Source organism: Lygodium microphyllum, chromosome 7 (genome assembly GCF_053477565.2).
Source record: "Lygodium microphyllum isolate KBCC chromosome 7, Lygodium_microphyllum_v1.1.10, whole genome shotgun sequence".
Classification (NCBI taxonomy): Eukaryota; Viridiplantae; Streptophyta; class Polypodiopsida; order Schizaeales; family Lygodiaceae; genus Lygodium; species Lygodium microphyllum.
In genome coordinates, this window is record NC_141141.1 from 111,950,970 (window position 1) to 112,023,058 (window position 72,089).

The 72,089-nt window shown below is 41.5% G+C and overlaps 1 protein-coding gene and 1 non-coding gene across 2 annotated transcripts; both read right to left on the minus strand.

Annotated features, from left to right (window-relative positions):
* Positions 1-3,291: 3,291 nt before the first annotated feature.
* LOC148033840 (U6 spliceosomal RNA) lies at positions 3,292-3,399 on the minus strand. The gene has a single exon (XR_015691519.1). It is a non-coding gene; the product is annotated as a U6 spliceosomal RNA (small nuclear RNA).
* A 16,409-nt stretch (positions 3,400-19,808) lies between these two features.
* On the minus strand, positions 19,809-23,461 carry LOC148033841 (amino acid transporter ANT1-like). Its single transcript, XM_087682366.1, has 2 exons — positions 22,641-23,461; positions 19,809-20,964 (listed from the first exon to the last, which is right to left on the minus strand). Exons 1-2 carry the CDS (start codon positions 22,851-22,853, stop codon positions 19,927-19,929), a joined length of 1,251 nt encoding a protein of 416 aa, XP_087538492.1. The 5' UTR covers positions 22,854-23,461; the 3' UTR covers positions 19,809-19,926.
* Between the last annotated feature and the right edge of the window lie 48,628 nt (positions 23,462-72,089).

Genomic DNA, 72,089 nt, shown 5'->3' on the forward strand with positions numbered 1-72,089 from the left:
TGTGGTGGAAGCAGATGCTTGCGGTGATTGTATTGGTGCAGTGCTAAATCAAGAAGACCATACCGTAGCCTTTGAAAGCCGCCGTCTAAATGATGTGGAGAAAAGGTATGACATTTATGAAAAGGAGCTCTTAGCGGTGGTTCATGCTTTAAAGATATGGAAACATTATCTTTTAGGCAATGAATTCCTTATTAAAACTGATCATCAAAGCTTGAAGTATTTCAAGACTCAAAAGCATTTCCAGGAGAAACATGCAAGATGGGAAAATTTCTTGTCTATGTTTCATTTTCAAATTATGTACACTCCAGGGAAACAAAATGTAGTTGCTGATGCACTTTCTAGAGTGCCTCACATTGCAACTATTATAGTGGCTCATCATGAAGATTTTCAAACGATGAAGAATACTTATGATGAAGATACTGATTTTGCAGCAATTTGGTCAAATTTACAGCAAGGAGGTTCTCATCCAGATTATACCATCAAAGACGGTTACCTTCTCATGAACAATCGCCTTTTTGTCACTCTTCCTGTTCGACAAAAGGTGCTTAAAGAAAGTCATGAACCCCCTTATGCAGGGCATAGAGGGAGGGCAGCCACTCTAAGTGCAATTGAATGCTACTTTTATTGGCCAACATTAAGAAGAGATACACATAACTTCATTGAGGCTTGTCTGGTATACCAAAAATCCAAATATGATAGGCAGAAGATTCCAGGATTGTTGCAACCTCTTCCAGTGCCCAAAGATCCATGGGAATCTATCACAATAGATTTCATCTCAGGTATTCCAAGAACACCTCAAGGTCATGATATGATTTGGGTCATAATTGATAGATTCAGCAAACAATCACATTTTATTCCATGTCATAAAACATTGAAATCCGCACAAGCTGTAAGACTTTTCATTCAACATATCTTCAGATTACATGGTATGCCTTCTGAGATCATTTCAGATAGAGACTCCAAATTCACAAGTAACTTTTGCCGTGCTTTATTTGAGAATTTGGGAACCACTTTAAAGTTCTCCTCAGCTTTTCATCCTCAAACTGACGGCCAAACAGAGGTGATGAATCTCACTCTTTTGGATATGTTGAAAGCTTATGTTAGTGAACATAAGTCACAATGGGAGAAATATCTTCCATTATTGGAGTTTGCTTACAACAATACAGTGCACTCATCCACATGGAAAGCTCCAAATGAAATAGTACAGGGTAAAGTGATTCCTCCTCCAATTATTCGCACTAAAGATAAGATTTTTGTTGTTGATGAGTTTGCTTCAGATTTAAAAACCACAATGGATCAAGTTCGAGCCACTATCAAAGTTGCCCAAGAGCGACAAAAGAAGCAAGCAGATAAACGAAGAAGACCTTTGGCTTTTGAAAAAGGTCAATATGTCTTGCTAAAGTTTGATAAAAGTAGGCTCAAACAAGGTTCTGGTCAAAATTCATCTTTTCCAAAGCTCTCCAGTAGATACTTTGGACCCTTCAAAGTGATTGAGAAAATAAATGAAGTTTCTTATCGACTTGAGCTTCCTACTCATTGGAAAATACACAATGCTTTTCATGTAAGTTTGCTAAAACCTTACATAGGACCACAACCAAAGGAACCCATTACTGAAGATCCCCCAGAAGTTGAAGAAACAGAGCAACTCTTGGAACCTGAAAAGATTTTGTTTCTCAAGGATCGAACCACGAGAAGTGGCCTTGTGACACGAAAATTCTTACTAAAATTCAAGAATCTACCCACAACAGATACACAGTGGGTAGATGAAAAATTCATGAAGGATTACCCAAATATTCTACAGCAATATCAAGAAGCTTTTCAGTTGAGGACAGCTGAATAAAAGCCAGAGGGCTATCACAACTCTATAGAAACAGAATTTGTATCCTTTTTCATTAATTTGTCTATATAATGATTTATTAAATTTATTTTCTTTGCACTAATTAGATATAAAGAAAAGTGCATTGGAGCTGGCCACTGATGAGTGGTCACAAGTTATGGTGGACCCACGTGGTGGGTTAGAGAAAAGATAGTTCACACTTCCACCTATATGGCCTGATTGGGTGCCTATGACTAGAACTCACGCATATCAGGGTTAGACTCGCACACAGAAAGGATTGATGCCTTGAAGTGTGGGCTAGATCCACCAGAACAGACAGTTACAATCAACAAGATGGCATGATCATGAAATGCTTGTATAATGTGCATGTGTGGGCTGAAAGCTTGAAATGCACATTTATTTGCATAAGAAAGTCACATGAAGATTAAAATAGCATTTTTGCGATGTACACGGAAAAAGCTTTCATATGACACCCATATTGGGGGGGTCCCTAAATTTTAGGAGATCCCTAAATTTTAGGAGCCTCGAATTAGCCTAAAAATGCTAGTCCTAAAAAATAGGGATGTCATTCTAAAAATAGTAAGTCTGTACTCTGACTGTGCTTACTAAATTTGGTTGTTTCTATTCTTGACAGTATTCAACCCAAAAAGGAAGGCCATAGAGAAGAGACAAGACACTTGTCACACAAGTTTCCAAGTGTCCCACCACTTGTCACATCTCATGACATGTGGCTAGACACTTGTCTTATGCTACTCCACTTTCCCCTTTTGTACTAGCTCTTCCCTCTCCTATAAATGAGAGCTCGTTTTTCTTCATTCAGCATCATTTTTCTTTGTTGTAAACTCATGTACAGCACCCACAGATAGCCGGAAACTGGCCCCATCCATCCCCATCATCATCCCCCACTTCTCCATTATCAAATTCCTCCATATTCCCTCTTCTATCATTGTTGTTTTACAGGACAGCAAGCCTGTAAATTCATTACAGCACCTCATTTTCAAGCTCTTTCTTCCATTTTAGCAACAAGAAGCAAGCCCTATCCATGTACTACTGTTCAACGATGGAGAAGGCTGATTTCCCATTTTTCTTCTCTCATACTGTAAAGAAATCAGTTCTTATCATTGCATAATAGATAATGCGTGTGTGTTTGTACATCTTTGCATGACCTTGTGAGAGTGAGAATTACTTCTTCTCACTCTCAGGTTGATTGTAACTGAGCTCTTCCCTAAGGGACTTGGGTTGAGCAGAAATACATTCCTTCGGGGGGGGGGGGGGGGGGGGGGGGTTTGCCCGTCTTCAACCCTCAATCTTGTCTCCATTACTTTTACATTTTCATGGCTGTAATTTTGTGAGTAATTTTCATTTTCAACTTTAAGTGAACATTCTCTTTTATATTAAATCTCGAAAACAAGCGAATATCATAATTGTTAAGCATACTACGTTGTTCGGGGTGTTTACAGTGGTTCCATTTCTCGATTTGTGCGTGTCATCCTTGCGCAGGTGCCATGCTAATCTTCTCTGTATCGTTCCAATTTTATCAGATGTCTCCGGCTATCTGTGGGTGCTATACATGAGTTTGCAGCAAAGAAAAATGATGTTGAATGAAGAAAAACGAGCTCTTATTTATAGGAGAGGGAAGAGCTAGTACAAAAGGGGAAAGTGGAGTAGCACAAGACAAGTGTCCAGCCACATGTCATGAGATGTGACAAGTGGTGGGACACTTGGAAACTTGTGTGACAAGTGTCTTGACACTTGTCTCTTCTCTATGGCCTTCCTTTTTGGGTTGAATACTATCAAGAATAGAAACAATCAAATTTAGTAAGCACACTCAGAGTACAGAACTTACTATTTCTAGAATGACATCCCTATTTTTTAGGACTAGCATTTTTAGGCTAATTCGAGGCTCCTAAAATTTAGGGATCTCCTAAAATTTAGGGCCCCCCCCCCCCAATATGGGTGTCATATGAAAGTTTTTTCCGTGTACATCGCAAAAATGCTATCCGAATCTTCATGTGACTTTCCTATGCAAAGAAATGTGCATTTCAAGCTTTCAGCCCACACATGCACATTATACAAGCATTTCATGATCATGCCATCTTGTTGATTGTAACTGTCTGTTCTGGTGGATCTAGCCCACACTTCAAGGCATCAATCCTTTCTGTGTGCGAGTCTAACCCTAATATACGTGAGTTCTAGTCACAGGCGCCCAATCGGGCCATATAGGTGGAAGTGTGAACTATCTTTTCTCTAACCCACCACGTGGGTCCACCATAACCTGTGACCACTCTCATCAGTGGCCAGCTCCAATGCACTTTTCTTTATATCTAATTAGTGCAAAGGAAATAAATTTAATAAATCATTATATAGACAAATTAATAAAAAAGGATACAAATTCTGTTTCTATAGAGTTGTGATAAATGATTGCATTAAAAGAGGCCTTAAAGGCAAGGCAAGGATAAAAAATCCGCAAAGACCTATATGATGGAGAAAGGAAAACCATATGCCTCTAGAGGAGATGCGTGCCTTCAACTCCAAGGAAAATAGATGCTTAGAGCTAGAAAACGAGGAGTTGAAGAGGCAAAGAGAGAAGGCAAGAAAAGAGCTACATGCGACAAAAACACAAAAAGATGAGAGCACCAGAACCAAGAAAAAGAGCACATGAATATATTATGGCAAGGGCAAGAGAGCAAGTAATCACCACTCTAGTCCAATACTAAAATCAAGGTTTGGAGTAGGGAAGAGAAGGCGGAAGAATGGGTAGCCAAGAATAAGGAAATAATCAAAGACTTAGCGTATTGACTAGCCCATTCAAAGAGTGAATGCCTGATGGAAAAGAGCAAAGTTGCAACCATAGAGATGGGGATGTTGGAGCAATAAAGAGCCCTTTTAAACAGAATGCTAAATGTAACACAATCTAGAGAAGAAGAGACCCTTGAGGAAGTCAAAATGAAGTTAAAGTTGGGAAGGAGAGCACTTCAACATGGCCTCCATGCTAAGACACCCAAACCTAGTACCAATTGGAGTGGGAAGCAAAGGGCGCATATAATCACATCAGGATTAACCAGAAGAACTCAAATTGCTAGGGTTGATGGGTAATAAAAATCATGAAAGGAGGAATGAGGTAAAGAGGGATTAGCTTAGAACTTAGGAGAATATGTTAAAAAGGATATTAAAAAGGAATAGTTATGGATGGGGAAGCACAAGACGGAGGGGAAAATACTCAATCCTCAATAAAAGAACACTGTGTGAAAATAGGAATTTGAGGAGCACCTGAGGTTGAAAAAGAAGAGGTAAAATAATTGGTGAGTTAGATTTATAAAGGGAAAGATAAGCATCATATCTATGGGTCATTTTGCTGATGATAAGATAAGCGAGGAACTAATGGACCTAAGGGATTGACAACAGTAGGCATCAAAGAAAAATAAATCGAAATGAGGTTATTTTGAAAGGTGAACTAAGAGGTCCACCCTCAGTTGGTTAATGTTCTGCACATGAATAGAGACTTTGTTTTGTTATTGATTCAGGATCACAAAGTTAATCATTGTATGCTAAGAGGTTTTAGGGAAATCAACCACTTTAGAAGAATAGGCATGTAACATCTAATCAATCTACAACTCCGAATATCTGACATACAATGTAGCTTGTAATACCACATCCCCTACATATCAAGCCAAATCTTCATCATTTGGTATTAACAAATCACCTTTCAAGTACATATAAGACATCATCATAGTGTTTGTAGTCATAGAGTCTTCAAAAACCATTCTAGCCGCTTCAAACGATAAATCAACAGACCAAGCTCCACTCCAACCATCCTCTAGAAGAGGCAAATCCATCATTGAAAGCTTGATATAGAATGCCAGCTTGTGTTACTGATAATGAACAAAGAAAGAGTGGATCACATAGAAAATTCCAAGCCAAGCCACTATAAGTTCCATATGTGCCCATCCCTCAAGGAGAGGAGTGTGACCTTGTAAACTAGGGCCAGGAACTTGTAGTGTGGGAGCAGTGGGAAAATTGCAACAGTTCTTTCAAGTTTTCCTTTACCTTCTCTCAAATGTTGGATAGGGTATTATCTCCAAGGGTGGCAGAGGAAGTAATAAAGCTCTTGGCGAGGCTGAAAAGGAGATTGTTGGAGGAAAGAATGAGACACCCCACAACGTGGCAACAGAAACCTATGTATTATTGGGAAGACAAGGCAGTTGAGGTGCCCGGGAGAGTGGAAGGGTATGAGTCTCAACCTAAGTTGTGCAGAAACATCTAGGACACTAACTTCATCAAAGAGAGAAACAAGAGCATTAGTACAAGTCCAAGGTCAATTGAGGGTTGCATACACGAGACCATAGCTGCAAGCCTAACAGGAGCTATTGGCATAGTGAAAACTGAGACCCAAAGACTCAATAAAGAAACCTTGATGAAATTATCAACTAACTTAGGTATAGCCTTATACAACAGAGCCAACCTAGCCAAATGAAATCTTATAAATAAATAGTGGTGAAGAAACATGAACTCTTCAAAGAAGAAATACTATTGGCTTGCACTCCACAAATAGAGGATCATGAGAAGCTCAAATCATGATTGGGATTGATCACTAGTACCTTAAGAAGTATGGAGTAAATCCATGAGCTTAACCTAATGTCTCCTAAGCACACTAAGAAGGATTTGGTTTATCATTTGAGAACCAAATGATATGTACAAAAGGAGCTAAAAGTAGTTGGGGTATGGCATTTGGAGACACCTAGGTAAGGATCTCCAATAGCTCTAGAACCGCCCACAGTTGTGACCCCCCTAATAGACCTACCTAAACCCCCCTAATTGTGATGCAAATGAAACAAAAGAGCAAATAGTGGAGATAGAATACCACCCTCTCCTACTTCAGATCTTACCACATGAAGAAGAAAGGAATCCAAAAAAAACTGTACAAGGATACCAAGAAGAGCATTTCCCATACACTTTGGTGATCTTTTACTTCAAGTTAAGTGAAGAGAGCATTTTGAGGAGACCACTATGTTTGCACACAATACGGTTGCTCATAGTTGAGGACATAGCACACACATGGATAAACCAATTTAATCTCCTTTCCTATCATAGGTCTTGCTGCCCCTAGGGAACTAGAGATAGATACCTCAAGGAAAAATCAAGTGGTATAGCTAGGCCTAGCTGGATGGCATTACCCCATCCTTGAATCCAATTAAAGAGCATGGGAGGCCTATTGTTATTTGCATTAAGCTAAGAGGGTAGATCCAATGTATTGCCCCTACCCATGGAGGCATGATAGTAATTACAATTAAAGTAAGCAAGGGTGCAACCTTCCCCAAATTGCAAATGTAAGAGCCACTCATGAGGAAACAACCTATTTGTTCTAGCTCTTGGTTCTAGTGCCATCCTTCAATAATTTTGTGTGAGACTTCAACGACTAACCAAACTCCTCTTTTATCACACCCTTCAATGATGGACGCCCACCATTGTCCTTGGATATAAATCCAAGAATCGGTTATGTGGCAATAGTGTAATCCTATCTCTTAACTCTATTGTTGTCTACTTATTGTACACAATTGCAAGAGGATATAGTAGGCAATAGTGTAATCCTATCTCTTAACTCTATTGTTGTCTACTTATTGTAGACAATTGCAAGAGGATATAGTAGGCAATAGTGTAATCCTATCTCTTAACTCTATTGTTGTCTACTTATTGTACACAATTGCAAGAGGATATAGTAGACAATCAGTTTGCCAAATGCATCAACCCATTCTTTCTTAAATCTTTATTGTAGCTTTGAGAGTTTGTGAAAGAATACCTCCTTAGCAAGGGATCTCCAAAGGACACTCCAGCCTCTTCTTGAGAGTACTACACTACTCTCAAAGTATTCATTTATATTTGTTCAAGAAAAAAGAGAAGAAGAAGAAGAAAGAAATCAAAAAAGAGGAAAAAGAAAGAAAAGATGCATAGAATCCATAATAGAAAGGCATAACACATTTTCACTATACCTAGGGGTTCTCAAGTGGGAAGCATCTGGTGGCCTTGGTTAGTTGGCTCCACCTCTAATCGCCTCTAGCTCTCCCCCCCATGACACAATTTGAGGGCACATAAAGGGTAGGACATCTGGGGCTTGCTTGGACAAGCTATCACCTTGAGATTTACACAACACAATAAAACTTCACACCAATTGGGTCCTCAAGTGTGGGACAATATTCCAGGTCTTGACCCATTTCCTAGTTGCACCTAGCACTTGTACTAGTCAATGTATAAGTGAGGTAGACATATCCCTTAGGAAGAGCATGAGTTGGCATACAAGTTAGCAATGGATTTCTTGAAGACTCCTTGACATCAATGGCCATGCATTGTCCTCATTATTCCATTTTCCATGTTTCCTTCTTCCACCATGTAGCCATCATCCTTCCACCCTTGAGATATAGCCCCTTACCCATCACCCACCAAAGTACAAACTATCTTCAACCCCAAAAAGATCCACCGTATCTCAACTTTAGTCGCCGTCATCAACAACACCGGGCCTTTGCCTACCAAGTCTTCTTCATCAACTATCCCATCATTCCTCATTTCGATGCAAACTATAACAATCTACCTTGGGCTAAGTACAATGGGATTGGCACTCAAATAGGAGGGGGACATAATGTGAACCACAATGTGCAACATGCCACCACAATTTTTGGAAAGAAATTTTGAAGCTATTGCACTATCAAGTTTTGATCATTTATAAGAATTATTGAGAGCCATGCAAATTGTATGAAATTTTGAATAGTTCCATGAGGTGAGGATGTACACAAATTAATTTATATAGTAGGAGTAAGGCTTAGGCTAAGGGAGGCACATGCAATTTGAGAGAGACCATCGAGAATTGTGGATGTGTGCTAGATGCCCAAGGGGAAGGTGGGCATACTAACCCTAAAGCTTGTATGCATTAGGCTTGCTAGTCTATTTCCTATCCTATGAGAGTGAAGGAGAGGTAGTGTGGGATAGTGTAATGGAGTGAGGGACAAGGAGGGAAGCTCTCCTCTCTGTTTTTGTCTTCTTTTCCATCCCATATTTGTGAGTTGTATGTGTGAGTGTGTTATAAGATATGAGATATATGCTCGACTTTCTTATATACTTAAAATATATCTGGCGAATATTATGATGGCGTTGACAAAGAACACATGAGAGAAAAGAAAGATGTAGGGAGCGAGAGAGAGAGAGATTGAGAGATTAACAACACACTAGGGACTGGAAGATGGGCCAATCCCCCCCCCCCTTGTGGAGTTACATTATTGACAAGGAGCAAGCTCCTCCGTTACACATAAACCAATTCTTACTTGTAGATCTTGGGAACAAGATCATGGTTCCTTGCATGGTATACAACCGGCTAACACTTGCACAACTTGGAAGTTGGTACCTTTTGATCCTTTTTGAGTCCCTCCTCTCCTACACAATATGTGTAGGGATCTCCTCTTGGAGATTGATTTCAATAGAGCTTCTGCAACACTCGCACCTTCTCTCCTACACAATATGTGTAGGGATCTCCTCTTGGAACTTTCAACGGAGCTTCCATAGAACTTGCACCTTCTCTCCTCCTCTTGGAACTTGATTTCAATAGAGTTTCCACAGCATTTGCACCTTCTCTCCTCCTCTTGGAACTTGATTTTAGTAGTTCTTCCGCATCACTTGCTCCTTCTCTTCTCCTCTTGGATGCATGAAAAGTGATGCTTCCTTCACCTCTCCCACACCCAAGGAGAGCCTCCTCTTTTATAGGCTTTCAAGAGCTTCTCTTCTTAGAGAGAGACTTGAGTGCCAAGATTGGAAAGGTTGATCTTCATGCAAGATGCGGCTATTCCTCCATGACCTACTCTGCAACACCAATTTCGAGATATCTCTCTGTGTGTTGCTCGAATGAAAAAACGTCCAACACAAAAGTTTTAGATCTCATTGTTTCTGATAACCTTCGCATACCATTTGTAGAGATCGTCTTTCTATTGTGAGATATTTTAAAAATGGATTTACCATTTCTATTTTAAGAAAAACTGATTTTTAAACTGTACTCTTAACTTGGGTCATGCAACCACCTTGAGCCATAGATAAGGAGAGTTCATTAGATTGCCTTGGGCCTCAACCTTAAGATTGAATTCCACACAAAATCTTGTGTCATTTTAGACCTTAGAAAGACAAAATCACTTCCCTCTTCACTTCGAGAGGATCACGTCTCTTGTCTTTCTTAGTGAGAGAATTACCTCTCTCGTCTTTCTTAATGAAAGAAAAGACCTGAAACCTTGACTTGTAAGGGAGAGGATGACCCCAAATGGATGCAATGCTCATTACACACAAGGAAACATTCCCAGGCATCCCTAGATGCACACATAAATACATATACATAATGCTAATGCACTTCCTCTTCTTAGAACTAAATCCATCTTCATTTATGTGTAACTCCTTGGTTCTTATGTACACTCTTATACTTGGCAGACACTTCTTTCCCCCTTCATAACTTGTATTGCCTGTACCAGATATCCTCGTCACAGTGCTTTGATCACCCCATTAAGTGATGCACTAGAAATACTGGTCTCTAAATGGTCTCATGACCATGCTAGATCATCATCAACACTTAAAGAAAAGTGAGTCATTAATTTATTGACATAAATGTATTAAATAGAGAATGTGTAATAAGCAATCAATTTAGTGAAAGATCGAGAGTGTGTGTGGTTGAGAGAGTGAGAGAGTGAGAGAGTGAGAGACATGTGGGATGAAGGTGTCTTCTTCTCTTCAAACTTTCCTATAACAACTCCCCTCATGGAATGGGTGAAAATGGAAGTAAGTATGTAAGGAGGAGTGATGTATGTGGATCATAGAGAAATGCTTAAGGAGGCATGATGATAACATGGTAAGTTAGTAAGCATTCTCATTACAACCACCACAAATCAATCTATCATTCTGACAAGTGGTAGGTTATTTCATTGTGTTTTATATGTGTGACTAGGTGAGAGATAGTCTTCAACAATGTCTTCGTTGTTCTCTTCTCTCACAATCTTCGAATCTCTCATAGAGACAATAGATTGATCACAAAAATGACTCTCTCACACACAATCACTCTCTCACATGCTCTCATACAATACAATAAAATATAATAATTATCCATAACCCTCTGTTGGTCATGGAGCTATTCTCCAAAGGGTATGTCTGATCCGAAATGGCACTAGGATCACTATAGTGTCCTTTCACAGTGAACTACTATCACTTCCACTTCAAGTCTTCAATTCTAGTCTTCACATGATACTTTCTTTGATAAAAAATGCTAAAAAGAGCTTTTATTTCCCTCTTTCCAAAGGAAGGAAAACATTTCCATGCTTCGAACCCATCATATAAAAACCATACAAACACATATAGAAAGCTATAGAAGCATATAGGAGCTCACAAGAGCTATAGAAGATGAAGAGAAAGCAATAAGACCACATATCAATACAAAACTCTTATCAACCAATCAAAATCCATCCAAAGAGTCTCAAATCATATGACAACACATTCTTCTATAACCATATAGCTTTAAATAAAAAGAAAATGGTGCTCAACACAATCTCACAAAAGTAATCACAACCCAATAGATATCAATCAAAACACATCAAAACATTGTAAACCAAAAGAAAACCTCAATGAGATCTCAAAAGATGTTTTAACAATCCAAAATAATTCCAACACTCACAAAAATAAATCATGAAATAGTCAAATCCCACAAAATCATGCATCAAATAGGCTATAAAGCTCCAAAAAACAACAAAAAAAGCAATCATTTCAAGCATGCAACACTATGGTCCCAAGCTCACCACATGTGCAAGAATAAAGGAAGAAGGATTAGAACAGAAGTAAGTGAATGGAGAAGGGAAGCCTCTTTCAAGCTCTCTCTATTAGTCTCACTCACTCTTGCTCTCTCATACAACCTATGGTGGAAGCAAAAGGGAGAAAGATAAGCAATGACTCACAAGGTTTGCACGTACAAGAATTAGGGATTCTAGAATCCTTTTGTCCATTTATAGTGTTCCCTTATTGGATCATCATAGATTACCCACGGTAGATTGGCAACTTTCACTAGACTTAACCTTTATTGGACTTGGTTGGCTTGCATGTGATTCTCAATCATAGATTAATGTACAGTAAGATTCAAGCAAATAAATCAGGTATCATGTTTAAGGGATACTAAAATACCGAAGATATTTTCCAAAATTAAATTGTCATTTTTTTCTGAGACCCAAGGAGTCTCCATTTTCATCTTTTGAGTCACTTTTGAAAACCTTTGACCATATTTGCATTGCTTTCTCATTCTTTTTGTTGTAGTTATTTTGATTTTGTTGAAGGTACTATACAATACCATACACCATAGACATGAAATATTAGTACTTGAATGTTAAGGGTTGATGGAGAAGCAATGAAAAATAGAAATATATAGGGTGCCTATTTTTTTTCATTGTATAGGCAATGATGTTGTTGGGAGTTGGTAGAGTCTATTGCTATTTACCCACACAAGGGAACAAAGAATCATGGCAACCAAAGCTCATAACTTATTGGAAACTTAAAAGTTTGCTCAAAGGATCATGAAATCCTCTTTACAAACTCCTTATTCTTTCATTGGTATATACATATACATTAGAGTATATAGCCTTTTACACCTTTACAACCTTGTACATGAGCCGCTTAGAGGGTGAACTTCTCTTCTTTGGGAACCATGAACACATTGTATACCATATCCAGAAGCTCCTCCAGAATCCTCATACGCTTGACACAATGGGCTAATTCTAGAATGAGCATCCACTCATCTGAAAAGGGCAAAGAGATTACCTATGTGCATGGAAAACCATACATAATAATTGTCAAAATTTTGTGGGCAAGAGCCAAGATAAGATATAATGCCATGATCTCAAGTGGTAAATACAACAAAAGATACAAGGGACTTATTTAAGATTCACTCAGGGTAGGAGATGATATCAAATGTGCCATCAAAGAGCTTCAGAGGGATTTCTATGCGAGCAAAATTTTGTATTACAAAAATCTTTCAAAAGGTGAACATATCTCATATAAAAATTCAAAAGAAACACCCATTACATGGATATCCTGGACCTATGCATCTAGACACACAACAGAAAATGTAAGTTTTTTGCCCAAGACCAATACAATGCCACAATATTAGCTTGTTCAAGGTCTTGTAGTGATGCAATGAGCCTCACAGATCTAGCAAAATGTGCATAGTCCAATACATGGTGTCAGATTTGCCCTAGGTCCAAAGTTTCGAGTCTTTCAATAATCACAGAACAAAGAGGTTATGGAAGATTTCAAAAAGACATATCAATGACAAGAAAACTATGTAGATAGGGATGGGACCAATGCAAGAAGGCATACTTGCAATGAATAAAGTATGCAAATAGGGATGGGATAAGGGGACTGATGTAAGAAGGCATACTTTTAAAATGAGTAAACTTATGTAGATAGGGATGGGGTACTTGGGGATGCTTAGTAGATTGATGCAATAAAGAGTTTGTTGGTCTGTACTTGGTCAAAAGAGTTTGATTCCATGACTCTAAGCCTCAATATGTAGCTAAGTGGATGTTATCTATTCATGCATTTTCTGGTGGCTACAAAAAAAATAAATCAAATTCAATCTTGTTCACTCAAAACATAGGAATAAATTGAAATTATCACAGCCTAATGTGTTGGTGTATTGCTTTTCCAACTTGTGTATTGCATCAAGTAAAATGTACGATAGATCCATGAGGTCATAATAGAGGGAATAGGGAATGAATATGAGGATGGGATGAAGTAAAAATGGATGTTGAATAGGATGACATTGAGGAAGTGGATGATTTGATACATGTACACTTGTTGAAGAATAAATCGTTTAAAGATTCACATGTGTGTTTGCTTGCAATCATTTTTAAACTTCCTTTGCATACTTGCAATATTATTTTTTAAATAAGGAAGATAATGACCTAATTTAAAATTATAATATTATACTGCAATAAGTAAAGCTTCCAAAAGAAAATCTAATTAGCTAGTTTAATAAATCTTCTCTTAAGTTGATATCAACTTAGAATTAATGCTCCTCTAAGATGCCAAATGGGGCCAATCAAATACTCCTCTTTGATGTCAAGTTGGAACTGGGGTCCTTATGTGAAGTCAAATGAGATTGGGCCCATCCCTAGATAACAAGGGCTTTCTTAAGAAAATATTTTTAGGTGCTTTATTAAATACTCTTCTTTGAAATCAAGTTGGAACTAATGGTCCTCTCTAAGATGTCAAAAGAGATTGAACCCATTCCTATAGCCCAAGCTTTGATAGGAAAATCCATTTGGATGGTTTATTAAAAAGTCCTCTTTGATGATAAGGTGGAACTAATGGTCCTTCTCTAAAATATCAAAGGAGATTAGATCTATCAAAGGTGGATGGTTTATTAAAAACTTCTCTTTGATGTTAAGGTGGAACTAATGGTCAAAGGAGATTAGATCTATCGCTAGATAACTAGGGTATTGAAAAGCAAATAAAGCTCCAAACTCTAGGTGGTCTATTAAGTACTCCTCTTCGATATCAAGTTGGAACTGATGCTACTAATCATTTCTTGGTTGCACTTCTTCTTCATGATGGTATTATCAAATACATAGTAAGAGATGGTAAAAGTGTTACTAATGGATAGAAAGTGCACCACTATTAAGACTATTAAATGTGAGAAAAAGTAGAAACTTGTCCAAAAGGTGGCATATCTCTGCTCTATGATGGAGCGGGCACTTATTTGTCGATCTACACTATACTACTATAATGCCTATGTCACCTCATGCGAGATCTAATGCCACTGACATTCCTCAAAGCCTTTGATGCTCTTGGATATGCTTCCACATGCTCTGCCACCATGCTTTGATGACTCTTTGCCACATAGTATTCACCTCTCTCACTCACGCTCCCATCCCCCTTCTCTCATAAAAACAAGCACTGTGTGTAGAAGGGGAGGAGAGAGAAAGACTAACATAAAGAGGAGAGAGATGGATTGAAATATCTCATTTCAAAATCCCTCATCTCAATAAATGAACTTGATATACAAAATCGAAGCTCTTGATGAGCAAGCTCCATTTATGTAATCAAATGCTTCAATTGGTTGAGAATTGGGGAGAAGGGATCCACACAATTGACGTGCATGATATTGTCCATCTTTCTACATTCTCTCTCCACACTTTTTCTCTTTGTTGGCTTCTAGAGGCTATATATTCCGATATTTGGGCATGTATCCCCTCGAAATTGGCCGCTTATTGACCATATATTGGCCCTCCACCTTTTCCCCTCAAACTAAGGTTATTGTACATGACTCGCTTAGAGTAGGGGCTTTGTTACACTCCTTTTTTTTTTTAAACCCAAGAAGAGCAAGAAGAAAGAGCATAACAAATCCCTTGCTCTAAGCATACCATTAAAAAAAAAATTGGGTGTTGTAGATCTAAGAAGGTACCCTCCATCATGTACATAACTATCAACTTTTAGATCAACTTAAATGTTTTCTTACATTTAATCATCTCTTTTGTTAAGCTTCCATATCCTTTACTATCTTTCCTTTTAATTTCTTGATAGTTTTTTGTAAAACTAAGAAATTGAGGCCTTAAGATCTATATAGGTAATACATACTTTGTTATAAATGTTCTTTTGTACAAAATATTATTATTTCATACAAAAGAATTATTTTGTACAAAATATTCTTTCATATGAAAGATTATAAATTATATGAAGATTAGGTTATTACACAAATTATAAGGCTAATGAAAAAATCTATTTTAAAAGAATGTGATTATATAATCACAATGTAGTTAGTTCATAGGTAGAGAGGGAGGAGGTTTTTTGCTCGTCAATGAAATATTTTGTCCAATGTGTGCATTGATTTATCAAGTATTGCTCTATTTATGTATTGCTGTTTCAATGCCTCATTTGGGTTACTTTCCCTAGTCTTCCCTCTCTTTTGAAACTTATATACTCCATAGATATGAAAAGTTTAGGAGATTCTCTTGGGAAAATAAGCATTATGATAGCTCAATGAAGGTGGAGCTTGGATTACTTTTGTATAAGTACTAAGAGATGGTGGATTTACCTAAGAATGAAATCTAAGGTGATATTTGATTCTTCAGCTCAAAATTTCTTTAGTCATTTTGCTCTCCTCAACTCAAGGTGCAAAGGTAGGAAGGGATCTCCTCCTTTCAAACTTAATGTTTGCTTTTTAATCCCATAGTGTTGATCAAGATAAGATGAAAGGAGCATGGTAATCCACTATGGCTGAGGATAATCCTACTCAAGTGTGGGGCTATCAAAGTCTCCAAGAAGCACGGAAAGGAATATTCTACTAGACCACTAAAAATTCCATTCTTGCTTATGTTTGAACAAGAACAATAATCTTTTTCCTACTCTCTTAGAGCATCCAAATAATCAAATACAACATGTGTAAGAAACTAAGGATCTCCTTGAAAAGTAATAAAATAATGGAGCACAACAAGCTTGTATTTAGTCTTGACTACACTGGCTCAAGGAAGGAGGTTGCCCTATCTTCTTCAAATTGATTGGAGTATAGAAAGCTCAAGAATTTATAGTTGAATTGACTAATGAGTGGTGTTACTCATAGGATGAAACAAGCATTTCAAAGGTCTTCTTCTTATGTAGAGTGCTCCCCCCTTGAATGAGACCTTTCAAGAGGTGGTTAACAAATTTTCAGAGCCTCTCTCAAAGACTATTAGATTCTCGTAAAGCTCTTTTGATAGACAAGCCTTGAGATCTCGAATGTGTTTTACTCTATGAAAAGAATAGATTACTTGGTAGTGATGGGTTTCTTGTAGAGTTTTTAAAAGGGAATTAAGGTAAATGAACTTAGCTCCTCCAATCTAATTTTAGCCCACATAAATGCAAGTGATCAAGCTCATCTTGAAGTCACAAAAAATGAAATTTTGTTAGAATCTAAGGCCTTTAACTATTCTAAGTGTGTCTTACAAGGTTTTAACAAGTCCCATTGATTTAGTTAAGATCAAGATTTTGTATCAAAGTCATTTCTCCCAAGAAATTTCAAATATGACATGAAGAAAATTTGAACATTGGCTTTCTTTGAATAATGGTATTATCCTAAAAGTGTTTCTAAGTGGTGACTTGAATAAGACATGTGATAAGATTAGGAATTAGGAATGGATTTATTCTAAGATATTTTAATATGCAACCATATATTGAGATGTAGACAATCAATTTTTCATGAAAGCTAGGATTTAAACTCACGCACCCATGCTTGTATTTACAAGCTCGCTACGTTTTAAGGCATGTATTGTAAGGAAGTCAATGCTTAGCTCTAAATATATAGGTGTTGATAAGCCACTTGACTAATCGAGTTCACCCAACCATAAGAAAACTCCTATCAAGGAAGTCATCTTCCCACTTTCCACACACACACCTCACACATCTTTAGTTTTCTAATTAGGGTCTTAGCACACTTCGTTTGGATATTCAAAATTTAGCATAAATTTGTTATATATCTTTAAATCACATACATAAAAACAATTGAAATTAGTCATTTATTTCAAACAAGTGAACAAAAACAGACTTTAGAAGAAACCACCCTATACCAGCATAAAACCCACTTTGGATAGTCAGTCCGATACCGAGTAAACCACTCTAGACTAGAACTATCAATATCGAATGTTACCCTAGATAGATTGTTTAATACTAAAAGCAAACTGCTCTAGATTGGAACTATCGATATTGGGCCTTTAGCATATCCCGTAACTAGTATAGGACCCTTTCTGAACGAATCTAGGATTGCAAGTCATTGATTTGGTCTTGACTCGTAAAAGTTTCCCTAGAGCCCTACTAATCTCTTGAGGGATGAATCACACCATGTAGAGAGACCTCTCATCTAGAGACTTGATTCAAGCACAAGTGAGGATGTAATTGGTTCGTGGAGGTGGAGTTCAACAAGCCACACTTGCTCTCAATCTACTACTAACTTTATTATTACCTCACAAATATAATCATAAAACAAACAATGCCAAGACAAAGAATATAATCTTTTCCAAAGAAAGCTTTTATAAATTTCATCTATTAAATGGAAGCAATAAAACAAATAATACTTCTCCAATGTACTATATTCTTAGAAGCTAAGGCTTGACTAGTAAGATATCTTAATTAAAACATAGCGAATTCAATCCCATGGTTTTTCAAGAAGAAAAGTAGTCTACCTTCTAATGAAAATTTTAACTCATCTAAAGTCACATGATAACATACATTAGATATGGAAGAGGGGTTGCGCTTGCCATTGAAATCACTTGCTCCATTGCAACTGCTTGCTCCACTCTTGTCGTGGTTGGGACTTGCTCTACTATAGTTGGGCTCCTCCTCTTCCAAGCCATCATACTACAATGATTCTTGATTTACTCTCAAAGTAGAGTGGGTAGTAGAAAGCTTGGCTAACGGTGACAAAAAAGGGGGATTGATAAGGATTGGGATGGTAGTAAAGCAAGGCATAAAGAGTTGGATAGTTAATGTGTGTAGAAAGCTAGTATTCACGGCTCCTCTCTCACAGTCGAATAGAAGGTACTCTCCTACTCACTATTGTCTCTATGCAATGCTCTACCCCTCTTAATAAACTAGTCAAGGAGAGGGAGGGGAGGAAGAAGGGGTTTTTACTTTAGTGTTTTAATCAACATCATTAGACATTAGGAGGGGTTTGTTTTGAGACACTGAGGAGAAAAGTAAGGCAATGCTTTCTATAGCATGGCTATCTTAAATGAAAAAGAGCCTTACAATCCACTCCAAAAAATTTTAATACAATGCCATCCAATCATGATTTGACCACATGGCGAGTGAACATTTGATCACATTGCGTTGGGCAATATACCTCTTAGAGCTCATGACTAAAGCATAGACCTTGGCATATACTTGGCAATGAGACTATGAAATCTTCATTGACACTATTGACTATGTGTAGAATGCAACCATTTGCTTGTAAGAAAAACTTCCTGAGAGATCACACATCCCAACAATGCCACCTTGCAAGCATGCTTAATTGCCAAAAATAACTATCCATCAAGCTAAACTTATTTTAGGAAAGCTTTTTAAGTACCTCCCACATATAAATTGTCATACATCTCTCTAAAAGCGACTTTTAACCTCATTATTAAAACACACTTGGAGCTAGTGGTAAAAAAGATAAAAACATTTTATTACAAGAAAATTGGATACATTACACCCTTGATCACAAGCTTTGGAAGAAATTAAATAGATAAAAGTGACTTTTTCAAGATCTCAAAAAAAATTACAGATGGTGCTAATGTTTTCCCAAGAAAAGAGAATTAGATCCTACAACACCAATTTGTTCGTTGTCATATTTGTATCCCATATCATTATTTGTATCCCATATCATTCATTAACGGATCTATATCTATTTTGTCTCACTTTGGTTAGAGATTCAAATATGGATAAAAGGCATTGCTTTTTGTGATATCTTTACATGGAGACAAATTCTCTTGGACTCCAAAGGAACAAAGTCTCTTTAAGAGTTTTGAATTTCAAGCATGTGAAATTAGCACTTAGTCATGACTTTCTTAGTAAGAATGGATCTATGGGGTCTTGCCAATCTTCAAAGGAGATTTGGGAATCAAACTTCAATTGTAACTACATATTATTACTCTTCCATATTTTCAACCCCACATTGTATGACCTAAGTAATTTTGTGCCTTTGAGCATATGTGATGACATTATCACCACAGTAATCAAAAACAAACCTCAAAACTTCTAAAACCCACACACATATTATTAACATAATTGGCAATAATACAGACCCACGTACATTTTCTATAAAGAGAATGTTGTTAGGCATTAACAAAATATCAATCAATTACTTAGAAACTTGAGAAAAGTGCCAAAGCCATATAGGCCATAATCCTTGGGTTAGTCATTATGCATAAGCATTCAAACACACACACCTGCCTACCCCCCCACATGCACTCACGCACGTACGCACACAAGCAGCCGAGTAAAATGGAAGTTGCTAATATTCTTTAACTACTCTCAACCAGCAAAATACCATAACTTGATGAGTATCATCATTATTGTTATCACTGCTGGACAAGAAGATCCACACAAGTAGTGTAGGTTCCATATAAAGCAAATGCCATACCAGCAATGATCAAAAGCCAATCCACTGACCGATCAAATAAAGAAATTTGTTCCTTAAACACATGTAAATGGAAAAACGCAGGGAAGACAAAACCCAACATAGCACACACCGTGCTACCTACTAAAGAGATGAAAACCCCAAACCCTGGAACAGACACAGCTACCAATGCAACCACCAGGATGATAACTCCTCTAAGAGCATCTAAAAGAAGCTTGAGTAGTCTAGGATGGTAGGCCACTATCCTTGCTGTGAGGAACTCACAAGCCAAAACCTTGGCCTCTGCAATTTCATGCACTGGGTACATCATAATAGGAAATGTGAAGAAAAGAGCAACACAGAGACCAAGTTTCACCGATATAGTGGACCAGTCATTCGGTAGATTCAGTGTAACTATGTCCTTTGTGTCATCTTGAAAGGCAAAGTAGCCTATCAGACCAAAGATCGTGTACACAGAAGTGGTAAGGAGAAATGCCAGAGCCAAAACCTTGCCAAAATTCTGAGGCTTCCTCATAGAACCTTCAAGGGTCAATGTCATTCCAAAGCCTTCAAAGCAATATAGGGCTATGCCAAATGCGAAAGGAACAGACTTCCATTGTGTGAGGGCCCTAATATTATCAAACCCTTGAAAACTTGTGCAATCGTCCTTTATCACTATTGCCATTGCCAGCACATTGCACGCATCAGCGAAAATGCTGAAGGGTGCAAGATTTGATAGAGACCGCACCCATGCGAGGAGTACTTGGAATGGGAAAATAATAAATATGAAGAGGGGCTGCTGAGAGGTGCCTCCAGTGAATATGGAAGACAAGTTCTGCCCTATGAAAATTAGATATGCCACACAGCAACCGGACTGTGTAATCAATATCATCAAGTCAACCAGATTTTGACCAATATTTCCGTATGTATGGTTGCCTAGATCTCCATATGTCAATATGTCTTGATGCCCCTCTTCTTCCAGTTTGATTCTGCATTTCACCTGCCAGCACACACATATGCCAATGAACTCAGTTCCCATCATAAATCGCTGCAGACCGAAAAGAAGTATCATATTGTTTAAACCAGATACCTTATGAGCCCTTCAACAAACAAAGTAGCATCATGCAGACTCCTTGAGAATCAACTCAAATGTTATATGACTCAAAACTAACATGAAGAAACAGGCATTGAACCTCCTAATAACCAACCAAAAAACATCATGCAAAGTCATATGCTGAAGCTGACATTACATCCGACACCTGATAACCTTTAGCATATTAAGTAGACAACCACACATACACTAATTGATTTAGATGTTGATCCAGAAAAAGATAATTGAACAGCTACCTAAGGGTGGAGGTAGGCAGTAGTGGCCTACATACAAACACGCTGGATACTCCTCAAAATGTTAAACAAGGTTTGACATCTCTCAGAAATGAACGAATATAACAACAAATGACAGGGAACCACATCTACAAATTCAGGTACCCCAGTATTTTACTAGAAAGTCCTCGAGGATAACTTCTGCAACTGAAGGAATAGGCCCTTAACTAAAGGGAAGCAAAGATAACCCTATACACAGCCAAAATGGCCAAGGCAGGATCTGTTCCCATAATTGCCTGCAGCAGCCACTTCCACGCGTCATGCCCCATCCATTTCATGCTTCCCCATTCCAATAGCCAAATTCTGTGATATGATGATCCATTTTCTAAACATATGGTAGATAGGCCAGCAAAAAGGCACATGGCCTTACACAAGTTAGTGACCTTGCTAATGCTGACTAACAAAGGACCTAACCTTAGCTACTATGATGAAGGTTTTGCTACTGATTACTCCTGGGCCGGGTTTACTAGAAACCATAGTAGTAGGTTATTGAGTTTTGTTAGTAAGTTTTATGTCCTAAAAAACAAGGGTGGATGCCCCTAGTTCTTTGTCATCATCCTAGAAAAATGTAATTTGTTTGACAACTGTGTCAAAAATCAAGCACAATCTAAGATTCCTCTTTACCCTACAGGGCCATAATTTTGACATTTAAAAAGCACCAGCAGATTGGAAAGTCCATGATGGATAAGCAAATCATTGAACAAGGGGATGCTTGGGGCTGGCTGATTAAATGGACCATTAAGCATCCATACCTTCCAGAAGATGTCTTACATCTTTGCAAATGATGGGTTAAGTAAAACAATTGAACAAATAGATGCTTGGGGCCTATATATTACAGTATTGCAAAAGAAGGATAAGCAATCCAGTGAGAGCAGACAAGCACTGAAGATATATTACAGTTTTGCAAAAGATGGATAAGCAGTCCAGTGAGCAAAGACATGCTTGGGCCTGATTAAATGGCATCTACATCTATCTTTCAGAAAATGTATCACGTTTTCTGCAAATAACATGCTTGGGCCTGATTAAATGGCATCTACATCTATCTTTCAGAAAATGTATCACGTTTTCTGCAAATAACATGCTTGGGCCTGATTAAATGGCATCTACATCTATCTTTCAGAAAATGTATCACGTTTTCTGCAAATAACATGCTTGGGCCTGATTAAATGGCATCTATATAACTTTCAGAAGATGCATTACATTTTTTGTGAATGATTATATCTATCAGAAGAAGATGCATTACCAAAGGTTTTTTTTTTGCTTGGAAAGAGATGGCAAGAAAGAAGTCCATACCAGGAGCATCATGCAGTGATAAGTCAGGAGAGAGGCCAGAAGGACAGAGGCAGAGGCGGCCACCCATCCGCTGACTCTGAAAGTGTAAGGCAATCCCAACACGCCAGTGCCCACGATGGAGACGATGATGTTGCCGAAGGTCTTTCTTGAGGAAGCGGTGCCAAACTTGGAGTAACTCAGCACCAGAGGGCTACTACTATTGACATCCGCCATCCCTCTCTCTCTCTCTCTCTCTCTCTCTCTCTCTGTGTCTCTGTCTCTGTGTACGCGCGCGACTTACTGATTTATTCTATCTAACATGAACATCTAATCCAAAAACCCTGTAACTCAGCACCAGAGGGCTACTACTATTGACATCCGCCATCCCTCTCTCTCTCTCTCTCTCTCTCTCTCTCTCTCTGTGTCTCTGTCTCTGTGTACGCGCGCGACTTACTGATTTATTCTATCTAACATGAACATCTAATCCAAAAACCCTCCTTCCAAGAGAGCAATCTCCCCCCCCCCCTCTCTCTCTACGTCTCAAAAATGTTCTCTCCACACGGGAGCTTTCGTATAAGCTTGTAGGTACCATATATGGCCACCCAGAGATTATGTCGCCTTTATATGGGGGCGTCTGTTGCCACTCGTCGACAGAAGGTTCTCTCTCTATCTGTGTTTGTAGGCTCTATACGAGAAGGTTCTCTCTCTCTTTTATTGTGTCTGCTGGCTAGGAATATATATATATAGCTTAAACACCCGGTCCAGACTCCATATCTACGCACATGACACAACCCAAAAGCCATTTCTGCCACCCAGCTCCTCCCAGAGCCAATGTTGGTCTCCTGCGTCTTCCTTTCTTACAAATTATAATTGCAGACATATAAAAATTCCTTACAAACTATAATTGCATACATATAAGAATTACTAGGCGCGATTTTTGCAGGGGGCGGGTGCTGGACGCATGGCACCCGCCCCCGCATTCTCTTTTTTTTTGTGGGGGAGGTGGGGGGCTGCCATGTGGCACCCGTCCCTCCCCCCCCCCCCCCCCCCCCCCCTTAACTAGTAGTATAGATAATTGCAGAAATTTAAAGATTTGTCCAGTAGTTTTTATGTTTATAACAGCCTATAAGGCATTTATGTGTGTAGCATAAGTAAGAAGTCCCATTCAATTCCTAATGACAAATCAATGGATTTCTAGCCCTAATGGATGAATTGGTGGTTTTCTAGCTCTAATGTAGGGCATCATGAGGATACCACATAGATTGTCACAAATACTATTATATTATTTATGTAAAAAATAAATGGGAAAATCTCTCCTAATTAGAGCAAGTTATTCTAACTTTGGATAGCCTACCCACCTGTTTTCTAATGAAGCAAGGTTCAAATTTGAAGATTGCGGCAAATACTTATTGATAGTAATATCACTTATTTGCATTATTCACATTTGTAATATCCTTGAGAAGAGGGTTTTATCCTTCGCATAAAGCGTACAAATAAATACACCCTTCAAAATAAAAATATACCCTTGAAATTAAATTTACCCTTCAAAACAAGGATATACTTCATATAAGAAGAGTAATGTACCCTTACCATCTCTTTACAAAGATATTGAGGTTTTAGTAGAGCCCTTCAAATGAAAGGTTGTTCTTCATATTCTAGCACCACACTTGTGTGATCATTTCCTAGCATGTGCTCACTCCAAAACTGGACTAGATTCATTGTTCACTCGAATTTTGACTACATTCATTGCATCTTCTTGCAATACATGTGTCCTAGGTCTAAGTAATATATTCCATGGACCCACATGTTAGCTTGTATGCCAGTGTTGTATGGAGCACATGTCATAAGAGAACTCACAAGAGCCCCAAGGCCAAGGGCATAAAAGATGCTAGGTTCCCATTCAAATGCCTAACGTTTGTCTATACTTAGGTGTAAAAGTATTTGTAGATCTCACTCATGAGGGCAAAAAATGTAATGTCATAAGTATAAATTCAGAATATCCAACATTTTGGATAACTTGTTGAGAATGTACTAAATATACTAATGTGGTAATATTTAATAAGCAAGATGCACCTTGGTAAGTGAAAGGACTTAGCACAACACATACACATTATAGTAAGTTAAATAGCTTTGACTAACTAAACCTTAGCTAAATGACACATTTAATCAAATGTGGTAGGAATGGAGGCGGCCCCATAAGTCCTAGTGATACTAAGCCATTCGTGCCTTGGGCCATACAAATGCATGCAAGAATATAACCAATCCAAAATAACTATATTAGGTGACATGGATCCCCTTATATAGCTAGGAAGTCCTGATGTGGAAACCTAGATCAATCCCTAGTCCCTTGAGGTAGCACCAAACCCCAAAATTAGTTTATTACAAACCATCCCTACCCAAAATTAGTTTATTACAAACCATCCCTACCCAAAATGTGTCATCCTTGAAGTCCGCAAAACAAACACAACAAAAATCCTACGGGAAAGTTATAAAAATGATAGTAATGAATAAAGAAGTACAACTCAAAAGAATGGTAAGGCCACCTAAACACAAATGGTAGAGGAGCCAATGCCACATGGATCCGATGCAAATCAAGGGGAACTTTGTATTGGATGATGTAAGTCCTCAAGATCATTGACTATAGGCTCTTGCATAGCTAAAACATAGAGGGGTGCATCTTTAAAAATGGAAGTGTACCACATGTGATCAACATAAGGGTTATTTTATATAATAGAATTTATAGGTTTATATTTACAAAAGGGGATTTTAATTACAATTTAAAAAAACACTTTAAGTTTCTTAAGGAAAACATGCAAATTTGTAGCCTTTAAATGCATGTGATATGAATGGTCTCTTATAGGTGCACCCCCAAGTGCAAAAGTGGCATGCTACTACCTCTTGATAAAGGGTCTGTTGTAAGGCTCAAATACTATACACCCATGTTTGTCTTTCTAGTTAGTAGGCTTGTTGCATAAATCAAACATTGTGAGTGCCTATAAGACATGCGTAGTACCACTACTCCCCTCTTTTTGATCCCATGCCATAAAGCCAATGAGCCTATACATATGGAGTCCACTAATATTTACCTTGATCTAGCCTTGAAGATCTAGTGTCTATAATAATTTTTATAGCATCCTTGGTCTCCTCATGATCATCAACATCAAGTCATTTGCCTTAATCTAGATCTAGTGTCTATGAGAGTTTTTATAGAATCCTTGGTCTCCTCATGATCATCAACGTCAAGTTCGACCTTATCCTTAGTCATAGGAGAGTCTATAGCATCTTGAGTGCTCTTCTTTAACTCCTTCCTGACCTCCTAGAGCTCTATGAGTGTAGGGGTCTCAACTAGCATAAATGTGACTAGCGTTCCACATTGCACACGTGGATTGCCATGTTGCTTTGCAATCATGAAGCAACAAGCGGGGTTACTATGCTATTGCATGGCAACTTCACTCAAAAGCACATGCTTGCTTTGCACGATATTTAGAATTTGTTCCCTCTCTCTCTCTCTCTCTCTCTCTCTCTCTCTCTCTCTCTCTCTCTCTCTCTCTCTCTCTCTCTCTCTCTCTCTCTCTCTCTCTCTCTCTTTTATGTATCAAACTTATATACGATAGTAAGAAAACACATCCTTGCTTTGCATGATATTTTGAAACAATAGTGCTATAACAAACTGGATTATAATTGAAACACATATACATATATATACATATTAAATTCCAATCATTACAAAAAACTTTATCTAGGAGACCAACCAAAATGAAGTTGCCACCTTTTTTGAGAAATCATCTTTAGCTCCAAGTAGGAAGCAAGGTTGCCTCAACTTCGCTCAAAAAACACATGCTTGCTTTGCGTGATATTTTGAAATAACAATGCTATAACAAAATGGATCATAATTGAAACACACACACACACACACAAGTCCAAGGATTTAAAAAAAAGACTTTCTCTAGGAGACCTAGTCAAAATGAAGCTATCTCCCTTTTTGAGAAATTATTTTTATCTCCAAGTAGAACATTCACCAGGTGAAGGAGAGCCTAATGCTAGTAAATTTGGCCTCTTTCTAGTATTAGCACCACGAAGGGATGGTATATGACATCATAATTCCCATTAATAAGCCATGAAGGCCAAGTTTAAGACATCCTACCTTTTGTTTATACAAGTGACTATTTCCAAGTGTTATAAAAATGGCCCAATGCCAATAAAAAAAGACAATGTCTCCAAGGAACCTAACAAAAATAGAGTATCTTTTTCTTCGACGAATCATTAGTAAAATCTTCATTCTTGAGAAAGACATGCGAAGGTGAAGCAAGGGCTAATGCCACAATTTCAGCTAGTAATGGCATGGGGGATGTGATAGTCTTGCCTCTCTTTTTGGCACTTGCAATTGAAGAAAATCACAAATGAGTACATGCAACAAATAACAAAGACATTTCATTCCAAAAATAACAATTCTTGGCCAAATACTTGTGAACCATTCAATAGGTATCGATATAAGATGCAGTGTTACAAAATAACTAAAATCTTTGAATTCATACTTAAATTGATGCCTTGGTACCTTATTAGTATGAGAGGGTTGAAACTTATTATTGTGGTCAACCTTGTACATATGCACCCAAAAGTATTGCATATATCCACAATGCATAACTTCAATAAAAATAGAGAGCTTATCTATATTGACATCATCATGTAAATGCTCAACAACTCTTGCAAGTGTTCTTCTTATGATATCATTGGTCATTATTATACACAATGTGCATTGTAGCTCAATTTGATAGCCAAAAGTTGGTAATCGCCCCACTCTAGGATAGGCATCTATAAAAGTTAAAAATTTTGAAATATGGAAAATAATCCACTTTCAAATGAGTCTATGCAACAAAGCATGGTATGAAGCGTAATTCACACATATGTTAGAACAATGACCCCATAAGGTCCTCAACAATTAAATCTCCATAGAAAAGCAATGTACATCATTGCACTTTTTGAAGTGCATTCTTGTATACAATGTTTATGTTCATATCCTCATCGTTTTCATCCAACAAGACTTTCACACCACGTGAGGATTTTACCCTTTAAAATGCAACATACAATTGACCATGTGTAAATATTGTGCCTTTGAATAAAGCTCAACAATGGATAAAGTCTATTTTTGTGACTTGTTGATCATCATAACAGCTTCATAGTAAATGTCAATTGTGAAGCACTATGAATAAAAGTAATCTTAGAAATATAAACTCGATCACCTACATTTGTCCGTTATATTATCTCAACATCTATCACTTTTCCATTGAAAGCTGAATGATCGTGTACCATTACATAGACCTTTTCTTGGGTTTAGGTTTCTAAGGAGAATAATAGGTGCATTTATCTTTTGCAACAATAAATAGGAAGAAAATGCACCTCCAAGTTGCAATGCATTTAAATACTCCAGGGAGTACAAAAATAAGTTATCATCTGTCTCTGCAATTGAATCTGCATTACAATATTGCCTAACCTCTCCTGGCATCAATTGCAACACATGATCATTCACAACAACCACCTTTGTATTCCATGATGCAAGTATAGCCCGATCACTAAAATGTGTTGTATAGTCACCCACACTAGACACATCACTATAGACACTATTAATTAAGGTTTTGACATTGTGCCCTTTTAATACCATGCCATGTGAAACATGTAACTTATCACAAATTTCAGTAATGCCTGCTCCATTCCCTTTTTTTTAAAATCCAACCAATGAACCTATTATCCATTACATTACCAACTATTGATATTGCATATTCCTAGATAGTCTTAATACCCTCACATATTGCCACAAATAAAAGCAACATAGTGCAACATTAACAATATCCTCAAGTGTATTCTTTACCACAACTAGAAACAATAGTTTGAATTCCCTTCCAAATAAAACAACCTTTCCACCAAACTGCTTATCCTAACTCATAATGTCTTTTAAAGTTCTATCAACCGCTTCAAAGGCATATTGATGGGTCATAGGAGCTGCATCCCAGAATAAGGCTCAATTGCCTCAATAATTGAGCAAGGTCACTTTGAACAAGAATATTATAGGTGGATTGATTATTTAATTCTACTAGGATTTTAAACTGTGAGTGAGATGTACAACCACCTGGTAGAAGCAATGCAACAACGCCACATGATGCTGTTCTATATGACTACCATTGTGTAGCTTTGCAAGCAAAAACTTATACAAAAAAGTCTTCCTAGACCCACCAAGTCCATCCAAAAAGAATACATCCCAAGAAATTACATCCACAACATCCATAACTGCACTAAAGGCAATTCTCTATCCCTTGTTCAACATTCTCCATAGATTCAAAAATCTTGCATTGTTTTGATGTACTGTATGCATATATCATCTTGTAAAAGTGGATTAGCATGCAATTGTGAGTTTGATTGATGAGGTTATGGTAACCCATCAAATTCATAGATTCTTCGCCCTATATTCCATAAAAGATCTTGAAGATGTAACAAAGCCATGTTAGATGTCTCTTGCTATAGAATATTAGGAGAGACATATATGTGATGTAGTTGCAAACTATATAGGATATCCTCTGCCATTTGTATCCAAAACCTTTCCCATAGTTGGTGTTAACCTCAATCCAAGATGGTGGAGATATGAAGCAAAGAGCAAAAAAAGGACAGAAAAAGAGTAAAGGGGCAGAGGCGGTCCCTAAAGCTAAGCTGAGGCAAAAATTGCAATTTTAAATGGAAGGTGCCTCAAAAAACTCTAAAAACTCTTGTAAAAGAGCACTAGACTTCCTCCTGTGCTATTTGTAAAAGAATAGATAGGTGTAGGCTTAAGGCATGAGGCAAGAGGGAAACAGGAAAAAGGACCTTGCCACAATAGTCGGTCATGTAAAAAGGGATGGGTTCCCATGGGATTTTAGGGCTTGTATATAAAGGTCAAAAAGTAAATGGAATCTCATTCTTTGGTGTGTGGCTAACAAGAGTCCTCTCTTCTTCTCTTCACCTTGCTTGTGTGTGTGCTTTTGAGAGAGGGAGTGAGGGAGTGTGAGGGAGTGAGGAATCAAGAGAGTGAAGCTCTTCACCATCTCCTCTTCTGTTCTTATTTTCTCTTTTCTTTTCTCACACGCGCATGGCTATGGTGGATGGAGCTCAATGGAGGAGGCTTGAGGATGCTTGAGCTAGCATCTAGGATCGTGGAGCTACCAGTGTGTGCGAGAGAGGAGGCAACTCACTTTGGCATTGAGGTAAGCTCACTACACTCATAGGCTCGAAGGCGCATCGACTAGGTGAGAGATAGCCATTAAAGCTTGCTTGACATGCTTGAAACAATAAGTGGTCTGTGGGTCTTGGCGGTTGAGCGTGAGCTCCCTCCACATTTTGGTTTCGTTTGTCGGAACCAATGGATTCAAGATTGAGTACTTGCACGCCTCATATCAAGCATTGAAGTAAGGGATGCATCCCCGAAACGGAGCTTGAGATAGGTAGGAAGTTTGGGTTTTTTTATCTTCAATACAAGTAAGTATTTTGGTTATTTTGGTAGTTTGATGATTGGAAAAGAAGGGGAAATCATTTCAGCTATTTGCTTTCGATTCTTATTGCATTTAGCATAGGATAGGATTAAGAAATCAGATTGGAAAGGCGTAAGTTTTACTACTATGAAACAAGGCAAAAGAAGGCACAAATCGTGGTAAATGGGAAAAAAGAGTGTTTGAAATGATTAATGTTGGCAAGTGAGTGATTGGGGATAGCAAGACCTTGCCCGCGAAGGGATTTAAGGGCCAGGAGACCATAGAAGAGCTCATTTTTCACCCGAGCATTGAGAGAGAGTCTTGCCATTGGGGAGTTCTTCGCACACGTCACGTATATCAAACCCTTCCTCCTGTATCCTTGTTGTGATCTGGAATTTTGTGTGCCTTGTGATTGCTTGGATCGCTAGATTTAACAAAATCATCCTCGGCATTGCCGTCGTCGTGTGCAACTCGGGTCGTCTGAGTGACTTGGTTCTGGGATGAGTCTCAGAATCGACCCTTAGCCCTCTTGCATTTGGTCAATTCAGCCCACATCCGAATGTACCATTCGGCCCTGTTTGGATTTGGCCCTCGGCCAACTTGATTCAGCCCAAACCAACTCAGCCATTTCCACTCGGCCCCTATTGACACAATCCGTTTGAACGATCGACTCAACCCACTAACCTGACTCGGCCCTTGGACACATCCATTCGGCTGTCCGAGCTGCAAATTCGGTCATTGTTCCTATTTGGTCCTTAACCCGTCTGAATCCACCACTCGACCCCTGCAATTCAGAAGAGTTGGGTAGAGTTAGATTTTTGCAAATTTTTTGGAAAGTTGCACCAGACCCAGCTAGATCTCAACCGTGCAAACCTTTGTGAGCCATCCTGACACCTAGAACTCAATTCTGGTGCAACGAATAGGCAAATTCACAAGATGCAGCCGCTTAGCAACTTGAGTAGGTTGTTGAGAGAGTCAACGCCTTAATGGCAGCCAATGGAGTCATAGACCCCAAAACAAACCTAAAACGAGTAAGACGACGCAGCAAGGAACCCAAAGACCTATCAAGACATCCAAAAATTGATCAAACAAGCCTATGAGGCCTAAGACAAAACGAGAGTGCGTAAGCCACTTAGACACTTATTATTCGCACTCACCTTGATTTCCAACACTTGAAGTATACCCAAGAACAACTGAAAGCCTGATTGAGCACAAGCACACGGAAAAGAACATACACATGCACACACACTGAGTGGAAGTAATTTGAGGATTGTATGCAATAATTAAGGAACTCACTCAGATAAAAGAACTTGAAGGAACCCACCAATAGGAGAATATCCCAAGACATAGACGTGCAATCGGAGCCTAGTATAGGACCAAGCGAACAATAATTTGAGGATTGTATGCAATAATTAAGGAACTCACTCAGATAAAAGAACTTGAAGAAACCCACCAATAGGAGAATATCCCAAGACATAGACGTGCAATCGGAGCCCAGTATAGGACCAAGCGAACAACAACAGAGACATGGATCTACTCGACCTGCTTAACCTTATCGATAGCTTGGTGGAGCACAAGAACACAACCATATAAGAAGAGAGCTCAGACCGCAGGTAGAACAAGGAACTCGAATTAGGAGTTTTTCCAAAAGCAGGTCGGGTTCCTTGTTCTATCTGCGGTCTAAGCTCTCTTCTGATATGGTTTTTCCGGAATCCACGACTATGTGACCCACGTGAGGAGTCTCTTCAAGAGAATCCCAATGGGCAAACAACCAATTAAAAGAGCACTGTCAACGGTATTCATAAGTGGAATACAAAATGAAGAGCTTTATAAAGCCTTAACAGGCAACTCGAGCATGCAGTGAGACGCGCTAGCTAGGGTGTTCGAAGAAGCCATTTGAGTAGACGGCTAGTTGAAGGAGAGGAGCTCCAGGAACTCAAACCAAGAAGACACCAACTCTAGAAGTTTGGAGAGAGCTTTAGCATCCAGCGAGCGATCAGGCACAAGTACCCAAGATAAGGGAAAGGCCACGGACACCAACTAGGAATTGACTAACATGAAAATGGAAATAGCCAAGATGTAGGAGATGCTAAGATGACCAACACGCCCACACATTCAATGTGTGTAATGTGGCGAAAACCATTTACCAACTGAGTGTCAAGACCCCATGTCACAACCTTGCACTAATTGCGGTAGGTTTGGTCATGACATTGCGTATTGTAGATTGCCTAGAAGACTTCAGTACTCACAACCATACGATCAACCTTACCTAGCAAATAGGCCGCAACAATTCTTTGGAAGGGGAGCCCCATTTGCCCTTCCCACGCCAAACGACGTTAAGTCGACTGTTCCTAGAATGGACATAAATCATATTGGAATACCTAGACCGCTTGGTCCCTGTGTGATCCATCCATTGAGCGACGCTCCAATCCACTACGTGGAAGAGCCAACTGAGGAAGAGACTTATGTATACCCTTATGTCTCACACGACGATGAGGGCAATGCAATCCTTATGGACTATTGACTAGTACCAGTGATGGCATTAGGTAGGGGATGAGGTAGGGGAAGCAGACCCAAGAACCAATCATGTGTTGGACTTGCAGTCACTCAGGACACGTCTTATCACGCTATCTTGAAAGGGAGTAACAAAATAGAGACAAGGCTGACCTAAGGTGCCCTGAGTGTGGAATCACTCGTCTCTTCATTGATCGTCCAAAGGAAAAACCATCCTCAAGTTCGGCTAACGTGCCATCCTCGTCTCTAGCATAAGCACGCCAGCCTCACCCCCTCGACCAAAATCAAGAAATGCAACTGTGCCACAAGCAGTACCGCTTAGGCAAAGCCTTAACGCTATGGGCCATCAAATCAGTCATGGCCATTGGCCACGACAATCCAGAATAGGAGAAAGAAAAGTAGCCAACAACCTCCTCACCACTCTAGTGTGACCAGTCTTGTGACGCTAAGCATGGGAGATTTGCTTAGGCAGCATTTGACTCTATGGCAAGACTTGAAGCAGTGGGTTGAAGGATCACGAGAGCAAGCTGCTGGGCAGACCTACAAGAACAAGATGCAAAGACGCAGACACTGAGTTTGACGTTGCACTCCATGCCTAAGTCCTTGCATGTTAATACTTTTTGGGAAGGCATCGAGATACATGCGGTCTTACCGGTCTTAGCCCTAGGTGACACAACAAGGAAAGGGATTGTAGACAAAGGGGCGGGAATTAGTGTACTGAACCATGCAGTGCTCTAGACTTGGGGCAACCCACTGGTTGATACTACTAGGTTAAATGTCACATTAGCTAATGGAATGAAAGTGAAGACATTCAGGGTGCTAAAAAATTGTCCAGTGAAAATCGCAGGACTCCAATTCTCAGTTGACTTTATAGTCATGAAGGGAGTGGACTACGATATCCTATTGGGCCGACCTTGGATGTGCAATGCCAGAGTGATCCAAGATTGGGAGAATGGTCTCATCTTCCTAGGCAATAGAACAAAAGCCATGAGGGTAGAAATGGACTCCTGGAAGACTACACCAATTGGCCTCGATGCCATTTCCACAATGCTTAAGGGTGATGCTCAGATCAATAAATCCTACGGGCCCTTGACTAAGTATATCCCATGTCCTGAAGACGAGTGAGATTGGATGCATGTCCTTGCTACCATTGACTTGCCGTTCTTGGACAATGAGGAGTCCGAACAGGCCATTAAAATGATCGGCAAGCCAAAGGGTACACCCTCAGTGCCGGTCTGCATGATGGCAGAAAATCTTCGCAAAAGACCCAACCCTGTCACTTTCAAAGTGCCAAACAACAAGAGGGAACTCCAGGAGATTTTAGAGTATTTGACCAACAAGCTAGCTAGAAATCCAACAGCAAATTTCAAGCCACTCCAAGATCTCTTAGATGAACCAAGGTGGCAATGGACCAGGGTGCATGACCTAAACCTCATGTATAACTGGGCCCTAGTCCCTGATCAAAGACACAAGACATACCAGGACGTAGGAGATGATGAGCATTTAGACGAAAATGCTTCTGATGATGAATACGAAGACTACCGCTCCTTTAGTTGACGAGAGTGAGGGTGAGATAGATACCATAGAATACAACACTGAAGGACAAGAGATAGAACAAATATGACCAGACTCCAAGCCACAGAGAGAACGCCTTCAGGATAGAGAGAGGGGTCATATGCATGGATTTTGACCGCGCTTGATTGGAATATATAGGAGCCATAGACTTTGAACAAGTAGGCCTAACCCAACTAGGTACCACACCAGTACTTAGAATAGAGTCACCCTTTGAGTTGCAACCACTAGGAGAGACTACCTCTTCTAGCGAAGACGGGGAGTTTTATTTTGAGTTGGAAGTGAGTTCGGAGAGTGACCCAAAAATACCTAGGCCTCCCAAGACTAGACATATAAAGGGGGACCTACTCGTCCACTTGAGGCACAGACGATTAAAGGAAGAAAGGGCAAAACAGCCTAAGGACACACGAGCAAATGAACAACGAAAACACAGGACCTCCCTAAGAGATTTACAAAGTTCAAGAAGGGTGATAGGGTAGTAATTCTACTGGGTGCCAAACGTCAAGGGCAAGCAAGTGAACCCATCAAGGGACCTGCCAAAGTCAAGGAGGTGAACCTAGCCTAGAAAGAGGAGACACCCCGACCTATCTTTATTACCGATAACTTGACGAAGGAAGAGGAGACAAGTCTCATTGCTCTCTTGCAAGAGTATATGGACGTATTCGCTTGGTCCTTAGAAGAGCTTAACGGGGTAGATCCGAGTGTAGTGACTCATTAGATACCCATGACACTAGACGCAATGCCGGTCAAGCAGCGATCGTACCCTATGAATCCAAAACACGCTCATGCAGTCAAGGAAGAGATTGACAAGCTGATGAGAGTGGGATTCATCTACGAAATTGGGCACATAGACTGGATGTCACCCATAGTCATTGTAATGAAGAAAAATGGAAAGATTAGAGTGTGCCTCAATTACAAGAAGGTGAATGCTGCCACTAAGAGGGACAACTACCCATTGCCGTACACCAAGCACATGCTCGAGAGAGTGGCGGGCAAAGAGGCCTATAGTTTTCTAGATGGCTTCTTTGGATACAATCAGGTGCAGGTGCATCCTAATGATTAGTATAAGACTGCATTCACCACCGAGTGGGGGGTCTTTGCCTACATAGTCATGCCCTTCGGGTTGACTAACGCTCCAGCCACCTTTCAACACCTTATATGCACTATATTTAAAGACATGCACAAGAAATAGTTAGAAGTCTTCATAGACTACTTGTGCGTTAACTCGACCTGGAGGAAACACTTAGACAAACTCCGAGCAGTCTTTGAACGGTGTCGCCTATATCGTCTCTCTCTCAATCCCTTAAAGTGCCAGTTCTGGGTAAAGCACGGATGCATCCTAGGGCACGTGGTGTCGAAGAACAGTATTGCCACAGACTTTTCGAAAGTCAGGGTCATTGTTGATCTTCCACCCCCAACCAACTATAAGGGAGTTCAATGCTTCTTAGGACATATGGGGTATTATCAGCGGTTTGTGCTGAATTATGCATAGATTGCTAGACCTTTGTACAAATTGTTGATTATATTTGAATGGACTGAAGAATGCCAATGCGTATATGAGGAATTGAAAAAGGCTCTCATCACAGCACCGATTCTACGAACCCCAGATTGGACCATTACCTTCCACGTGCATATTGATTCTTCGAAATTCGTTGTGGGGGCAATGTTGTGCCAACCTAGTGTAAACAAAATCTTGACTATCCAGTGAGCTTTGCTAGCAAAAAAATCACTGAGACCAAGATGAACTACTCAATGACAAAAAGAGAAGGTCTGGCCATGGTATTTTCCGTAAGAAATTTTGGCATTATTTATTAGCCACGCCTTTCACTTTCTTTGTTGACCATCAAGCCTTGCTATATTTAGTAAACAAACCTTGTGCTACTATAGGATGCATAGCTCGATGACTCCTTCTACTTTTAGAATTCAACTTCTCCGTGGTTGTACGAAAAGGAAAGCAACACTACATGGTCGACCGCATGTCGTGCATCCCCACAGGAGAGGTTGCTAGACATAGCATCGCCGATGAGTTGCCAGACGCACACTTGTTTAGCCTATCTGGCAAGAGATTTATTTCGAGCCGACTTGACGCCATATTGGGCAGACGACATAGTCCAAGTGCATGAGCATGGACTACCTAAACGACCGATAGAGAAAGCCCGACTTAGGCAACTTATCCTCAAGATCCAACCCTATCAGTTGATAGTAGTCGGCAAGACAGATTGTTGTCTAGATACGTATGTGAGCATGAGATGCACAGCACGCTCTTAGAGGTGCACAACAGAATTGCTAGAGGACACTTTAGCAGAGATACGACAGCGCGTGCAAGGTACTGCAGTCTCAACTGTGGTGGCCCATGTTTTTTCGCGATGCAACACGATTCATTAAGCAATGTGACAAGTGTCAGCGGACAAAGGTCCCAATTCACAAGGATCGAATGGAGCTAACCCCAATAATTGCATGACAACCCTTCAAAAAATGGAAAATTGACTTCATTGGACCCATTAGTCCTGTGACACAGTCCTCGCAAGCCAAGTACATCATTGTAGCCCACTGACTATCTAACGAAATGGACAAAATCAAGAGCTACGAGAAAGAATGACGTTGTTTCTATGGGAGTAGGTAATCTCACGATTCGGCTGCCCCATCTAACTGGTTAGTGACCAGGGCACACACTTCATTAATGAAGTGATTGCGCATCCTTGTTAACCCCAACACGAAGAAAGCAAAAGAAAGCGGAAAAGGCGTAGGGAAAAGGCGGAAAAAAAGGCATCCCGACTGAAGAAAGAAGAGGAAAAAAGACAAAAAACACAAGGGCAACCTTAAAAGTCCAAGGCAAATGCAGAAGGGGAAAGGCGCATTTTAAAATAAAAAGGCGCACCCTGAAATCTTGTAAAAGAGCGCCGGGCTCTCACCCGTGCAATTTGTAAATGTAGACAGGCGGTGGAAAGGAAGCTAGGAGGATAGACGGACAATGAGAAAAGGGGCCTAGGCTAATGGCCGGCCATGTAAAAAAAAGGGGGATGACCGCCCATGGAAATTAGGGCATGTATATAAAGTTAAAAAGTGAATGAGAAGCTCATTCTTGTGTGTGGCAAAAAGTAGCTCTCCTCTTCTTCTTCTTCTTCTTGTTCTTGCTTGCTTGAGCTTGTGCTTGAGAGAGGGAGTGTGAGAGTGTGAGGGAGTGAGTGTGTGAGGGTGAGGGACCGTGGGGTGGAGAAGCTCTCCATCTTCTCCTCTCTTTTTCTCTTCTCTTCTCTTCTCTTGTCTTGCTCGCGGCAATGGAGCTTGGAGCTTGGAGTGGGAGGATCGAGCTTGCTTGAAGCTTACACTTGGATCGTGGAGCTACCGAAGTGCGCGGGAGAGGAGGTAACTCGAACCGCACGGAGGTAAGCTCACTACACCCCAACACGAAGAAAGCAAAAGAAAGCAGAAAAGGCGCAGGGCAAAGGCAGAAAAAAAGGTAGCCTGACTGAAGAAAGAAGAGGAAAAAAGACCAAAAACACAGAACAAAGCAAAAGAGATAGGAGACAGAAGGAGAAGAAAGAGAAATTAAGTAAGGAAGAACAGGCTGACATCAAAAAAGCTAAAAAAGAGTCTCGAAGGGCCGAGGAAGAAAGGAGGAGGAGGAGCTTGCCAGAATAGGAGAGGATTCGAAGAAGGTGGAAGAGGACAGGAAAAGGAGGGCAGAGGAAGAAGCCGAGGAGCAGCGACTCAAGGAACTGGCCAAAGTGGCGGAAGCTACCCGAAGGTCGGTGGAAGAGAGCCATGGGGACAGAGAACTCAAACCCACAAGCCCTGGCCATAAAGCCAAGGCCAGCGCAAGTGTGGAAGTAGCACTGGTGGTCGTAGGCAAGGGCAAGTCCCTCCTACATCCACTCCCTCCCTCCTTTGTGCAACAGCTGAAATTACGACCGCAACCGCTGCACAACCCACGCCTCCTCTCGACGCGGCATAGCTCATGACCATGGTGTAGATGCTACTGAGCAAGGGGGCCGAAATTGTCCTTGAAACTCGATTAAAAAGGCCCGTTGCCGCAGATGCAGAGTCACGGCAAGACCCCAAACGATAAAGGCTGGAGGCATCGACTACCACGCCCAATACTCCCATACCTGCCGCAGACTATGACGCATATGTGGCCGAGTTACTGACACAACTGGACAAGGCAAAAGAAGAAAAGAAGGTGGCCCTACTGGAACTAGAGAAAGAAAAGGAGACGTCAGCGGTCCTCAGGCTAGAGGTCTTAAGGCAGGAAGCTAACATACGGAGAGAGATAAAGGCCCTGCAAGACCAGCTAGAAGAGAAAATGAAGGAAGCCCAAACCAATGAAAGCCGCCTTAGGCAAAGGCTGGAGGATGAGGAGCAGAGCCTGTGGTAGAACAAAGGAACCTAAAACTATTGATGTGGCAATACAGTGATCTCCAGCAAAGGGTGGCCCAAGTGGAAAAGCTCTACCGGGAGGTTCAAGAAGGCGAAGCCACTGTTCCACAAGAACATGTCGCGGAGCCCCAGTCATGGCACGAGCAAGAAGAACAGAACAGGCTAATCAAGGAAATCGAATTCTTGAAAAATGAAGGGCCGGGGGTCTCAGCAGCTGAAGCAAAACGACTGCAGGATGAAGTGTAGAGCTTGCAAGATGCGCTGGAGACCTCCCAGGAAGACATGGAAGCCCTCATGGCCATGACCTTTAATCAGAAGAGGCTGTTCCGTGCTGAAATCTAGAGCCTGGAACAGTTGGTACAAGAGAAATCAGAAATCCTGGCCGAAGCGCACCACAGGCTCAGCATTGTTGATCAAGCAAGAGGGATCGCTGAAGAACAATTCACTTAGAAACTAAGAGAAAGAAACCAGTTATGGTTTTTATCAAATGAGCAGCAACAGGTATTAAGCACCCTGGTGGGCCAGCTAGAGGAACAAAGGCAAAAGATGGAGGAGAGAGCCATGGAGTGGGAAAGAAAGAACTTTGACAGGGTGAGGGATTTAACAGAATGCCTTGCGGTGGCAGAATGTGAAAGAATGCTAGCCGAAGCTAGGGTTGAGGCTGCAGAGATAACCACTAAGACCCAGCGACAGGCCTTTCTCAACACGGTGCTCCACGTGACGCAAGCCGAGGGCGATGATACAGTGGAACAGGTAAAAAGAAAGTTGGAGCTAAGCACCCGGGTGCTAAGATACGGCCTTCAAGAGCGGGAGCTTCCAACAAGTACAGGAATAACTAAAGAGTAACAGTTCTACTACCTGCGCTATACGGGCCTTTCCACTGCGGAGCTCAAGGAGTTGGGTTTTTAGGAGCAGGAGTAGCCACTGCCACCACCACCAGTTGTTCCTCCTGTGATAGAGCGAAATGTCGAAGAGGGCCCAAACTTCGAGCAAGATGATGATGAAGAGCCACAAAGGATGCCGAGTCCGCCTCAACCCGAGATCCCACAGGAGGAACCTGCCGATGCCGAGCTACCTGAACACATAATTGCAGCAAGGAGAAGGAGGCAAGAGTTAGCAGAGGAGGCCCAACGCCGAGCGCGCATACTTCCACAACAACTTCCTGAGGAGCCCATGCCATTGAGAAATGATACACATCCTGTAGATTGGCCCCAAGAGTTGGTCATATGGCGCCAGAGAGAGCTACATAAGAGGCCATTCGAGCTTTCATTCGCTTTTCCACACTCCCTGGACCGGGCCCTACCTTTAGGAGTCGTAGCCAAGATCAAAGATCTGGCTAACGAACTCGCAAACAGATGGATGGAAGAGAGAAGCATGATAATGACTAGGTGGAGACAAGAGCCATGAGAATACTGGGAAGACAAGGTTGGTCTGGTTCCCAAATCCATCCAAGGCTACAAGGCATAGCCGAAATGGCGGAGGAGGATTCGGGACACCAATTTTGATGCCTGGACCGCATTTTGTAGCTCCCTCCCCGAAAAGCGTAATGATCCCATCTACATGCCCTACCCCCATAGGCATGGAGTGGATTACAACAGAGATTTGCATGGGGATTTTGACTTCCCGAGAATCTATAATGTAAATGCTAGAAGCCCGGAGGAGTGCTTAGTAATTAGGGTAGAAGATATGCTTCCCTCCATAAATCGTTTCCTTGTAGATTTCTCTTCCTGCCCCGACCAACATTCTTAACCACTTGTAATTACCTCCGACTTCTCAAATTCCTGCTACTCCAGAAACCGCAGAGGAAGCCCATCTCCCTCCACTCTTTTTTGATCTTAACCTAGGAATAGATAGTAGAGCCATGACGAGGTTGATGATGCACGCTATTCTCCTCCCAGCCTTCCGCTTAAAGCTATTAGAAAATATGAGTGACACCCGTTTTGCAAGGTGTAATCACCCCTTTTTGTCCACCACTCCTCTAAGAGCTAGAGCCAGTATTAAGGAATACCTACAAAGTCGCGCATTTTTATCACAATGCCTGCGATCGCCCCGTGACTAAATAGGTGCCCCATACCTTGCCCAATGTACTCTCCCTCATTCACCAAAAAAAAAAAGAAAAGAAAAGAAAAGAAAAGGAAAGAAAAGAAAAGAATAGAAAAGAAAAGGAAAGAAAAGAAAGTGCTTGCAGTCTTCATTCACTATTATGATGCACCATACTCACTGCATCTAGAGTCCTCTCTAGCCCCTCCCCCACTTCACACTTAGGGCACATCAAGGGCAGGACTTTCAGACCTGTCACCTTGAGTTTTGCACCGCACCTCAGAAGCCGCACAAACTGGGTCCTCAAGTGTGGGACATTACCAAGGGCTTGCCCAAGGCTAGACCCATCTCCCAGTTCCACTAGCACGGGCACCATGCACTACACAGTGAGACAGACACACCCCCTAGGAAGTGCACCACTTTTCTTGCAGGTTATGTTTATGTTTCAAGAATGGGCTGCTTGGCTGAAGGCGATCATCTACTACATCCTCCAATGACAAGGATTTTTTCCAGAAGTCGGACATGACCCCATTACTGCAACTTCAGGAGCTTCGCTGCGAAGGTTTCAATGGCTCAATAGATTTCATGTTGACAACCATCCGCCTAATGATGGGCTGCCAGTGGCATAGATCTTGGAACCTCACCGTCCGATGATCCATGCCCACTGCCTCAAGATCTACGGATCGCTTATTAGCACCACAAGCCTGAAGACTTTCAACTCAAAACTGAAGATCCTCTACTCCCAGACAAGGGTTTTTAGCCCAGGCCACGGCTTTTCAAGGCAAACAGCATTTGGGGGGTTTCTCCAGAATAAATCCCTCCAATACCATCCTCCTAAGGGACTGCTTATTGTTTCAAGCGTTTCGGATACTCAAAAGACGACCGGCTCCATAGGGGTGCCAGAATAGTGAGAAAGATGCCGAGAATCGTCAAGAAGACTAAAGCACGCTGGAATCTCTCCTGGTCATCTTCATCAAACTCCATCACCTCTCATTCACAAGCCTCAGTGTCCTCTACCCACCAGTTACACCTAGCAATAGCATCATCTATCCCACTACTTCCCACCACAGTGCCTTGGGATTGGCACTCGTCTAGGAGGGGGGTAATGTTAACCCCAACACGAAGAAAGCAAACGAAAGCGGAAAAGATGCAGGGCAAAGGCGAAAAAAAAGGTAGCTCGACTGAAGAAAGAAGAGGAAAAAATACCAAAAACGCAAGGGCAACCTTAAAAGTCCAAGGCAAATGCAGAAGGGGAAAGGCGCATTTTAAAATAAAAAGGCGCACCCTGAAATCTTGTAAAAGAGCGCCGGGCTCTCACCCGTGCAATTTGTAAATGTAGACAGGCGGTGGAAAGAAAGCTAGGAGGATAGACGAACAATGAGAAAAGGAGCCTAGGCTAATGGCCGGCCATGTAAAAAAAAGGGGGATGACCGCCCATGGAAATTAGGGCATGTATATAAAGTTAAAAAGTGAATGAGAAGCTCATTCTTGTGTGTGGCAAAAAGTAGCTCTCCTCTTCTTCTTGTTCTTGCTTGCTTGAGCTTGTGCTTGAGAGAGGGAGTGTGAGAGTGTGAGGGAGTGAGTGTGTGAGGGTGAGGGACCGTGGGGTGGAGAACCTCTCCATCTTCTCCTCTCTTTTTTTCTTCTCTTCTCTTCTCTTGTCTTGCTCACGGCAATGGAGCTTGGAGCTTGGAGTGGGAGGATTGAGCTTACTTGAAGCTTGCACTTGGATCGTGGAGCTACCGGAGTATGCGGGAGAGGAGGTAACTCGAACGGCACGGAGGTAAGCTCACTACACCCGTAGATATGGATGGCGCGTCGGTTATGTGAGAGGTAGCCATTTGTGCTCGGCTTGGAACGCTTGAAACAATAAGCGATCCCTGGGTCTTGGCAGTTGAGTGAAAGCTCCCACAATCCTCTATCCACCTTTCTAATTATCCATTGAAAATCCTGGCCATACTACCCTCAAGAAAATGGCCATGAGAAATCCACAAATAAAATTCTAGTAAACGTCCTGACCAAGGTAGTCTCTGCTTCGCGCACTGATTGGGATAACAAGTTGATGGCAGCCTTATGGGCTTACCGTCGAGCCTATAAAACGGTTGGAGGCTAGACACCTTTTAGGTTGACCTATGGAATTGAAGCAATTCTACTTGTAGAGTTCTTCGTTCCTAGCTTGAGGATCACACTTCACGAATTATGGGAAGGGAAGGAGGCATGGACGGAACATCTAGTTGAACTCGAATGTCTCTTGGAAACTCGACTTCTAGCTACCCATGCACTCATATGCGAGAAAGCACGACGCAAAAGCTCATTTGACAAGCATGTCAAGCAGGGCGACTTTGAACATGGAGACTTAGTGCTCTTGTACTCCATTAAGGGGCATAAACAGAAAATGAATTTTAAAGGTCTAGGGCCTTTCAAGGTTCGTGCCATCAGCCAAACTAGTAATGTCAAATTCGAGACTCTGGAAGGCGAGGGCATAGGCTTCTTCAATGGCAGTCGCATCAAGAAGTACTACCCTCCCACACATCCTCTGCATGAACCACCAAAGTTAGAACCCCCTATCAAGGTACGAGTAGCCACAATCATGGAGATTGACGATGAAGATGAGGAAGCCGTAGAACCTGCTTACTTCCGCATCACAGTCACTGCCAAGCAGACATGCACTTTCAATGCCTTGATCAATGAGGGAGTAGAATTCAATGTCTTAACCCACGATCATTGGACCCACATTGGTAAACCACAATTACAACCCATTACTACCAAACTAAGCCCATATGGGGGCCAATCATACGCACTCTTAAGGAAGTGAAAGGCCGCAGTTTCTATCGAGTTTGAGAGCATACCAATGATCTTTTACATGTTGCCAAACACTAAAGATGTAGGCATGGAGTCACTGCTAGGTCGAACCTTTAAAAAGCAAGCTCATTGCAATGTTGATTATGAGTCGTAGCGTATCCACCTAGCCATTGGCAATGTCTGCATAGTCGTAGCTTTCAGCAAGGGTTATGTGACTTCTACGAGATCTGCAAGGCTATCGATAGAAACACATGCAGCCAAGTCTAAGGAGGGGGGTTGTGACTTGTTACAACTTGCCAAGCCTCTACACCAGCAACTTGCTATGGCCAAAGCCAATGCCCATGAGCCCTAGTTCAGATGGGTACCTAAACATTAGAGCCTGCCACCGAGGAGCAATCGGCCACGCCTTTGCAAGGCTAAGAACACAACTTCAAAACGTAGGAGGCCAAGACAAAGCTATAGACAACGACGTATGGTCAAGCCGCGATGGGTTCCTAAGACCCTATTGCAAGTGCAAGGCTGTTATGAGGGTAATGCTTGGATATGGATCCCTAAGGCTAAAATAGCCAATGGCATTGACCAAACGCCACCCTCATGCTTAACCATACGTAGCCATACAACATGTCAAGACCTAAAGCTGCACAAGCCTTGAGACACCAAGCCCATAGAATCACAACTGATAATGCCCACGAAGATTGACCAAGTCTATTGGCTCAAATCTCAGCTTGCTACTCCCAAACCAGCACCACATAACTCTACCAAGACTCAGGAAGCTGCATCTACCAATAGTAATGCCCCATTAGTAGTCCAATCCCCGCCCATTGTGCGAGGGACCCAACCACAATCTCAAGAACAATCAAAACTGCAACCATCTCTCTAGTTCTATCAAACCCCAACCACCCCGCAGGCCTTAGATCCTCCTATGAGCGGAAATCATTCTTGACACTGGCCACAGATCTAGCTGAAGACATAGGAGATGACGTGATTACTTGCCTTAGATGCTTAGATGTGGCATTGTCGTTGGCTCTGAGCTATGACCGCTTGGACTTGGACCTATTGCAAGATCCCTTAGCAATTGAGGTTCATACGATGTCTTGTTCATGGGACACATTCGAATTCGCATTCATCAAAGCACCCCACTTAGCTGCTACAGAGTTGCTCAGCACTAAGATATCTAGAGAGCAAGCCATCAAACAATGTCTCATTACGTCATACAATAAGCGAGCTACTTTTGCTATCACTGACCAAGAAATCGAGGAGTTGAAATAGCTTGCTGAAACTGAATCCATATTCTTACGAAATTGGTACGATCTTAGATTGTAATGAGAACTCGAAGGGTGCCGAATAATGACCCACACTGAGCAACGATGTGCAATCAAGACATCGGAGTATGACCTAACTTATGTCGCTCCAACCTCATATAGGGTGTTAACAACTATTTGTGGCCGACCCATGGAAGAGCACATCAAAGGACACCCTTACCTTGATCACCTCCTGACCAAGGAAGAGCTACATATTGCTAGCCGTGTCGATTTTGGTGACTTCCTAATAGATGTCCTTACTTATATCACACACGTAGGCAACTAACCCTTCGATTTGGACCATGAAGCTCAGTTGGAGTACAATCCAGACTTCTATGCTTGGCTCATGCGAAAGTAAACACTTGACCCGTACGCTGAATGCCCTTGGCCCGCTAGCCTTCAATCCTAGGAAGGATTCTTCTCAAATCCGGAAGGGGAGGGGGTAAGGTGAGTCAAATTAGAACCAATCAAAATCAAGCAAATGCATTAACACATAAGAAAAAACACACTGCTATGAAAACCTCAGTCTACACTTAAATGCAGAAAGGAAAGTAACATGTTAACTTGCGATTGAGGAAAAATGTCACAAAAATTTTGAAATAAAGGGTGAAAGACTGAAAGGAAAGTTTATGTTGGAGCTTAAATGTTTTCATTCAACAAACATGAAGTCTTTCTTTTCAGAAAATAACTGTTTTGGAGGCACTAATGAGAATGATGGTTCATGACAAGAACGAAAGATGCCGCAACAAGATCGTGTTCACCGACTCCCTTTCACAGAGGAGGAGAGGATGCAGTATGACATCGGCTTAGAAAACCGTGCTTATAATTAGCTGAAATTCCGCAGTATCCACACAACCTTGAGAAGGTGGTAGCCAAGGAGGAGGCTGCAAGGAGAGCAGTGGAACAATGTAACCTCTCAAAGTACCTAGAGAAGTTTGCGCAAGAGCTTGATCACACAAAGTGTGTGGAATTTCTGAGAATGTACAACCCCAATCAAGAATGCGAAATGGTGACTATAGGAAGAGGGGAGAATACTAAACAGGTGTAGGTGCCATTGAACTAGGCCTTGGTGGAGAAGGCACTAGGGTTGGAACCTAAGGTGGAGAAGAAACATAAGAGAGATGTGTATGCTATGGTAAATATAAAGAGGAAGGATGTTTTGACAAACGAGGGCATTAGCATACAAGATATTCCCAATGTTGAGGCTGCATGCAGGAAAAATTGGTGCACTCACTCTTCTCCAGCCAGCGCCTTAACTCCCTCATGCATCGAATCAGTGTGCATGTGCTGGAGAATGTGGCAGCCCACACCTTGGAAGAGATAGACTAGAACAATTATGTGCGCATAACTATAGACCAAGCAGCCAAAGCACTAGCCCTGGGCAGTAGAGAGGCAAGTGGAGAGTCCCCAGTCTCTAAAAGTATTGAGAGGAAGAGACCTTCCTCGAAAGCCTCTTTCATCGGATATGGAAGCATGCTGACAGCCATCATCTAGGAGGCTGTAAAAGAAGCTTAGCAAAGGAGAAGAAGGAGAGGATGAGACTCCAGATAGGTCACCGATCCATCAGGAGAAAGAGCTATCGAGCAACAGGACAGAAACTAAGACAGAGAAGGAGGATCAGGAGGCTCAATCCAAAAGGAAAAAAGCAAAGAAGGCCACTAAAAAGACATCTCAGAAGAAGAAATAGGATGAGGGTAGGAAGAAGAAGGAAAAAGAAGATCTAGAGAGAGCCAAAAAGAAATCCCTAAGAGAGGCTGAAGAGAGGGAGAAGAAGAAAAAGTGAGAGGCAGAGGAATTGAAAGAGGAAGACAAAAAAGCCAAGAAGGAGTCAGAAAAAGAGGCTGAAGAGAGGAAGAAGAAAGAGAAGGAAGAAATTGAAAAGCTAGTAGAAGAATGAGGGAAAATAGAGGAAGAGAGAGAGAGAAGAGCTGCAAAAAAGGAGGCAGAGTTGAGGAGAAAGGAGGAGGAAGACATGGCCGAAGCAATTCACCAATCCATATAACAGCAAAGTCGACTCGATGACCTAGGGGCTTTAAGTCCGCCTAGGGATGAAAGACCTAGCTCAAGCACTCATGTACCCGAAGTCATATCGCCTGTGGTCATCAAAGGCAAGGACAAGGCTCCCATCCATCCCATCCCACCCCTCTTGGTGGCCACCGGCGAGGCAAACACTCTCACTCCAAGCATCCCTGCTAGTGCTAATGTAAACAAATTTGTGGCTTGGATGCAGTACTTCATTAATAAGGAAATGACCCAAGGAAAGAGTGCGGAGACTATGGCCGCTGGGCAGAAAAGACCGGCCACAGATGCTGAGTCTAGGCAAGATCCGAAACGCCAAAAGGTGGAAGTTTCGACCACTCCAATCCCTACTACTATGACACCACCGTGATGAATATGTTGTTGAGCTGCTCTCTTAGCTCTGCTAGAGAAGGAAAATGAGAAAAGAAAGATAGCGGTGGCCGAGTTGGAAGGGGAAAAGTAATTGGCAGCAACCTTCCAGCTTGAAAAGATAAAGCAAATAGCTATGCAACAAAAGGAGATATCTGATCTAAAATAGGAACTAACGGCCAAAGATGACAAGGAGGAAAGCTGGCGGCAATGACTCGAAGATGAAAATCAAGAGCTAGTGAAAATGCAGAGAGAGTATAAACTTTTAATCACCCAATATGACGATTTGGTAGCAAAAACAAATTGGATCATACAAGGTATGGAAGAGTTTGCCGCAAGGGAAGAAGAAAGGAAGCAAGAAGAAGAGCAACACCACAGAGAGATGGAAACCATGGCCAAAAAGTTGAGCCTTGAAAAAAAAGCACAGGAGAGAATGAGCAAGAAATTGGAAAATCAGGAGCAGAGACTCATAGCCCTGGTATAAAGACAAGGAGAAAGTATGGAGGAGATGAAAAAGAGAGTCGAAGAGTGGGCAGGCCAAAATAAACAAAGAGTGAAGACCTTGGTGCGTCGCCTGGCTCTTGTGGAAAAAGAGAAAGTCCTAGTAGAAAGTAGAGCAGAGGCAGCCCAAGTGGGCTTCAATACTCAACAACGAGCTTTCCTAAAAACTCTGATGGATCCACTCACACAGAGGAAGGGGAGTCCCTTGAGGTGGTAAAGAAGAAGCTGAGCATAGCACGTAGAGCTCTACAAGCACAGCTACACATGCCACCACAACCCGTTGCAGTTGGGATGAGCCTTGATGAACAATGCAAGTACCTATTGTTGGCCAGCCTAACCCCCCTAGAGACTGATGCACTGGGGTTTGTAGAGGAGGTATAGCAAGAAGATCACCAAAGGGGTGAAGCTTTGTTGACATGGGAAGATTCGAAGAAGAAGTGATCCCACAACCCCTTCACCCCACTCTGAAGAACAACATCACTTCACAAACACATCCCCAGAAAGAAAAACCGCCCTGAGGGAAAAGAGAAAGAAAATGGTGGAAGAAGCCAGACAGAGATTGAGGGCCAAGCCTATGGCACAGCTGTCCGCACCTCTTCTACCATGCCCAGGTGACATGCCAGCCAACTTCCATGCAAAACTCGTAGTCTGGGAGAGACAAGAAAAAGAGAAGCATCCCTTTAACTTCAGCTTTCTCCTTCCCAATGGCCTACGCAGAGTCCTTCCCCTTAAAGTAGTGGAAGAGGTGATCGGCGTTGGAAGCCAGTTAGGCCAACAATGACTGGAAGAAAGAGAGAAGAATCCCACCCTCTGGGGCACCAAGGATGCGGAGTATTGGAAAAATAAGGTTTTTGAAGTGCCTCGGTTTGTGCCCAGATAAGAGTGCCAGCCACTACGGCGGAGACACATTTGCGACAACAATGTGTTCTCTTGGAGGGCTTTTTGTAATACCCTCCCCTCCTCTAAGAGAAACAACCCCACTTTCATGGCGTATCCTCGTAGGGTAGGCATTGATTTTGATACAAACATCCATGGTCGCTATGACTTCCCCATCATATATAACCCTTGTACTACTACCTTAGCACAAGCCCTCACTTGCACCTCGGACAACCTAGATGCTACCATGACCCGCTTCATTGCTCACTTCTCCTCCTGTCCCGACCCCGCCTTCATTACCACATGCAACTACCTTAGGTTATTAAAAATCTTACTTAAGCAGGATCCCACCCTGGCAGAATGTGGTCTCCCCCCACTCTTTTTTTATCCTAATGCCATAGATAGCTGTGCAATGACCCACCTAATGATGTGAGCTAGCCTTCTACCTTTGTTTTGCCTCGCTATTCTCTAGGATATGAGTGACATCCAATTCACCCACTGTAACCACCCATTCCTCTCCACCACCTCTCTCCATGTTCACTTGAACCTTAAGGGTTACATGAAGAGCTGGAAATTTTTGAGTCACTTGATTAAATCCCCTTCCCCACCATATTTTGATGATGATAACTAGTAATTCGCTGCTGCCTGAATCATGTAACTCAACAAGCCAAAAAAATAAAAAAATAAAAAAAAGAAAAGAGAAAGCCAAACACAAAGATAGCAAACAAATAACAATGAAAGGAGCACACGACATGTCCAAACACAAGTCACGACACATAGCTCACAGTCACTGTACCTAGGGGTCCTCAAGTTAGTCACACCTGGTGGCCTCAGTCGGCCAGCTCCGTTCTTAGCCCCCTTGCCCTTTTCGACTCCCCACTTCACGCTTAGGGCACCTCAAGGAAAGAGGACATACCTAGGGAGGTAACATTCACCTATGGTTAGACACACTGCACCTCCCTTTGCACAAATGGGGTCCTCAAGTGTGGGACATCACCTAGGCTTTCATGTGGTTAGACCCAACTCCCCATTCCACCAACACGAGCACAAAGCACTACACGGTGAGGTAGACACTCCCCTTAGGTAGAGCACTTCCTCCTTTCAGGTACAACAAGATGCTGCAAACCACTAACTTTGGAGGCCCCCATCATCCACTCGACACACCTTGGGTTCTCCATCCAAATCATTACCAAAGCTTCCCAATCAATGGAGTCCACATGTGGCCCTATCATCACCCCACCAGCCACTTGCCCAGAGCCTACCCTTCCACAACAAAGAGCTCGAAGTGACAAGGGACTAGCACCCGTCTCAGAGGGGGTAATGTTAACCTCAATCCGAGATGGCAGAATTACGAAGCAAAGAGCAAAAAAAGGATAGAAAAAGAGCAAATGCGCAGAGGCGGCCCCTAAAGCTAAGCTAAGGCAAAAAGCACAATTTTAAATGAAAGGCGCCTCAAATTACTCTAAAAGCTCTTGTAAAAGAGCACCGGGCTTCCTCCTGTGTCATTTGTAAAAGAATAGATGGGTGTAGGCTTAAGGCATGAGGCAAGAAGAGGGAAATAGGGAAAAGGACCTTGCCACAATCGGTGATGGGACCGAAAATGGACCGGCACTAGCTATGGCACTAGCCAGATCTCATGCACACAACAGACAACTCCACCACCACACGGCCTCGCGGGCCAAGAGCGTCTATAATAACTAAATGCACACTAAATACATCTAATATTGCGTTTGTAGCTAGATAAGAGTCCAATAGCACCTTCCCCAAAGCTCCTCAAAGGGGGTTATCCCACACATATTGGCAATAAGTGCCACATATCACATACATAGGAGGTACCCCATCGACTGATTGCCATGGCCCCACTATAGCTCTCCTACATCTTAGGGATTGACCCCTCAATGCGTTGCTCTTACATATAAACACATTTGTATAAGACTCCCCTCTTTTTTCAGCAAGATCCAGGAGATACCATGTTTCCTCACCAACAATTTTCCCCAAGAAATGAACGGCTAACCTACGACAAGGGGAATCTCACCCTCTCAAGCATGGGTCGAATATAATTCAAACAATTGCTATGCATTTCTAGGAGTTGATACCATACGTATGATCAATGCAATAGTGGATGTCTCATTGTGTACAAATAGTTATGTTTCGAAATCAGCCTATGTACTAGTATGCAAACAGTCTTTTCATGAATTCCAACTAATACGTATATGCTTCGTTGCAAGAATCTAGCACCAAGGTGGACCTTGTGCTACTAGATCCCTTATTTTCAAATAGGCCATTTTCTAAATACCATGCATAGAAAAAACAATCAGAATTTGTATTATTTCAGCCCTCAAATTGTTGCACAAAAGCCTCCTCCCCCTCACCGTTTAGGTTTTGCTTCGTTGCATAGGTGTATAGTGTTGGGGGTAAAGGTGCCTCCACCTAGCCGCCCGTGTATTACTACACTGACAGTCACTGCCACTGCACACTATAGGTGGCAAGCGCCCGTCACCTCACTTTATTTTTTATTCTTTTAGTGACAGTTTGAATAAAGGAAGGCCTGGTCACACATTGTGACTATTGGAGTTTCCATTTCCAGTCTCTCCCTTTCTTGCTCTTGCTCTCCCGCCATAGCTCTCGAGCCCAACCTTCGATCCGTCGCTCCCTTTCAACTGGTATCAGATCTTTGCTTTCTGACTCTTGAGCTTGATTCGTGGCATTCTCAGCATCCCATCGACTCCCTACTTGCATTGGGTCTCCTTCCCGGTAGCCATATCCGACTCCTTCGAGCTCCCATCACTCCCCGGCTTCCCGAGCACCTTCCTTATTACATCAGAGGTATTTGATCATTTTCTTTAGGGTTTACTTTAGTTCTCAGGTCTCACAGGCTGTAAACAAGATTGGGGCAGCCACCATTGAAGCTCCCTTGCTTCATATCTCACTTGCCTTTGAACAAGACTTGCTGGAGCTTGTTTGAGGCCTTCCTTGGCTTTAACCGGACCCCTCCGAAGCTTGGCTACCATTTTTTGCAACCCCAAGACCAGCATTTATAGTTGGTGGAATCACATAGCCCTCCCATATGTGTCTTCAGCATTGACAGTCACAACAGCAGCTCTCCCCCTCCATTGGCACTTGGAAAGGCTCCATTTCGGGCATATGAACATGCTTTGATGGTTGGTTTTGATGGTTGATGTGTTGGCATAGCATTTGGACTGATTTAACACTGTTTTGGGAATGTCATAACATTCCACATGCAGTTTATGACAGTGTTACATTGACATTTGATGCTATAGCTTGTTTGGCATTGTCATTTGATGCCTGGTTGGTCTCGTTTGATGCCCGGATGTTAGGGGAATGTATGCCTATTGTTTGGCAACCATTTGGAGCTGATTTTGGTGCTGAAATTCTCATTTTTGAACAGTAAATCACTATTGTACACAGTTGGGCTGAAGTCATTTTACTCATGTATACTTATGCCTATGCTTTTTGGGCTATGTTTCAGACATATATGGTGATGTATTGACACTTGGGTTTCGACATAGAGCTTGGTTTTGATTCAGGATCATTGGTTGATCTTGAGCTCAATTTGCAAAGCATTTGGATACTCCGTCTTGGATATACTTATGGCATGTATGTTGCTTATGTCTGACCGGTTTCGACATGCTTTAGCCTATGCCATTACTACATGCTAGTTACATTGTTTGGAGCCTATTGCTACTGGAGCTCAGTCTTGGCTTGACCTTGGATTCTCGGAGCTTACTTGAGCTATTTATTGGCTTGCTAGAGTTGTATCTTGGGATGTACTTGATGTCTTACATGCTTATGGATGCTACATACGGATGCTCTACTGCCTACATGTTCGGGATGTACTATTGATGTATTGTCTTGGACTTATGTCATTGGCACTGTGTCTTGCCTTGACTTGAGCTCTTGAGCTCGTACATACGGCTTTTGTGCCAGTGGGAGCATTCTTGAATGCTTATCAGACATTGAGCAGGTGGTACTTTTATGCATTGAGCCGTTACATGCTATTGAGCAGTTACAGACACTTGAGACTTTGGGACTTCTTACCTTTTGGGATGATACATCATATGTCTTGGTTCACTGTATGCTTGTGAGCTAAGTCTCAGTTTTGGATCCGTATCTTTGTGAACTGACACCTACTTGTGTCAAGTTTTGGTAGTGGCAGGAACACTTTGCCTCGTTGCTTGGGGGTGTGCCTACTCAGTGGTGGTAGATGTTTGTATGACATACTTGGGTGTTAGATTCATGCTTATCGACTGTCATATGCTTATGCTATGCCCGCATGATGCCGGCTTTGGTCTTGGCAGTATCTGATTGCCTTGGGATCCGATTTTGGCACTGTTAGCTCTCTTTTAAAATTTATTACAGAAAGCATATATGTATGGACTGACATGGATTTTTCATGTTGAAACACTCTGAAATGGTGTATTTTCACTAGTACTTGGTGGACAGTAGCTTTGGTTCCACTTTCTTTGCCATTTTTCCTCGATTTTGGTGATTTTTTGGTCATTTTTTGCAGTAAACAGCAAACTGTTTTGAATTGTCTACAGTCTTCTAGCTTGCATTATGGCGAGTTCGTCCACTGATCATGCTATTTTCAACATCACTAAGCTTGATGGTACGAATTACTCTTATTGGAAGAGCCAGATTTGGTAGGTGTTGGTGCACAAATCATAGGTCAAACCTTTGAGGTTAAGCGGGCATCCGCCTGCAACTATGCTAGATGAGGAATGGCTTGAGCTTGATGAGTTATGCAAGTCCACTATTGTATTGTCTCTCACAGAACAGGTTCACTATAATGTCTTTGAGGAAGAACAGAGTGCATGGCGGTTGTGGGAAAAGATAAAAAATCTCTATGACAAGAAAAGTCCAGCGATTCAGATGTATTGGGCTGAAGCAGCTTATGGATCTATGCATGAAGGAGAATGTGATTATGTCTGCTCACTTGAGCCAGTTCCATGCTATACTCAAGAACTTGACTTCGTAGGACATCACTTTTGCAGAGGATGTCACTCCTCTTTTCTTGCTTGGTACTCTTAATGAGTCATGGGATGTATTTCACACTGCATTATGTGCCTATAATGCTACCTTGAAATTATCTGATGTTGAGAGTGCTCTTCTGCAAGAAGAGGTTAACCATAAGAATTTGGATGCCTCTCGTGTGTCTCATGCTATGACAATTAGAGGCAGGAATGATGGATATGGAAAGCATGGCAGTGGTAGTGGTTGTGGACAGGATTTTCAGAAATCTCGGTCCAAGTCTCGTGGGAAGTCACGTAGCAAATCCCGTGGCAGGAATGCAAATGTTACTTGTCGCCATTGTGGGAAAAAGGGCCATATTAGGCCACAATGCCATGAATTGCGCAATGAAAGGTGCAAAGATAAGGGGAAAGACAAAGTGAAGGATAAGTCTTCTGATCGCGGCATAGTACTTGCAAAGTCTAGTGTTAAAATTGAAGAGATGAATGTTATGCAGCCTGAGAATGTTGATGATGATGATTATATCCTATTAGCTTCTTCTAGTGCTTCACAAATGATAGAGATACACTCTATGTATGCACAGTGTTGGCTCTTGGACTCAGTGCATCCTTTCATGTGACACCTTGCGGAGAGTGGTTTCATTCATACCGTACTGTTTCGGGTTCTGTGTTCTTGGGTGATGACAGCTCTCTTGATATTGTGGGCATTGGTGATGTTAGACTGCAGGTTCCTTATGGCAGCAGTTTTGTCATGCAGGATGTACATCATGTACCTGCTTTGACACACAGTCTCATGTCAGCTGGACAGCTTGATGACGCAGGATATCATGTATGTTTTGGAGACTCTGCATGGAAGATCACTCGTGGCAGACTTGTGATTGCGAGAGGTGCCAAGGCTGGTAGTCTCTACCCCTTGATTGTATCAGCTTCTTCCCTTGATCATGTTGTCTGTGGGTTCTATCCCACATGTATCTCTTTGGCATGCCCATTTGGGCCATATGTCTTTGAAGGGAATGAAAATGCTTTTTGGTTTGCAGTACTTACTGCCCCTTGATTATGCATGTTTTGATTCATGTGAGCATTGTCTTTATGGCAGGCAGACTAGGTCTACACATAAGAAGTCTGGTAGGCCATGCATGAGTGAGCCCTTGGAATTGGTACATTCGGATGTCTGTGGGCCCATGCCTTGTCAGTCTATGGGTGGTGCAAAGTATTTTGTTACGTTCATAGATGATTTTTCACGGATTGTTTGGGCTTATCCCATTAAGCTGAAATCCGATGTCTTGGCTGTGTTTCAGAGATGGCTTGCAATGGTTGAGAACCAGTCTGGGTATAGGCTAAAATGCCTAAGGACAGATAATGGGGGTAAGTATGTCTCACGTGCTTTTGAGCAGTTATGTGATGAGAGGGGTATTAAGCATTGGTTTGGCTGATCGGATGAATAGAACCATCCAGGATCATGTATGCAGTATGCTTAGCCATGCAGGCCTACCACAGAGCTTTTGGGCTGAGACAATTAGTACAGATGTGCATGTCATAAACAGATCACCCTCTAGTGGTTTGGATTTCTAGGTTGCAACCCTTCAGAGGCTATTGCATATATATGTCTTCATGTAGATCACCATGTAAAAACATAGTCTTTACATCCATCTGTATGAGCTCCATATCCTCAACTACAACCAAGCCCAAAATGGTTCTCAATGTAGTCATCTTGACTACAAGAGAGAAAATCTCATCAAAGTCAATTCCATGCTCCTGCTTGTACCCCTTTGAAACCAATCTTGCTTTGTACTTTGGTGAGGAACCAGAAGTGACCTTCATCTTGTAAACCCATTTGCAAAGGAGGTATGGACTGGAAAACCTCCCTCTTATGCGCATCTCCGTGTCTTTGGATGTGAGGCATGTTGCCATGTGCCCAGGGATAAGAGAAGTAAGCTGGATCCCAAGAGTGTCAAATGCATTTTCCTTGGTTATGGGGATGTAGGCGAGATGGGTTACCGTCTCTGGCATCCACAGGTGTGGAAAGTCATCCGCAGTCATGATGTAGTCTTCCATGAAGACAAAATGCATAGGCAACCTGAGAGAGTTGTTGAGATCCGCAGGGTCATATTTCAAGAGGAGCCGAGAGCTCCTGCACAGCTAGTTGGACAGCCTACAACTGCAGCAGATGCTCATGGTCAGGGTGTTGGACAGGCAACTGGGCAGGCAGCATAGCCGGTCTACTAGAGACAGACTTCCACCTGATAGATTTCAGCCCTTGATGCATTATATCTTGGTTACAGATGCAGGAGAGTCTTTCACTTATGATGAGGCTATGCACAGGGGTGACAGTCACTCTTGGGAGAGGGCTATGCAGTCTGAGATAGACTCCTTGCATAAGAATGACACTTGGGATTTGGTTTCCTTGCCTACGGGCAAGAAGGCTTTGCCATGCAAGTGGGTGTATAAGCTAAAAAGTACCCCTGGACACCCCAAGCTGGCATACAAGGCTAGATTGATAGCAAATGGTTTTAAGCATGAGCATGGTGTTGACTTTGATGAGGTCTTTTCTCTTGTGGTTAAGATGACCACCCTGCGCTTAGTCTTGGCTTTGGTTGCTCAGCTTGACTTGGATTTATACCAGATAGATGTCAAGATGGCTTTCTTACATGGGGACTTGCATGATGAGATTTATATGGAGTAGCCTAAGGGCTTTGGAGAACCTGGCAAGGAGCATCTAGTGTGCAAATTGAAGAAAAGTCTTTATGGCTTGAAACAGGCACCTAGGGAGTGGTATCATAAGTTTGATGCCTTTATGCAGTCACACGGCTACAACAGGAGTGCTATGGATCTGTGTCTTTACACGAAGAAAGCCCGTGATGGTTCTTTATTGATTTTGGTCCTCTACGTGGATGATATGCTGATAGAGCAGGGAAAGCTCATGATGAGATAGATGCTCTTAAGGCTCAGATCAAGAAGAGTTTTGAGATGAAAGATCTGGGACAGGCCGCTCACATACTTGGTATGCGCATTAGACGTGACAGGCATTGAGGACTCCTCTACTTGTCACATAGGGAGTACATTTAGAAAGTCCTTGAAAAGCGCTTCCGCATGCAGGACATAATGCCTATTGGCTGTCCATTGCCTTCTTATGTGAAGGTATCACAGGCTGATTATCTGCAGACAGATGAGCAGAGGGTCGATATGGCCAAGATTCCCTATGAATCCGTAGTGGGCAGTCTTATGTATGCCATGATAGCCACTCGTCCAGATATTGCCTTTGCAGTTGGTGTTGTGGCATGCTATATGGCTACACCTGGCAAGAAGCATTGGGATGTCGTGAAGGGTATCATGAGGTACTTGAAGGGCACTGCATATATGTGCATATGCTATGGTAGCCAGGATACAGGAGTCGTGGGGTACACTGACTCTAATTATGCAGGACATGTAGATAGTAGGAAGTCCACTTCTGGCTATGTATTCACATATGCTGGAGGTGTTGTTTCTTGGATGTCCAGGGTGCAGAAATGCATGGACCTTTCTACTACAGAGGCCGAGTATGTTGCAGCCACTGAGGCTTGCAAGGAGGCCATTTGGTTGGGTCATTTGGTTGCTGACCTTGGCATTGATGCTATCCCTATACTGCATTCGGATTCTATGAGTGCTATTCAGTTAGCCAAGAATCCGGTCTTCCATTCGAAGACGTAACACGTTGAGGTCAGGTATCACTTCATACGTGGGGTCGTTGAGGACAAGTCTGTTGATCTTGTCAAGATCTCGACGGGGACCAGAATCCTGCAGATTTGCTCAGAAAAGCCTCTCTACAGAGCGCTTTGCCTTCCTCAGGAGGTTGATGGGTGTGGGATGAGATGACGTCTTTCCTCATCCTGTTGTACATGTGTACATGTTGTACTGTCTTTTTTCTTTTTCTTTTCACTCCTCACTAGGGTAGATTCGCCTTTAAGTGGGAGGTTGTTGGGAGTAAAGGTGCCTCTGCCTAGCCGCCCGTGTATTACTACACTGACAGTCACTGCCATTGCACACTGCAAGTGGTGGGCGCCCATCATCATGACTTTATTCTTTATTCTTTTAGTGAAAGTTTGAATAAAGGAAGGCCCGGTCACACATTGTGACTATTGGAGTTCCCATTTCTAGTCTCTCCCTTTCTTGCTCTCGCTCTCCCGCCATAGCTCTCGAGTCCAATCTTCGATCCATCGCTCCCTTTCATATAGAGATTGTTTTTTCATGGTTTAATGTATAAAAAGAAATAAATCACACACTATGAAAAAAAGATAGGGAAAACTGAGGCCAAACCTCATGCTCTTCTTGATTCTCTTCTTGACTCTTCCCACATGAACCACTGCTTGGAAGAGAGAGAGGGAGGAGAGAGAAATACTAGTTTTTTATCTTCTGATTCGGGCAGCCATTGCAAAGACAGGCAATATGGAGCAAAGGAAGCAAGAAGATCACGCATCTAATCAGTTGGGGGTGTTATTCTTTGACCCCAATAGCATCTCCCTCTTGAAAACATTGCATAGACAAAGATGGCACCTTCATCTCCTTCACGGCCAAAAAAAATCCCCCCCTCAAAAATCAAATTTGAAGGGGCCCCCAAAAGTCACACTATTTGACATTTCCAAAGTCCATTTCCACTTGGCCATTTGGTCTCGGCCCTCCTTTCCGACCCAACTCCTGCATTTGGTCTCGGATTTGAAGTCTAAAAAATTATGGCAGTCCGTCTTAAAGTCCCACACTACCGGAGATCTCCAAATGTCTCGTTTGACAATCAGATAGATTATTAAAATTCCCCAACCGTCGCTCCGTGGGTCTTTAAAAGCACTTTTAGGACATTGTTGCTTAAAATCATGCTGATTGCAGCTGCCACCTTCGATGAAGTCTATTTTTCCCCTGAAATTTGGATTTTTTGGCTATTTTTAAGCACTTCTTAGTGTTCAAAAATCATATGTCATTGGCGACCACGGGATAGGGCGACTTAGAGTGTCGAATCCCATGAACAGATCTGCACAAAAACAATCAAAGGAAACATCAAGCTGATACAAAATAGATATGCATCAAAACACATCACAGCTCTCACCCTACCCCCTAACAAAACCAAGGCATGAAATCCACAAGGAGTAGGCCTAGCATAATTTGATAAGAGCCTAAGGCTAGTCACTAACCTACTGCCCCAACATAGCCAAGCTAAAAAGAACTATCAAAGAGGTCATCCTAAGTGGTGGTCTGAACTACCTACCTAAGGACAACTCAACTAGGAGCTCCTACTAGGCGAGGACTCCTATAGCCTGATCAACAAATATTATCTTTTAGCACATTGGTCCTTTAGCCTCTTATTTTCCATACTCGGGCGTATAAAAAGGAGGGAGCTAAGCGTAGTGACCCAAGGATAACAAGGCATCGGCCTCAGGTCCTGTCCTGGTACCCAAGAACCTACCAAGCCCTCGCGAGGCGACACTTAATCCTTTTCTAATGCTCACTTTTATTTTTGCTCCAACCTTCTCTTATTCTTAATTTTTCAGTTAGATGCCACCCCTAGGAAGACAAGGCATCGGCCCCGGGTCTACTCGTCCCGGGTACCTACCAGGCCTTCACAAGGTGATAAGCAACTGCTCAAAGATTTTTCTTTCTTTCCTTTTCTATATTTTTTTAAATAGGGGTTAGACCCCTTTTTACACACCTCTGTATATTCATAGATTTTCTCTCAGACATTTAGGGTTTTGCTTCTTTATATAATCATTTTAGTAGGCTTCTCTAACTGCCTCATACTAATAGGACCTCCTAGAATGGCCGCCTAGTAGGTTAGTAGAATAGGGTCACTAGAACTTCCTTCAAAAACATGTCTTTCAGTGCTTGACAATGCCTTTACAGGAGGCAATGACTACTCAGACCTCCCACAGACATACCGAACCTAAACCTGGAACCTCATGCCTTGATTTCTTGTCCGCAACAAACAAAAAGAAAGTACCCCCTTACACATGTATCGTTATTTGCTTAAGGGAAAAAAAACTCGGAAAGGGGACAAAACCACCTAGCATGGCCACAAGAAGCTCCTCTGCAACAAAGGCTCCCTCCAGCGACTTCATCAACCTGTATGATGCAATCACTAAAATAACAAACCATTAAACATACCTACACCAAACAGACATAGGGTCCTCTTGGTCTAAAGAAATAGCACATTTGTATTGCAAACTAACTAGCCCTCTTGGCCTAAAGAAATCAATCAAACCAGCTCTTATAGATCCCTCCTTGGAAGAAGGCAGATATACGAAAATACGCTCTATTCCAAGGAAAGAAATAGGGTTCTCAACCCCTAAACTAAATGCATCAAGTAGTGACCCATACCTCCTGCATATATATAGCAAGAGGCGTACACATAACATGTCGTTTTACCAACCTATGGGTCCAAGATAATAGTGGTAGATGGGTGTTGGCTACCCTCTGCATCACCCATATCAACCATCACCTGCCATATAACGCATGGTCTGATAACATTCCCCACAAACGACCAGGTCCTGTCTCATTATCAAGAGCAACATTCAGACTAGGACCACAGTTGAAGAAGAGGTCCTCTTCATAAGCAAAATTGGCTAGTGAATCCACAAACTGATTCCAAGAACATGGAATCAACTGAAGAGATACGCTCTCAACTTCATCAAGTAGGGTTATAACAGTTTGATGATACATATGAAGGCCAGGGTTCCGGACTATATATGTCTCATTGAGTTGATTTAAGATTAGCTGGGAATTCCCTTTTACTAACAATGATCAAATACCACCTTTCTTAGCAATATTTAGTCCTATAATCAAGGCTTTATACTCCGCCATGTTGTTAGTGAATCCTACCCCGAGATAAGTAGCTAATTTCATTGTAACTCTACATCGGGGATCTCGGATAACTACTCCAACACTCCCTTTTTTATTAGGGCCCCTGGATGCTCCATCAAAATATAATGTGTACGTCCACAATGGGTTTACACAGCCAGGCATCTAGAACTCCCCTATTCGTAATTATGATAGTCAAAATTCAACATATTGAGAGGATGAACTGATGGTTCCATCTCACCTTCATCATTAAAGACTATAGGGACGCTCGTCAAAATCTGCAAATAGTGATGACAAAAGACCTTAATCTCCCAAACGAATTTCCTTCATCTTGCTCAGTCACTTTATAGCCTTTACTCCACCAAATGAGCTTTCCATGATGATATCGATGCTCTAAGTATGGGTGTTCCAAATAAGGGATCAGTCCGATCCATCAACCTCTATCAATGTTTCCTTGTAGATGTTTGATCAATTGTGCATAGACCTGCAAGGCACTTATGTCATTAGCATAGTTAGAGATAATAAGGTTTAATCTTATTAAGATTAACCTTATTCTTAAACTCCACACCCTCAAGATTTGCCAATAATGCTATGGATTTATTCTTCCCAATCCAGAAAATCCTATAAGGACCGTCCCATTTGGGCTCCAGCTTTCCTGGAAATAATTCTCTACATGCATCATAGTACAACACTAGCTTTCCTTTCTTAAAAGTGTATTTTTTTACTTTTAGGTCATGAAGTTGCTTCATCCAACGCTTGGTCACCTCCTGATGTAGCAAGCTCTACAATTTAATCTCATCGAGGTGTGCCAAAGTCGTAAAGTGCTCTAAGAGGGCATCCCCATCACCTAAAGAATGATTGATCGCGAATCTTATCGTCGGCAGCTCGATCTCTAGAGGTAGGATGCACTCCTCTCCATATACTAGCTTGAATGGGGTGTGACCAGTAGCTCATTTGAACATCGTATTGTATGCCCACACTACCACATACACCTTTTTGTCCCAATCTCATTTATTTTTCGATACTACCTTAGACAGAATGCCCACAAGCTGCTTGTTGGTACTCTCAATCTGCCCATTGTCTTGTGGGTTATAGGGGGTTATTTTTTTATGCTTGATGTGCCAAGCCTCAGTCATGATTTTTATCACTTTGTTCAAAAAATGCGTCCCCCGGTCTGATACTATTTCTTTTGGCGGACCAAATTGACATACTATTTGCTCTAATAGGAAACTGGCAGTTTCATTTGTATCATATTTTCATGTTGCACATGCTTCCAACCACTTAGTAAAATAATCAGTCGCAATGATAATATATATTTTTGGTGCAATGGATGATGGAGTAATAGGGCCCACAAAGTCGATCCCCCACTTCTCGAACGGAAGGATCGCCATAATAGGAGTGAGTGGTCGCTTCCTATTCTCTCGGCTATCATGTTGTTGACAGATGTCACATCTTTTAACGTACTTGAATGCATCCTAGAAGATGGTGGGCCACCAATATCCCACCCTCAAGGCTTTTTGCGCAGCTAGCTGCCCAGCAAAATGACCTCCGTAAGCAAAGTCATGGCACTCTTCTAAGATGAAAGGGACCTCATCAAGCATTACGCATCGACAGTAGATATTGTCTACCCCTTGCCGATACAACGTGCCTAAAATTACTATGAATTTTAAAGCCTATTGCTTGATCTTTCACTTTTCTGACTTCGATAGGCCAGCTCCAGTCTCTCCTGTTGACAAATAATGCGCTATTGCCACATACCAGGAAGGAATAGATGCAATGTCAATCTTGAACAATGAGTCCCAGTCACTGCCTTCAACGAGAGCTTCCTTTGGCTCCCCAAAGTCCACAAGGCACTCTATGATACCCTGCAACCTAGGTGGCTTGCTCTTAACCTCATAGTCAAACTCCTGCAAAGTGATTAACCACTTTGCCAAATGGTTGGGCAGTTGTAGCTTATTCATCAATAGTTGTAGCCCTTCTGCCTTTGTATAAAGGATAACCTTCTCATAAAGGATGTAGTGCCTGAACTTTTTAGTCACAAAGACCATCGCAAGGCACAACTTTTCCATATAAGTATAATTAATTTAGGATACATCTAGCTTCCGACTGTCAAAAGCAATCGGGTGATACCGCTTCTCTTCCCACATCTGTGCTAAACAACAACTAATGCTATGCATGGTAGCTGCTGAAAAGATATAAAAAATTTCACCCCTCTTCGGTGCTTTCAGCATAGGTGCTCTTGCGAGTTCCTGCTTTACATCCTCAAAAGCCACCTTACAAGGGTCACTTCACATAAACAAATAGTTGAAGGATAACAGATTTGTTAATGGCAATGTTCTTTTTGCCAAAGCATTTATGAACCGTAGATAATATCCAACTGATGACAGAAAGTTATGAACTTCTTTGGGGGTACATGGCGGACTCATAGCGACAATAGCTTTGATCTTTTCAAGATCCGTCGCAATCCCTATTGAGCTAACTACATAGCCCAGCAGGAGCCCATAAGGTACGCCAAAAACGCACTTCCTCGGATTGAGAGCTATGCAAAATTGTCTGCATCGCTCAAAACATTTTTGTAAAATAATCAATTGCCTTTCTCTCATGGTGGTTGCCCCTAAATCATCAATAAATACCTTCAGCTCCTCAGGGGAAATGTCACCAAAGGTCTTATCGGTAGTTCGTTGCCAAGAACCAGGTGCATTACATAGACCAAATTCCATCACATGATACGCAAAGGTCCCGAAGACTGTTATGAATGTCATTTTGAGCTTATCCTCTTCTGCAATTGCCATCTGATTATAGCCTGCAAAACAGTCCATGAATGAATATATCTCCCTACCCGCCAATTGATCCAAAATCTGGTCGTTAAAGGGAAGTGGGTAGTAATCCTTAACTGTTTGCTTGTTCAACTCTCGAAAGTCCACACACAGCTGAATTTGATTATTTTCCTTCTTCCTGATCACAATTGGTGAACACCATTCAGTGTGCTCCACATGGAAGATCAAACCCACTTTTCATATTTTTTGTAACTCCTCGAATAGCCCATCCCGCAACTCAAACGACATATGCCTAACTTTCTGTTGCACATGACGGCTTCTTTCCTTCAATGGAATCATATAGACAGTGTGGCTGGGAGGAATGCCCCTAAGTTCATCATAACTCCAAGCAAAAATATCACTGAACTCTTGGATCATAGTGACATAATCCTCACGTTCCTCTGCACTAAGCATGGACCCTAGCTTTATTGGCCGCTCATCATCTGGCGTACCAAGGTCTAGCTCGATAACATCTACATTCCTTATTCTATCTTGAGCTTCTAATGGCTCGTTCAGCATTACTTGATAGACGTCTTCTGTGGTGGTCGATCCCTCTTTGGATTCGTCAATCGATGACGTCTCACTTGCATACACATCTTTCATTGTCTCTAACTCTGTAGAAGATAGGGGAGCTCGCTCATTTGAGGTGATTCAAGATATGCATTGACTACCACATGTCTAGCACCTCTGTTAAATATCAATCTACCAACGGGTATATCTACTTGATAGTTTGCTTGCAAAATCCAAGGTCGACCAAGCAATACTTGGTAACTTGGACGCCCTACAAATCGGATTACCCTAAAGTCCAACAGGGATTCTACGTTGGCAATTGTCACGTGGACTTTAGTAATGCAACCCTTCAATTGTCTCAAACTATTGTTAGCCATTCTAAGGATTGTGGAGGCATCTTTCTGAATCGCAAGACCCAACCTCTCCATCAATTCAAAACTCATAATATTAACCAGCAATCCTGTGTCGACGATAGCATTATCCACTAGAATCCTGCCAACATTGGCTGCAACCCTTGGGCGATGCTTTTCGGCATGTTCAAACCAATCATCCCCTACCTTCACTATTCCCAAGGGTTCTACGATATAACTCGTATGCAAGATCTTTTTAAATTTCTTGTGTACTCCTGGCGATAGCTTGATTAGCTGCAAGAGATTCACGTTTGGTTTAATATCGCAAAGAAAGCTAGCTAAATCAAATTCGTGATAATTTGCTAAAGCTCACTTCTCGAGCCAAACCATCCACTCTTTAGGATGTTGCATCGGCTTTATTGCTTCTTTTTTAACTCTCACCTTCTTTCTCGACACCTCTTTATCTCTCTTGGCATCAATCTTGCTCTCTACGGGCTTCAAAGGTCCCCCTTCCTCGTCAAGCTTTAGAACTTGCGTTCCTTTATCATCCTGCCTATTTTCGTCGACATGTTTTACATTATCTTTGTTGCCTTCTCTATTTTTTTTTCCCTCTTGTTACGGCATGTAGGCTAGAAGCTTTAATGCCATTAACCTGCATAGCCTCGATGAGGCTCACTCCACTGCCGCTTGGCATGTCTTCGATAGTAGCCTTACCCCTTTGGAGTATTTGTTTCGGCCCATCATCCTACTGAAAATTGTTTCCTTGCCCATGATGATTAACAAGCCTTGGTTGCCGACTGCCTTGCTAGAGGGAACTGATCTTGCTCCAACAAGTGGCTGCTAAATGGCCGGACTTCCTGCAAATGTCGCACTTGACATTTTGGTAATTACGTGGATAATGTTGCCCACCACCCCATTTGCATTTGAATTTAGAGGGTGCACCCTCTTCGGGGCGTCGACTCCCTATCAGATTCTTTTGTTTCTTTAAGAAATTAATGTCAACGACTATTTGCCGATATTGTTCAGAGATCATATCCGTGTAGTGCTCATCATGTCTTTGACTTCACTAAGGACATTTTACGCGAACTCGACTCATAGCCTTGATTGTCTACGCGTCGGCCCTTGGCCGCACAATTTGATTAGGCATTGGTTGCATTGGTTGCTGACCCACAGGAACAACGTTAGGGTTTGCTGCTTGGCCTCCAACATTTGGAGGCATCTGACTAACCATAGGAATAGTCACACTAGGCAGAGCTGGTAATAAAGGCACATTTGGCACCACATTCCCTCTCCCGTTAGGATTGGCCATCCCTATCCCTTGGCTTCCACTGCCATTGATCAGTTGCAAATTATTTCCCAACGCTAGGCCCATATTGGGATGGTTCGAGAAGCATAGACCGCTTGCAGTCGGGATTCTATTTCTTGTGCTCGTCTAATGGCAGTGTCTATATCTACCAAGGTGACACTACTTAGCTGCACTTGGATGTTAAAATCAAGACCATGCAAGAAGTATTGTAACTGGGTAGCAGGTGGGATATGGATAGAGGCATCCAATTTATGGAAAACCTCTTTAATCTTCTTGGCATACACTTGCATATCTTCATGTGGTTCTTGGCATGTCAAATTCAACATGCACAACCAATATTGGCCACCCCTATTAGGGGTGAACTCCCTTCGAAAGGCTTCACAAAATAAGTCCACGATGGTTATGGTTCTGACCTCAAGGCCATGATACCATATAAATGCCCTTCTCTTCAGGGTCATGTTGAGGAACATCATTAGATGCCCTTCCTCTTAGATGCGGCAATTAAACATCAGCTTTTGAAACTCCCTTATAAGTTAAGCTTTGCATCCTCTTCCACTAACCCATTAAAAATGGGTAGGGGAAAACCTAAGGCTAGCAAATCCGCCGTTCCTATAGGGATTGCGATAGGTTGCGCCATGGCAATGATTGGATTTGCTAATGGAATCTGGACAGGCAAAGCTGTCACACCACTCAAAGTGGGTAGATTAATCGGGAGGGAGGAAGTACTAGAACTTCCACCTCCTGACGGAATTTGATTTAGGCTAAGGTTACTAAGACCCTGCTCTTGAATAGGTTCAGGACTACTCCTTTTAGGAGAATAATGCCTATTGATTTCGGCTCTCCATCTAGCCCTCTTGGCTCTCTCGTGTTTTTGGAGTTCAGCCTGATGGATCTCTTCAAAGGACATGAACTAATAAGTAAGTCCCAAGAGACCCTAGATTTGAAAACCACCACTTTGAGGTGGCTCTCGGCAGATGCACCACTGATGGGACCAAAAATGATCCAGCACTGGCTATGGCACTAGCCGGACCTCATGCACACAACAGACAACTCCACCACCACATGGCCTCATGGGCCAGGAGTGTTTGTAATAACTAAATGTACACTAGATACATCTAATATTGCATTTGTAGTTGGATAAGAGTCCAACGGCACCTTTCCCAAAACCCCTCAAAGGGATTATCCCATATATATCGGCAATAAGTGCCACGTATCACAGACATAGGAGGCACCCCATCAACTGATTGTCGTGGTCCCACTGCAGCTCTCCTACATCTTGGGGATTGGCCCCTTGATGCACTGCTTTTACATATAAACACATTCACATAAGACTCCCCTCTTTTTTCAGCGAGATCCAGGAGATACCATGTTTTCTCACCAACAAATTCCCCCAAGAAACGAACGGCTAACCTACGACAAGGGGAATCTCACCCTCTCAAGCGTGTGTCAACTATAATTCAAACAATTACTATGCATTTCCAAGAGTTGTTACCATATGTATGATCAATGCAATAGTGGATGTCTCATCGTGCACAAATAGTTATGTTTTGAAATAAGCATATGTACTGGTATGCAAATAGTCTTTTCATGAATTCCAACTAATACGTATATGCTTCGTTGCAAGAATCTAGCACCAAGGTGGACCTTGTGCTACTAGATCCCTTATTTCCAAATAGGCCATCTCCTAAATGCCATGCATAGAAAAACAATCAGAATTTGTATTATTTCAGCCCCTCAAACTGCTGCACAAAAGACTCCCCCTCATTGTTTAGGTTTTGCTTCGTTGCATAGGTATATAGAGGTTGTTTTGTCATGGTTTAATATATAAAAAGCAATAAATCACACACTATGATAAAAAGATAGGGCAAAAACCTCATGCTCTGCCACTGCCATACATTCACAACCACTTATTATATTTTTACGTATTTTTCTAAGGCGTATTCCTACGTTTTTCCTTATTTTTTTCCATTTTCTCTATTTTTCTAATAATAAAATTGATATATTTTTAGAGCTATGGCTCTTATTCTTAGAAAAGCAAAAATATAGATTTTATTGGCATTTTATCGCATGTGTATTGGTTTATCCCACTCGAAAACACCAAAAACCCCCATTTTTCTCATAAAAACCGTGTTTTACGAGTTTCTAAAAATTATTTCCAACATTTTGACTTTATGTTTTCTAATTTTTTCACTATGTGAGCATAGAACAAATAGTAAACAGCATGTCTACCAATTTTCACTCCATAAGAACAACATTGGCTCAATCAAATATATATATATATTTTAAAATTTTCTTTGTAAAATAGAGTTACCATTTTTTTTCTTATTTGCAGGTTTTAAAATCTGATGTTGGACTGTAGATCAGCCCTCATTCAAGGCTCAGCCCACCTTTGAACAACCAACTCTAGCCCTCCATCGATTCAGGAGTGATCTGGTACCATGCCGGACAAGCATTCACCACCCGATTCTCTTCTTGATTCTTCGCACATGAACCACTGCTTGGAAGAGAGAGAGCGAGGAGAGAGAAAGACTGGTTTTTTATCTTATGATTTGGGCAGCCATTGGATGGGCAATGCCATGTGATAGGGAGTGAAGGAAGCAAGAAGATCAGGCATTTAATCAGTTGGGGGGGTTATTCTTTGACCCCCATAGCCTCTCCCTCTTGAAAATGTCGCCCAAAAAAAGATGGCACCTTCATCTCCCTCACGGTCAAAAAAATCACAACCCCTGAAAATAAAATTTGAAGGGACCCCCAAAGGGATCCCCCAAAAGTCACACTCTTTGACATTTCCAAAGTCCATTCCCACTTGGCCATTTGGTCTTGGCCCTCCTTTCCGGCCTATCTCCCGTGTCCGGTCTCGAATTTGAAGTCTATAAAATTCTAGCAGTCCGTCTTGAAGTCCCACACTATGAGGCATCTCTAAAAGTCCCATCTGACAGTTAGAAAAATTATGAAAATTCCCCAACCGCCGCTCAGTGGGTCTTTAAAGTACTTTTGGGGCATTGCTGCATAAAATCATACTGATTGTAGATGTCGCCTTTGACTAAGTCTATTTTTACCCTAAAATTCAGATTTTTGGGCTATTTTTAAGCACTTCTCGGTGTCAAAAATCACCTATCAATCGGTCATGTAAAAAGGGATGGGTGCCCATGGGATTTTAGGGCTTGTATATAAAGTTCAAAAAGTGAATGGAAGCTCATTCTTTGGTGTGTGGCTAACAAGAGTCCTATCTTCTTCTCTTCACCTTGCTTGTGTGTGTGCTCTTGAGAGAGGGAGTGAGGGAGTGTGAGGGAGTGAGTGTGTGGGAGTGAGGGATCAAGAGGGTGAAGCTCTTCACCATCTTCTCTTCTCTTCTTCTCTTCTCTTTTCTTTTCTTGCACACGCACGGCTATGGTGGATGGAGCTCGATGGAGGAGGCTTGAGGATACTTGAGCTAGCATCTAGGATCGTGGAGCTACTGGTGTGTGCAAGGGAGGAGGCAACTCACTTTGGCATCGAGGTAAGCTCACTACACTCGTAGGCTCAAATGCGCATCGGCTAGGTGAGAGATAGCCATTAGAGCTCGCTTGAAACACTTGAAACAATAAGTAGTCCCTGGGTCTTGGCGGTTGAGCGTGAGCTCCCTCTACAGCTGGCTAGGTCGAGTAGGCTTGCAAAAGACTAGAATTGCAACAAACAATGTATGAATTTGAGCACTCGTTTGCATGGGGATAGCTTCTTCCAAGCACATAACATACTCATCATCGCTCTCCAACATGACTCTTGCAATGCGAGCATCCTTAAAAGTATCATAGATCACATTGTTAATAGTAGGTAAATCCCCAAAAGAATTACATCCGCAATGCTGTGTCAAAAGTAATCACAAGTAGTAAAGCTCACCATAAGTAGGCACCACAAAATATATCTGTTCACATGTATTCCCACGCTTTCTCTTTATCCACATCTTCTGTCATGCATTTCATACCCAGTACATTGGAAAGTGTTGATATCAAAGAGTTCTAGCCTCTGGATGAATGCAATCATATACAAGCCATATAGAAGAGTAGTTTTTTGGAGGTCTTCATTCTGCAGGATATGTCTGCATACCAGGGAGTATCTGTTTCAACTAGAAACAAGTTCTTTGCCAAATCAACCCCAGTAAAAAGTTCAATGGTTACATGGTCATGCCCCTTGTACACTTGTACAAATACTTAATAGCTGCTACTATCAAGCACGCCTCCATATTTATGTGTATATTTTATTTGTTACTTAAGTAAGGATTTTATGAAATAGCCCATTGATTATCAATAACATTACCGTTTATGATCATCGTGTTTCCATAATCTCACCTTTGATAGATGGGATACCCAATACTATCAACCATTATCATGCACACTAATTTCCAAGGGTAATGTTTGGTACATTTACACTTTTCCATGCAAGGACTCTTGGGGTTCAATTCTCCGCAAGGTCCATGGATGTTGCATTTAAAATTGTATTGAATAAAGTAGAAAACCTAATCTATCAAGCAACTCAACACAAACTATTCTATCATAGTGACACACTTTTCAAAAGGTTTGAAAGATTGCTATAAAAGTAGTAAAGTATGAGAATGTGGTTGCCCCCTCTTTTGGAATTCAATCACACTAACATAGCCTATAATCTTTCCAAAGAGGTATTTTTACAATAATGTGTGCATCAAGTTAGCAATATTTTTTGTGAAACACTCAAGTAGTCAAATCTAGATGGTCATAAGCACTTTTTCCAAGTAACAAAACATTAGTTATCTCCAATAAATTTGGATTACATGTCATTATTATAAAAAGGTCTGGTTTTCCCCTTCTATCACACTATAGCCATGACATCTTGATACGATTGATACATGTGCCTTGGTCCACTTATAAATAACGATGATAAAACTATCCTCATATTGACAGAGGCACCAATAATCTGTACTAGCCCATTATCTCATGTCTGATAAGCCTCTATAAGCCTCTGATTGTTTGACTAATTCTAGCAACATCAAGCTAACATGCACTGCTCTATACTGCAATTAGCATCAACAACAAACTGTTGAAATAATTGACCACCATGCAATATACACACCTCAGCATCTTCATACACCTGAAGTCAAAATGCATAAAATTGCATTTGGGTAACACATTTTTTATTGGACAATTCATGTATATTAATAGGAACATTGGCATTACTATAGAAAAATTTTATATGCCAACCATTGTCAGCCATAGGGAAAAGGAGGACATATAGCATGAGCATATATGCTCTATGCAAGTTTGAAATAGCAATACACTGACCACATCAAATATAAACATGAATATCTCAGCAATCAAGAGTATTCTCATAATCTTTTCTCGTCACGATAGTTACAACCTTAGTTGTTGTGGTAAGAGTCAAGTATTATTTGTTGGTTCTTTGAACACCAAAAATAGTTATCCTTAATTCCTGTATGGGATTATTTTGCAATTGCATACCCATAGACCTAAAAGCTTGTGCATATATGTTGTCCCAATCTATTATAGACTAAAGCTCCTCAAGTAAATTTGGTAATAGATCATGTGTAATCCCCAACCAATTAAATAGCTCATACCAAGTATCATAGGCATAGGGTTATGCAAACCTTAGCCTTTCTTGACATTGCATATTAGCAAGTAGAGGAACTATATGATGATAAATAGAGCCATGCACTCTAAAGGTGTAACCATTCCCAACAACATGTAGCCCATCAATATTAGCTTTGAGCGATAAAAATATAAAAGCACTACTATATGCTTGTATGCTATTTTTAAATATCCTACCCTAAGGGTGCATAACATGCAACAAACCATGCAATGGCTGTGGTGGACATTGCAACAACGACAATATTACTTTTCCATTCTAGTAACAATGCTTTCCAAACAAAACAAACCCTTTTACTTGAGCCTCACATGTCCACAATCTAGCTAAACACCTCTCACATATTTTAGAAATACTCCCCATGGAATGCATATCTGGCTCTTGAAATAGCAATATCGTTATTGCAAGATGAACATCTATTGTAGGCAAAGTATGCAAAATGGAGCATAATCTACCATTTTGAGGATCAAAAGTTGGAATATTATTAACATCTAACTTAGTAGCCACATGTTTTTTCACTTTCTGGTGATTTCTATCATCACAACCATTGGTTGATGTTAAAACATTAGGCACAACACAATCAACATGCATTATAGTCAAATCTATATCAGCATATTATTCAACTGGCTCACTATCTCCATTTGCAATTTCAACATGCAAAGGCACATTTTCATTAATCAATCTGAAACATTATTAATATGTGACTCATTAATCACACAATTGCAACCACTCTTGTTGATGGTAAAGTATTTGTCAAATCCACCATTGTTGAGCTAGTTCATTATTGCCACTTGCAATCTCAATTTAAAAAGGCATATTTTGAACATCATGTATCCCTCGGTGACCTCCCCTAATGGATCTATCATGATCTAAAACCTCTCTTTGGGAGTTAAATGTTAGAACACTATTAACATGTCACTCATTAATCACAGGAATTTCTACATCCATGTGATCTTGGACATTTGGAATCTCCTTATGGCCATTTGGGATCTCTTCATGAAAAGGCATGCTTTGAACATCCCTATGAATGGATCTATTATGACCTAAAACCCTCTTTGAGCCTTGAGCATAGCAATTTGTCTTCATTTTCACACCTTCTAGAGATAAGCACATCCCTACGAACACACAACACACAACACACATATTCTCTACTAGTTGTTTGATGCAAACACCCCATATTGAATTGATATCCACAAAATTT

Coding starts and splice junctions, on each gene's coding strand:
- LOC148033841 (XM_087682366.1), bottom strand. CDS start 22,853: ATGGCGGATGTCAATAGTAGTAGCCCTCTGGTGCTGAGTTACTCCAAG. Junction 20,965..22,640: donor ATCACTGCATGATGCTCCTG/GTATGGACTTCT, acceptor GTGTGCTGGCAG/GTGAAATGCAGAATCAAACT.